General features: G+C 42.8%; 1 long non-coding RNA gene across 2 annotated transcripts; it reads left to right on the plus strand.

Annotated features, from left to right (window-relative positions):
- Window positions 1–42016: 42016 nt before the first annotated feature.
- On the plus strand, window positions 42017–50366 carry LOC124974543 (uncharacterized). 2 transcript variants are annotated; one of them, XR_007106791.1, is made up of 6 exons: window positions 42017–42091; window positions 42993–43095; window positions 43192–43257; window positions 43983–44052; window positions 49549–49738; window positions 50200–50366. It is a non-coding gene; the product is annotated as an uncharacterized LOC124974543 (long non-coding RNA). The 2 variants fall into 2 exon arrangements; XR_007106792.1 differs by lacking the exon at window positions 42017–42091 and adding an exon at window positions 42251–42402.
- Window positions 50367–67588: the final 17222 nt, after the last annotated feature.

Consider the following 67588-nt stretch of genomic DNA (forward strand, 5'->3'; position numbering starts at 1 on the left):
TTCCTTCAGCAGTTTAATCAGGACCTTATTATTAGATAACCATGGTTTCTCTTTTCTCTCTCTCTACTAAGAAGTCACGGTCATATTTATATGAATTATAAGCCAATCAGGTTACAGAATATGCAGGGAGAGCAAGATTACAATATAATACAATCAGAGCAACTAAAGGGCGTGTGCAAGCACGAGTCACTTTTGTCCAATCAAAGCAGTTCCTTCTGGCCCTGGCTCAATGCCGGGGCCACTTTATCAGCTGCTGGCTTAGTGCCGGGGCCAGTTCTTTCGGCAGCGTCAGCCATATGTTGCAAACCAGGTTGCCCCGGCTTTGTGCCAGTCCTTGATGTTGCAGTCTATGTTGCCCCGGCTTAGTGCCAGGGTACAGTCTTTTCAGCCTTCAAGCCGGAGTGGGGTCCGCGGCCCCCGACAAATGCCTGATTCTCTATTGTTTTGACACTATGGAGATAAATGCTATTGACATGTGGAAGAGATAGTAAGAACAGAGCCATCCAAATATCCTACCTCAGGATATTTCACCAATAAAAATGACCAACCACATCATATAGCATAAAAGAGAGCAATTTGGAATCAGAAATAAGTCCTGGTTATAACATGGGCTAGTTTAGTAATGTTGTTAAGTCATTTACTTAAACTATCTTTTTCCTTTCCTCACTCCAAAATAAAATGGTACAGTGAAACTAAACACCATTAGTTTCTTCTTGTTCACCTGTTCAGTTCTTAGTGAAGAATCAGGTGATTTTTGCTAACAATACACAACACCAAAAAGTCTTACAAAGGCAATGACTGAGTTGAACATTAACATCAGACTAAAAATGGCACCATCTTATATGAGTTCAAATATGTAATTTCTTTTTCAACATGAAACTGTTATAAGAAGTGAATAAAATTCAAATTTTATGTGCCTAATCCATAGCAAGAAGTTTTATTATCTTTTTAAAAATCAGTTCCATGCCAGGCATGTTGATGCATGCCTGTAATTCCAGTGGTTGAGAAGGCTGAAGCAGAAGGACCTCAAGTTAAAAGACAGCACCAGCAAAACCAAGTCACTAAGTAATTCAGTGAGACCGTATATCTAAATAAAATACAAAATAGACCTGGGAATGTAGCTCAGCGGTTGAGTGCCCCTGCATTCAATCCCCAATTACCCCCACCAAAAAATCAGTTCCACATAAATATAAGTGAAACAATTGTTAATATATACTTATTAATAAAGAGAAAACTAACTTGGTGGAACTCTGAGTATGCCCAGTATGAAAATAGTGGAGGCTTCTCAAAATGCAAAGCATGGAATCTCCATGTGATTTAGTTATGTCAGTTACTAGCATCTGTCCTGAAGGTGTAAAGTCCATCTTACCACAGTTATAAATGAATACCCATGTTTATAGTCGCACAATTCACAAGGATCAAACTATGGAACCAGCCTCTGTGTCCATCAACATGTGAATGGAAAAAGAAAAGGTGGCAAATGTAGACAATGGAGTTTTATTCAGTCACAAAGGAAAATGAAATGATGGCATTTGCAGGAAAATGAATGGAATGAGAGACCATCATATTAAGTGAATTTAGTCAAATTCAAAGGTCAAGGGATGCACATTTTCTCCTATATTTAGAAGCTACAGAGGAAAAAGGGAAAAAAAGTGGAAACCAATCTCCTAAAAATTAAGAGGAGATCAGTAAAGGAGAGGGACCAGGGGATGAGATACAGAGAGAGGGGGAAAAGTTCGGGGAAGTGATATTAGTCAAATTATATTGATGTATTTTTTGCATGGGTGAATATATAACAACAAATTCCATCAATATGAAGAACTATAATGTGCCAATAAAAATGAAATAAAAAGAAAATTAATGGAAAAACTGACCATTTAGATATTTTTTTCAAAATTGTGTAAGTACTGAGGAATACTGCAGGATACCAACTAGTCCCATGTGAATGCTACAACAGTACTAGCAATGGTAGAGTTTTCAGTTTATTGCCAGTGTTTGCCAAGACATGATGGATTTTACCCCCATTTGGTCAGTTATCCATTACTATACACGTATAGTATGCATGTCTTTTCCCCATGCTTAAATTTTGTGACCTGGATTTTCCCCATGGAGATCAAAGGGATTTGGGTTTTACCTACCAAAATGACTAAAACATATGACAAAGTTTAGGATTAAATATTTAGCCAATAAAGTTGATGTTATTTTATTCAGCATAATAAATCATATTTTGTTTCTTGCTTATAATGGGCATTTAAAGAAGATTTGTTGCATAATTAGAGGAATAAGCAATATTAGAAAGCAACTACAGAGCCTCATTGATATACTTCATTATCCTGTGCCTATGTTAATACCAGAATTCAACTTTAGAATTTTCCACATAAGACTCCAACTGCCTAAGAGTGCTAAAAGACCAGAGCACTTAGTTCATGTGGGCTATGTAGGATATTGAATAATAATAAATCTTGTTCAAAAATAAAGGAACCCAGATCCAGTTTACTATAACCAGAAGATTCCTTTCTTTTTTCTACAATAAAATGTATACATAACTGTTTCAACATCATTCTCTGCTGTCTTTGGAAAGATGCATTCTGCATGTAAGCCTGACTCACTACTCCTATTTTGGACAATTCTGCATAATACTTCTGGCCTTTATTCTTCCTAAGCAATTTTCTCCTTAATAGTATACCTATTTTTTTCTGTTAGGTAAGAAGCTGCATTATGTAATTAATATCATTTCATTGGACAAAAAGCACATCTAGATGGATTCACATGAATATCCTTTCATTGAAATAAAATATTTCAATATAAAAATCTTTAGAAGTTTTCACAGTCTTATATTAAGGCAGAGTGTAATTTTTTTTTTTACATTTTACCAGGTTTATAATAATCCTGACCTTGTAGTTCAATTAAGAGATTATATGTTAAATAAATGAGTATCACAAAAAACACTCTGTTGGTTCATGATTTGGGTCAAGGTAGAGTTATCCAAAATGTATTTACTAGTATTGCAGCCTTAAGTAGTCAAATAAAATTTGAGGTTATAAAAAAAATACACTCTGAAAATTAAACACATCTAATTTTTTCCCTTTTCACAAATACTATACTCAAATTGTTTATTAAATAATAATTAATCAATAATCAATGTCTTGCCCTTTGTGATATGCACTGAGGTTATAAAGATCAAAGAATTTCCCTCATTCAAGGAACCACATTTTATTGGGGCCAACAATGTATTAAAGAGAATTCATAAATACATAAACTAAATAAAGTGTACATAGTATATTACAAGCATTTTAATTGGGATTTTGGACCTCATGACCAGCGTGGACATTACTTGTATGTTATTTCATCACAAAGATGTATAAAAGGATTTCATAAACTGGGTATACAGCTCCGCTGGTTGAGAGTTCACTTAACACACAAAAGGCCCAAGGTTCAATACCCAATATGATTTTAAAAAGATTCCATTTAGTTTTACAAGGGACAGTTACCTTTCTAATTGTCTTAAATGGAGGAACTGGATTAAATTGAAAAAAAAAAAACACACACAAGTGAATTACTTTAAAAAAAAAAAAAAAACTCCAAATAGCTAATAAAGAACTATGGAACTAGACTTTTTTTCTTTTTGCAGAGCCAGATTAGATGTTCATGTAGGTACTAATATATCAATAGACCAAATAATTATTTGTTTTGTAGCAATAAAACAAATATGATTTAAGCTAGTGGATGGTCAATTTTGTAAAGGAAAAAGAGATTTGAGTAAAGCAAACCAATTCACAAATCATCATTATGTAAAGTGTATTTTACACATATATAAAATTTACTTTCCATAAGCTGTGAGAACTTTTGCTATAATACCCCTGATTGGCCAGTCAGTTAGCCACCTACTCATATCTCAAAATTCTGGGTGTTTGACAAATTTTACCAGAGTGGAGTAATAAATTTGGAACATTTCTCTCTTTGCATGTGACTTATGCAAGTTTAGGAAAATATTAACTAGCTGGAATGTTCCAAGAAATGAACGTTCAGTTGAATTTCATTATCTGGAGAATATTGTTCACTTGTTATGATATACCCCCAAAAAATCTTTAAAACAATGTTTTTTTTAAAAAAATTCCAGAAAAAACATTTTTAAACATAATAGTACCCTTTAAATTAAACATATTTTCATTTTTCCTGAGTAACTCTGTATGTTGATGTACTTCATAAGCATCATTCACACCATTCATCTCATTGTAAAGATAGCTCCCAAAAGTTTAATAGACAAAAGTGAATGAACAACTATTTGAATTACCCTCTAGAATATAACTAATACACATCAAACTACCTATAGGAGTTCTCATTCACATGACATCCTTTATTTGAAAAGTGAAGAAAAATGTGCAAGATATAAATTGTATAACCAACTTTCCCATTAGTTCTCTATTTATATTTTAAATATTATTTATCTGAGTAAAATCTGTAACGGTAAACTTTCAAAAATTTTCAAATCAAAATTAACCTTTTTACTTCTTTTACTTGATAATTATACACATGTTAATTTTATTTAAATATTAGATCTGGAGATGATCCTAAATATTATTTTCTAGAGAATTCTTGATTTCCTACAGGATCTAGAAATGAGAAAACCAGTCTCCTGAGAATAAGATAAAAATATTTTAATAAAACTTTATTATCTACAACAATTAATTATTCAGAAATAAAATAATAAGTCTACAAAGAAAAGGAGAGGAATAAATAATATTTTAGGTAAATATAGCTATGACATATAAAAGACAGAATTAGAAAAACTAATGTAAAACCTGGAATATATCACTCAGGTAGCAGACTTGGGATTTCACTGCTAGAAATCACTCCAGAGTCAATCCTTAAAGATAAAGGGAGACCTTTACATTTAACTGTTGAAATTTATCAGCAAGATCTCAGTTGAGTACATTGTGGACTGTCACAGGAATTTAAAATGTATTTACATTAGATAGTAGTAAATTTTGCCCAATTTAAAGCACACAGTAGTGAATTCAGGGAAGTAGTTTTAGGTGATATGTTGTTAAGACCTATTTGTTTCTGTTGTATTTACATTGGATTATATTGTGGTATACAAAAAAAAAAAAAAAAACCCACTGTCACCTTCATCTGTGTCCATCCCTTCCTCAGTGAAACCACTTGCCCTACTAGGTGTCTGATCTTTGCTCAGTCTCTTACAGCAGCTTCAGAAGCCAGCACAACTCTCCTGGGGGCTCCTTAGCACTGCACAGTATTAAGCTGCAATCTCCCTCCAAACACAGAAGATCAGTCAGAAAGCTGAGGAGGCAGAATATTTTCCCCTTTGAGTTGAGAGGTAAAACCTCACACTGAGGGTACTTTGACCAATTTTTTTCTCTCTTTTATTAAACCAGTCTTTTCAACTGTGATGTTATAGTTTGTTTCTATTTGGAGAACATTTTTTCATTTCCCTAGTTGGTATCAGACCAGGAATAAATGTAGAAGAATTTTTTTCAACTGTGATTAGTTCATCTCCTGCTATTCCTTGTGAAGATGAAGCTCTTCTCTGAATAAAACCTGGAGCCTCCAGCAGTCAGCAGTTTCTGCCCCTCCTGCTATAATCTCTGGATTTAACTGCTACCTTGCCCAGCATGGTCATAACTACTCTCCTCCTTCATGATTGGCCATGAAAATATGTTAGTCTCTGGATTATACATGCTTATGGTGTGACTTGTTTCCCTGGAAGACCATGAAACCATTATATGGCATCCTTGTAATTATACTGGTCTGTTTGTGCTAAACTGTCCATTAGTTTTTAAACTCTTTGGTGAAACTAATTTACTTTTTGGTACACCTTGGTATTTTTCCTTAGGCTTGTACATAAATATCAAACTTTGGGAATATGTTTCTTCCTTTTCACAGAACAGGCAAAACTGTAGAAGGGTATTAAATTTATAGTTTCTTCTGATGACCATGATTCTTCATTGGAGAGATTTTGCTTGAATCCATACTTGGCAGCAGAAGAAAATGAGGCATTTTGCTTAAATATCTGTGAGTCAAACTTGCCCCGAGGTTTTAGTATGTAGGCTAGTGGTGAACCAGGCTTAAGTGTTGAGACTGAAGTTTCCAACTGAAAAAAAAAAAATACAGAAAACCATACTACACACACACCAGAGGAACAGTCCAGTTTGCTAGGGACAACTTCCTAATGAGATTCTGATGGTCAGCAAACCCATCATCTCCCCCATGTCCTGCTGAATTTATTGTTGCATTACTAGTGAGAACGTGAGAGTTTTTGTCACATGACAAAGGCCCAGGGAATCCAGACTCAGTGGTCCTTACTTGTTTTCCCTGGCCACTGTCAAATTTTCAAACGTGGTACTCAGTGATAAGAAAGACAGCCTACAATAATCCTGTGCTTTTGGCATCTTCTATGTAGTTAGTGAGTCTAGCTAGGAAGAAATGTCCTTATATTAAGCAAGATCTGAGGGGTTTTTGCAAGATCAGAGTCATTAAGGTTGAATGCTAGAATAAAGAGCTTATACTTGAATTGCAATGGGCCAAAAGAATTTCCAGATGGCAAGGACAACATCTAGTGATTCTTGAATGTTTAACTTCATTTTCATGGAAGAATATAAGAAAAAATTCAGTTGAAAGGCTCAGACCTTTTCTTATGAAACCTTTCCATTTTTCACTTCATGGAAAATGTTCCTCTCTCAACTGCTAGAATCTGATTGGGGAGGGAGTGAAAGAAGGTGCTCAGGAGAAGCAAGCAGAGGGACAAAAGTTGGTAGGCTTGTTCAGAGTCCTCTGTGCTATTGTGGCATTCATTCATTACTGACTGATTGCCTGGTCACCATGGAATGCATAGGGGACTGAAAGGAGAAGAGGTCACAGGACATGCCTTTGAGGTTCACCAGGGAGTGACCACAGTCAGAATCTCACAATTGCATCCCTTATTTCTCAACTCCTCACATACAAATGCATACCAGAATCAGGGACCACTGTCTACTAGTGCCAGACAGACTCCAAGACAGGATAGAAAATTAGAAAATAACCTTTGTGTAGCCTAACATGCCCAAACTACAGGGCAGCTGATTAGGAGCCACAAAAAAAAATGAAGCATTTCACCTGAGACTTTAAGATAGGATGCCACACTGACCTCATTTAAATGACTGACAGGTGCAGAATATTGTCTTTCAGAAAGAAAGGGAAAGAAATAAAAAAGACACATCTCAGAATGACATCATGTGAGGAGGAGCTCACTTTGGTAATGGTCCTGGAAGAGGCCCCAGATAATACTGGCCTTGGAGATTGGGAAAGGGTTCTTTTTCCCCAGTGTTAAAGATTTAACATCTGAGAGACTCTGAGACAAGTATAGAGGGCTAGTTTTATTTTATTTTTTCAGTGCTGGAGAATAAACCCAGGGTCTTGTGCTTGCAAAGCAAGCACTTTACTAACTGAGGTATATCCCTAGCTTGAGAGCAAGTTTAATTTAAGGAAGTGATAGTAACAAATGTCTCCAAAGAGAATGGGCTCCAGAGTTGTGTGTCTGCAGGAAGGGTTGTTTTCTGCTTTTTAATAGACCCCAAAATCCCCTTTAATTATTGTCTTGTCTTTCTTCTCTATATACATTGTAAAGACCAGTGATGTGAGGGTTAATCGTAAACTCAGAGTGCTGAGAAGCATGATTGTGCAGGTGAACAACCTAAAGTTACATCATTGATAACCAGTATCATCATCTCTTGACCCCCATCCTTCATTACCTACACTGATGCCAGATATCTGCCTGTATTTGTGTGAGGAACAAAACATATTCCATCCACTTAGGACAGGTGGGGCTACAGGCATATTGGTATGTGGACAAAGAAAATTTTGGGGGGTAAGCACAGTGTGCCCATTTTATAGAATTATTCTCTAAACCTTGTGTTCCCACTATTCTCATCAATCTGTCTTCTTTCACATCTTCCTACAAGGGTATGCTGGCAAAGATGGCTAACATTGCATTTACCATTTGAAGGTCAAAATGCTCACTGACATATTGTAGTGTTAGTGTGAACCTACATAAAAAAACAAACAAACATGGTCTCCTACATCTTACCTTGGAGAGCCATTTTGTGCAGCTCTTTTAATGATTCTGGAAATACTACAAAAAAGTTACTCTAAATCTTCTTAAACCCACCTTTAAACTCAACACTCACCTGCTGACCAATGGAGCTTTGTAGAGCTATTTTTCTCCCTCCCAAGCATCTCCACACAACAATTTTTTCCTGAAACTGAGATTATCCTCACTGTGTTCCTGTGTGGAAGTTTGCATCCTCAAAAAAAAAAAAATGCTCATTTTTCTAACTACAATACTCCCAGCTGAATGACAGGTCTCTTTTCTAAAGTTTCAGATACCAAGTCCACTGTAATTTGAAAATACTAAATAAAAAATTCCAGGAGTAAACAGCATATAAAGTTTTAATTACATGCAATTCTGAGCAGTGTATTAAAATCTTAAACTGCCGTGCTGCTCCCCTGCCAGGGTGTGAATCAATCCCTTGAAGAGTGTGTTCCTGCTATATACACTGACACCCTGCAGTCATATAGTAGACATCTAGGTACAACTTTCCCTGTAGTGCATAGGACAAAACTCAGGAGGACCAACACTCTGACTTCCCTACAGTCAATGCATCTTTGAGCTATGAAACTACATACAAACCAGGTTAAACAGCAGTTGACCCTAAAGAAAAATGGCAGCATGACAAAAGTTATCACAAAAAAAAAGGTCACAGAGCTTCCTACATCATGCATACACTGTGCTGCAAGTCTTTACACACTACACTTGGATATGTTTCTTGGGAAAAAAAAAAATTACATTCATCCCAACTTGATGTGATTATATTTTTAACACAAAAAGACCATGGTAGCCAGACCCAGGAGCTTGTTGTTTTCAAGAAATGTATTCCCAACTTCTTCACCCACTGGAACAGGAGCCAAGGTGTACTGGGGGTGTGGTCCATCTGGCCTATGAGGGGCCCAGCTCATTCCATGGTAAGGGACCCGCTGAAGCCTAACAACCCGCACTACCCTCCAGGCCCACTAGGTGGTCCATTCCTCTTTCTGGCCACCCCAGGCATGCTGACATTTGTTCTGCTGCATGCTGCTGCCCCCCACCAGGTCTAGAGACCCAGGAAGGAAGGTTGGGTGTGTTAAGGAGTGAGGGTCACCCATCATAGCACCAGAACCAGGCATTGTCCCTGGCCCTGTTTCCCCCAGTATGGGCTCACCAGTGACATTTATGAGCCAGGGAAGTGGCCTAGAAACTTCCCAGTAACAGGATTGATGGCTGTTGACAGTTCACAGCAGGGGTGCATCCAGTGCAACTCTGTGGATTAGGCAGTGATCCAGTATGAAATCATCATACAAACTTTGGCAGGGTGCTTCTCCTTTCCTAAAATGCCCAAACAGGTAACAGCTGTAACCTGTGATATTGGACTTCTAGGTGGAGGTGGGTAGCTGCCTGGCTCCCTATTGAGGAGAGAAGGGACTGAGTCACTGAGTATGTGTGATGGACACCAGGAGCCAGTTAGCAAGTGAGGAGAGATATTCTGTTCACACTGCACTTGCCAGGCCCCACCACCTTTGTGCTGGCTCACAACTAGGCTGTCTGCAAAAATTCTCTTAGCCTGAGTTTCCAAGAGACCCTTCATCTTACCTTTTGATGCACAACTATCTGGAAAATCTGCTAGTACATAAGGGTTCATCCTGTTGACCTGATTGTTGCCTCTTAGACAAAAGGGCCTCTTTGACAATTCCCAGGGTTCTTTCAGTGGCCTCTGGAGTATGTAGACTACAGGCAAGTGCCACAGCCCCTGCACAAATATACTCCCAGAAAGTGAAGGTAATGAGTGATACATTTGCCTGAGAGTGATATGAGAGCAAAATTTTCCACTGCATAACATCATCTTGACAAATTTATCATACTGTAAGACAGGAATTGAACAAAATTTCACAGCTGAATATTTAAAAGCAGAAGAGTTATGGACTTTACTGTGGGGCACTACATGCAAAAGGTGTTGAAAATGAAAAATTAATTTCATTGAACAGACATGAAAATAATTTTTCATTGCTAAGGGTCTCCAAAAAAATACAAGTAGATTCATCATTTTCAAAATAATAGACTAAAACAGCAAGAATAAATTGAGACATCATTTGATAAGCAATGCTAATTCACAACAATAACTCAAATTGCAAAGGACATTGATGCCTTTGCAAATTCATGGCTCTATCCTGTTGCTTACAATAGACAACAGTTCATGTGTATATTGATTTGGCTTGTCTCACACATGATCTATGAGGAAAGGCTTTCCTTACACCAAAGCAACAGCACCCAAGCAACTAAAATTAAACAAGTAAAAATTTTGAAAGGCTGCACAAAATGATGGCTCTCAAAAGAAATAGAGCCCCAATGTCATCAGAGATGGAAACTAAACAAATCCCTGCTCTAATACAAAAATATAGACCTGATATGTGAAAAACTTGAATTTAAGAAACAGAAAAATTTAAACAGAAACTAAAGTTCTAATTGGAGTGTAGGACCACCAAAAACAGATCTTAAGCATTTCTAAAATAGAAAACGCTCTTTCTCTTTTAATTGTTTTTATGTACCACAAAGATGTTGTGTCACTAATTTCCCTGATTTCCTTGTTTAAATGTGCACTTTTCAAACAGAGGTCCTCATGTGATGCCTTAAACTTGAAAGCCCAAATAAAACACAGAACCATGGAAAAGACAACACCATTTCCTAAAACAAATTCTACACAGTGTGGTTTCAGAACATCTACAAAATGCACTCTACTGTCATGAAAAACTAATAAGCAAAAATGTAAAAAATACAAAAAGATGAAAAAATTAAACAAAAAATAAGCAAAAGACTATCAAAATGCTTATTTAGAGCTTGACTGGATCTACAATGAAATGGGAAAGCAAGGTTAAATACCCACAGTGGCCCGCTTGTTGGTGCTGTCCTCATTCGACCACACCTGGCAAGTTGACTGCCTGGTGAAGTCTGTTCTGCCACCGGCAATTGGCCCTCACCAGGTCTACTGGCCAGGGAAGCTACAGGAGAGTGTCCCATTGCTTGAGGATCACTGGGCACTGGACAGTGCAGGACACTGGACAAAGCAGTATTGACCCCCAAGCCTGGGTCCCCATAAAAAGTGCAGGGTGACAATAACCCACCGGTGTGTGTAGGAACACCAGGAGACTGGTCCCTGCCTGCCCCAAAGATGCTCCTCTTGTGATGCCCTGGGATCTGTGACCTGGTGCTGCCTCCCTTACACTCATGCATGAGCATGCACAGTCTTGTTCTTGATGTGGTTGTGTTTTCTCTGATTCTGCTGTCTGAGAGCTGAAGAGCCCCCTAGTTCAGTAATCAAGCCACAAAGGAAAGTCTATGATATGGATTAACTGCTAGACTCAGAAGAGACATGAATGGGACACTTTCTTGCAGAAACAAAACTTTCCATTCTCCAAAGAACTATGAAAATCCAGAGTCCACACACCAGGCAAGCCACAGAAGTCAGGAGACAATTCAGATGTTCTCAACATGCAGAGAAACAGAATCTTAAGGAAGAAACAGAAGCCAACCTGAACACAACCCACACTCTGGAATTATCAGACACTAACTCTACAGTATTGTGTAACAACACTCCACATGAGAAAGGAAAACATTCACAAAATTAATGAAAAGTTGGAAAAACCCTCTGAATTCTGTCTGTGTGAAGACCCTTCATAAATTTGAAAACAAAGACATTCTCAAGAGAAAAAAGAAGAGAGTTTTCAGGATATATTCCTTGAAGTCATGGCCAGTGCATTCTTCAGGCAGAAACAGGGGTTCAGAAGGAAAGGTGAACCCCAGAAGTGTGCCTGTCACTAGAGTGAGAGTGCCTGGCTCCCCCAGGTCATGCAACCCATGTCACCCATTGTTCTGCATACAGGACCACTGTAAAAATGAGCAACATACACATGGTTTATGGTCACTTTGAAATAAACACTTCATTCTTCATGTTCTCTTCTTTGGTAAAAGTAATAAGTTAATGGTTGGAACATTTGGAAATACACATGTATATTTGCATATATTTTAATATATGTAAAGTCTGTATACCTCTGGAGTCTGACTGTAATGTACTGTGTCAATTTCTTTGAAATAGTCACAAGTTTCAAAATCTGGGACTTAAAGGATTAAAATGTGTATGAAAAGGAAAATTTTAAAATTCTGTAGTGATGCTTTCCTTGACTTCCTTTCTTCTTGGCTCCCTTACCTTTTTCTCTATGTGCATCCCCTGAGACGATTGCCCATTTTTCTCAGTTATGGTCATATTCTCTTCATTTTTTCAGTGGTAGGACTTGAACCTAATGTTGCTCTACCACTGAACTGCTTGTCAGTCCTTCTTTTTCATTTTTAGTGTCTTGTTATTAGTTATAAATAATAATAGAATATATTTTCACACACACACATATATATATGTATATGTATATACATATATATATATATATATATATATATATATATATATATATATATATAAAACCTACCACAGCTGTTGATCTGATGCCTGAGAGAGATAGAATGCACAGGCCTAGGAAGGGTAGTGAAGTCTGGGAACTGGCATGGTTCTCCCTAACATCAGGGCTCATATTGAGAGAAAGCAGAGCTGACCTGCACACTTGCCTGTCTTCCTTCTAGTACAATGGTGACTACTTTATCTGAAGATCATCCACTAGGCACATGTCCCATGGGTAGGCCTAAAAGACCATGGCCATATGGAAACATCTGTCACCTTGGTATGTATCATTTGATCTCAAATGTATCAAGACTCCTTAGACCTCCAAAAGCTAAGAGTTGCTCTCTCTCTCTCTCAAATAAAATCCTTTAAGGAGTCCTAACATAAGAGGTGAAAAAAATATACCTGGAACCTCAGAAACTTACCCTTCATTTTCTCAGAGCACAAACATAGAACAGAAACCTAGTAAAGCATAAGATATCATGCTTGGGAGCCAGGTGAACTTTATTAATAGAGACCCAGTGGGTGTTGCTTAGGAGAGGGTGTGGGAGACTCTGGAGTTTGACAGTGTCCTGCCTCTTGGTTCTTTATTACCACTTGACTTACTTTTAAAAATAATGATCAACAACTTTTCCAACATGAATACAGTTCCCAAATGGGAAACTTACTACATATTTTTCTGGGATGCAGGAAAGACGAACTCAGAGTGATCTAGCAGGCAGTGTGAGGACCATGCAGAAACCTGCTGGGGTGCAGGGAAGACTGACCCAGCTAAGTAAGGGTACATGTAGTGGTGGGGACGGAGGCAAACACTGGATGAATGTACACCTGGGAGATGCACTGGAGTGCAGTTCAAGAGAAATGTCCAGTATGTTTTTTAAAATATTTTTTAGTCACAGATGGACACAGTACCTATATTTCACCTGTTTGTTTATTTATTTGTTTATTTATTTATTTATTTATTCATTCATTCATTCATTCATTTATTTTTATGTGGTGCTAAGGATTGCACGCCTACCTCCCATGTGCTTGGTGAGCACTCTACCACTGACCCACAACCTCAGCCTATATCCAGCATTCTTTTAATCATGGGTTTTTAATTGCATACCTGTTTGAGTGAAGATCACAGTTGAAAAAAGCAGGTCCCAGGTAGACTTCAGAGAAGCCAAGCCTCAGCTAGCTTCTTATACCCCAGTGGGCTACATAGGACTTCCATAACCACAGCTTCCTTCTTGTGCTCAGTTCTGCCCTTCACTTCTTTCTCTTTCAGAAATAACAACTTCTCTAAAAATGCACAAAACTTATTCCTCATTAGGAGAGACATGGTCACCCAGCAGGTTTCCCAAGGTGATACACTCTGTGTGTGTTGGATCCATGGTCAGGTTCAAGGCCTCTGTATCCCATCCAATCCACACTGGTACAGGCCAGGTTTCAGACATCTTAGCTGTACCTTCCTACATCATATGGCCACCAAGAACCAAACCATAAGCTCTGAAACACTGTGAGAATTCATCAATCTTCAAGTCACCCAAGAAAACAACACTCTACCTTCCAGATCCCTGAGACATCTATGATGGATAAAAGCCACAACACTGTGGCAGTAGCCACTCCAAGTAACAGGGCCATGGCCACCCAGGGTCATCCCCATAAACCAAGCCAGTAGAAAGAGCTCAACAAGGACCCTGTGGTTAGGAAGAAGAATAGATCTGTCTCTTTTGCCATCACCATGCCCAGATGCAGAGACTTCCTTTCAGTTAACAGCAGCCACCTTGACCAAGATCAGTTTTAACCCCATCTAAGTTCAGGGGAAAGGAAGGTAGCATAGAGTCCTCACAGTTGGCAGGCCCACATCACCCAGGTCAAGACAGATTTGAGCCACTGATATTCACTAACATTTGGGATGCAGACCTCCTCTGCCACCCCAGGTGGTTCTTGGAGAAGTCCCTGCTCACAGAAGGAGGTGGATTCTCATGAGTAACAATAGTACAATCTGTCTCAGGCTTCACTGAGTGGCTCAAACCATAGCATTTAATTCACTTAAACAAATCAAACCAAAGCCCAAAAAGGAAATATAACTTATTCCAAATTGCAGCCAAACAGACTACTAAAAAAAAAATACTAAACAGACTACTGAAATCAAATGAGAAATTAATGATATTTTCTAAGTCACACTTGCATCTCTGTGGTTGAAGTCTGAAATTTCATTTGAGGTCCTTCCTTCCATTTTATCTGGTTTTCCCTGAGTTCATTCCAGCTCTGTGGGCACCTCATCTGCTTGATGCAGGAACATCTCAGTCCCATTGGCACTCCATCCCAAAAATCTGCACAGCCTTCTTTCCTTCTTTCATCCATCCTGCTGCTTAGGTGAGGTGGGCAGAACAGAGCTGCACCACCCTTTTATATGAAGCCTGAAGTTAGGAGACATATTCATCATCTTCAGAGGCAGAGATGATTCTGCCCCAGGACCCTGACATATGGATTGAAGCTCTAAGTTTATCCGCTCATCTGGAAATGAAAAGTTGTTTGAAAACATGCTCCTGCCCTCCAGAGCTCACCTCCAGGTGGAAAGATAAAACCCACATATATAAACCAGAGCCCATCTTTTCAGTGTGACTTGTGTGGGTTGCATAGGCCTAGAGCTGACATTGTCCACTGTGCTGGTCAGACTGGGTGAGCAGAGTTGTAGTGTAAAAAGGGAGTTTTTGAGGGTAGGCAAAAGTCATGGAAGTCCATGCAGAACCAGCTTGGGACCACAAGGGTTTGAGTTCCTCTGTCACAGATTCTTTCCCTGAAACCTGCAAGCATTCCCTTCAGGGCACAGGGAGTGCAGGACCATCCACTGTGTCCAGAATCCTTGGAGTCAGCTTTCACCAGGTGAGTGGGTTTTAGTTGAACATACTGATTTTTTGGACATGTTTAAAGTCACACCCATGAGCCATCAGCACATCCCCAGTGATGGTAAATCACTGGATTTGACCAGGGCTCTTACCTCAGTTCAGGGCCCTGGGTCAGTGCAGAGACTTCTAGAAGAAATGAATGTGGTGAGGTGGAATGGTGCACAGACTCTTTGAATCAGCTAGTGAGCAGAGAGGGAAAGGCTGGGTAGTGGCCTTCCCTCCAGCAGCCTCACCCACAGTCTCATCTCAAACAGGAATGGTGCAGCATGGGTTGAGTCAGGTGTGAGAGGATGGGGATCAAAGCAAGTATCCAGGCTGTGTGGAAGACTCTGATGGCTATCAAGGTGTCAGAAATCAGATTGGTGCTCTGAGGACTTTGAAATGCAACTGAGAAATATCTCAGAAGTGTTCCTGGCTGTGGGCCCAGGGGTGAGCAGGCAGCAGAGCTGTTCACCTCCACTACAGCTTGTGACCCTAGATGAAAGCTTCTGAGCATGCACCATGGACCCAGGACCATTTTATATGCCAAGGACTGCGTACATGATACTTCCCCTGATCAGCTCTGATAGGGTAAACTTGCATGGTGAAGCTGGAGGCATATCCAGCCCATGCAGTCAGGGCCGTCCCTGCCCGTCAGGCCTCTGGGGTGAGTCCACCCAGAAACCAGGAAGCATTTTACACCAGACTTACCCCAGATGATATTGGATCCCAGGAAATTTTGAAGAGGCCCACACACACCGGTTCTCTTCCCATTCCCACTTTGCCTTCTTTCCTGGTCTCTGTAGGCTCCAGTCACAGTGTGCCCAACACAGTGGTGCCTAATGTGACTGAAATACAGATTTTCACCCCTTTCATGTTTCTTCAGCCCAGTGATGGGTGTTTCCCTCATTCTTCTCTCTTTTGGAAGAAGAAAGAGATACTAGCCATGTGGATGAAGTTGGTTCTGGAGATGAATATGTGCCGATGAGCACACTTCTCTCCATCCTTCTGGCAATGGAGAGAGCAGGTGGGAATACCCAGAATAGTCATAACCCCAGGAGCCCAGGGAGCCCTCAATTTGTTCCTCCTAGTTGCTCACCTGCAGCCCTTACTTCACACAAAGACCTTGTCAGAGGAAGTGAGATCCAGGCTCCTGCTGTTGACTGTAGCCTCAAGCCAGGCTGTAAATATAGGTACACTCTTTCTCTGTCCCATGTCTGGACAATATCTAGATTCTGTTTGCTTTCTCAGGTATCAGATGAATCCTCAACTTGGGGATAAGTCATTGGGTAAAGCATTGAAGCGCTATCATTTTTCTTATCTGCAAAATGGGGGGAGTGCCTCGCCCTAGGTTGTGGAAGGAGAGCCCCCAGGACAAGAACTGGGCACTGCAGGTGTTCCCTGCAGTCAGTTCTGGCCCCTGCATGGACCAAGAGGAAGAGATCTGAGGCCCAGGTCTACACTGCTTGTCTCTGTAGGCCAAGGTCCAGTGACAGGGCTGCAGAGGAGGAACTGAAGCAAGAGAACCAGCAGACCAACAGGGACTGGCTAACAGGGATTCAGTCCCAGTTCTTGGAGCTCAAGTTGCAGGGCCTATGTGGCCACATCCCCCCACAGGGTCCTACAAGCCTGCACAGGGATCAGTGGGAAGTGTTACCAGTGACCAAACTCCACCTCAGATATAGCCTCTTGATGTATATTATAAAATTATAAGCCTGGGTAGAAAAACCTATTGCTAGATCATTTGTACCATTTTGGATGCTGGACATGGCATTACTGTAGATAAAGTAGGAAAAACATAGATTTGGGAACATGAAGAACAATGTGAGACTGTGGCTCATTTTCCCCATGTGAAGGTGAAGTACCATGAATTTACTCCATGAACATGCTGTGTGTCTGCACTTTGTGTTTTGTTGCTGTATCTGCTCACTGAGTTCTTACTCCTGCTCCCTCAAACCAGCAGCCCTGGATTCATGTGGCAGCATCCTTGACCAGCCTTTCTCCCAGTTGCCCAGGCCCATGTGAGTATCTGTGTTTGGAGGATCATTCTTGCCATGAGCTCCCTAGGACCCACACCCTGCTCCCTGTGACTCTGCTCCCTTGCTTTTGCCCATGATTCCAACCTACCTAAGGGTAGAGTCTGTCTGAATGTCCTTCATGAGCACAGGGCCCATCATTAACTGTGGGTCAACCCACAATCAGGGCCACAGAGTTCTGACCCCAGGGCCAGTGTTTGACCCACACCTTAGTGATTGACCACCATCTCCCACCCAGCAGAAACAGGCCCTCAGGTGTGAGGCATGTTTGAGCTGAGTGGAATAAAGGGATCCCTGTCTGTGTTCATTAACACATCACTCACCCCCAAAATACAACTAAAAACACACTCCCAAAACTGGAAAAAAACTGAAAATGCTTTTGTGTTCATTTTTTAATCTAGATGTCTCATAAACCACTTTGTATAACATTGACTCTTTAGAGCATGAAGCAGAGGATCTTATTATATGCAATTAATACTAAAACTGATTTAAGGATAAATTTTGCTGTAAGACTTCCTTTGTTATCTCCATTTCTTCTGTTTTTGCTTCATTATTTTATAAGTAGTTTCACTTTCACTGTTGGTATATATGCTTATTAAAATGGTATATTTTCAAGTGGTATAACTGAAAGTCTTAAAACATAAGAAACTGGAAACTAGCAGTGTTGTATAAAAATATTAGATAATGTGCACACAATCTTTTAAAATTTAATATTAGAAGCATCTCATTTGTTCTTGTAATACAAAGCTGCTCCTCCACCTTTTCCGTTGCATCACAACCTAGCTTGTCAGTCTGAAAGCTGCTCTCCCCGCCCTTTCTGTTGCAGCCATTTCCCCACCTCCCAACTTTTTGTCAGTCTGTGAACATCCTAGCTAGCTATTCATTCATTAGTCAGCTTGCAAGCATTCTTCTCCATTATTGGTTCCCTGTTAGCCCGACGGAATTCAACTGCTTAAGCATAGCTTCCCCACCATCTCTTCTCTTACTTTCTCTCTCCTACTCACTTGCTTTCTCTCTCCTCCTTGCTTTTCCACTCTCTCTAGCATGCACCCTTTCTTTTTTTCTCTCATTTTCTCTCTTGCCTTGCAGGGATACACTCTGTTTCCTTAATAAACTCCCTTATGTGATTTCCCGTGTCTGGCTTGGTTTTTGTGGGTTTTCTTACATTGGTGCTGTGACTTGGATGGGCTCTTCCACTGTCTCTTAAGCAAGTGAAAACCCATCTGACACCCCAGTGCCCTCCAGACACAGCCTCACCTTCCATTTTGCCCATACACTCTGCTCTGCATCCATCCCTGGACTTCAGATTGGAGAGTCCCCTAGGCAGTTTCCCATAGGCCAATGTAAACACTCCTCTGCCGACCTGAGAAGCAACCATTGATCCGGAACCCTCAAGGTGGCTGTAATGGTAATTTTAAACTCAACATTTAATGTTCTATTTTAGGACTTGTCATCAGCAGGGTATATGTAAAATCTGTTACTTTTTATACTGAGATAAAAAAAATAAATGTAAATGTATTTCTAAAAGTTATTGAGAGCCTGATTTGTTTAAAGGTTGACATCATGAAATATGAAATCATTCTGCCATTTTGCCACAGAAAAGGAAAGTTAAAAGCTCTCTCAGACTTTCTTTAATTCATGTTTAAGATATAATGTTAAATTTTGTTAACTAATGTTCATATAGATTCAGGAGTCAATATATGTAAACTTCTTAAAATGACATTTAACAAAGACTGTAATGCGCAGTAGCAAAACTGGGACAATGGTGACTGAGATTGTTGTCTCCAACCTCATGACTGTGGCATGCCTGGTGCCTGGGAGTGTTCTTGTGCAGGGGCACAAGATCCCTAACTGCTGTGGCAGTACCCTCCCTGGGGTGGCTCTATACAGGAGTCCTATCAGCTCTGACATTGATCTCAAACACACAGCTCTTGGGCAGGAAGGAATTCTTTTGCTAGATAACCAGTGTCTCATCAGCTCCCTTCTCTGCTTCCTGCCCACCTTACAGTAACTTTGGGAAGTGGATTTCCTCGAGAGCTACACAGAGCTCCTAACATTGCACTTTGCAGCTGTGAAAAAGTTTCATACATGTCCTAGACTCTCTAACTTTCCTGGAAACAAAGAATAATGTTTACAAAGTATAAAGATTGCTGACATGACTCTTTAGATCTGAATTTCCATCAGAGAACAGAGCTCCAACTGATCTCAGCTTAATCTTCAAATACTGTGTTTATAAACCTTTATTTTCAAGTACTCCTTTGCCCATCACTCATCTTGAGAATTTGGTCATGCTGGCCATGGCAAAAGAGGAAAAAAATAGCTTCAGGATTAGAACATTTTACCTAAGATTTGTGAAGAGCCCTGCCTTACCTGAAGGCTCTGTCTCACCCTGCTGCATGTTAGAACATCTCCAAAGTAAGCCAGACTTTAACTCATTTAAAATTGTATTCAAAAGTTTGATGTTTGTTGTAAAGACTACTGTGATCTCAAACAGGGGATATAATGAATTACTCAACCAAAATTGAAGATAGCTATTGCACAAACTGAATGTTTTACTGTTGCTATTCCATTTTGTAAACTCTATCTGTTCCCTGATTAATATTTTGCAGAAGTACACCACAGATTAACTTGAAATAAATACTAAGCCATCAGCTTTAGGACAGATAGTGTAGACCCCAATTAGATAAAAGGGGGTAAATAATGGTAAAGTTATAGACAATGAAGTTAAAGCCCAGTACTCTTACTTTATGATTGGTAGACTGGCTTGCTGGATGGCTAAGATAAAACTTAGAGATTAAGATTAAATACAGAGGCCAAGAAAAACCAGTACCTGTGTCTTGCCCTCAGTCAGACTGAGTCCAGCGAACAAGAGGACTTCTCTAAGGAATTTTGAAACTCTGGGTAACACGACCTCCTGAATAGGGAGTCTGATGAGGCCACTAGATGATGAAAAGCCAATCAGTACACCTGCTGCAGAGGAGGGTCAATGAAAAAGGGACACATTCTGGTGCTTTCAAGGGAAGCCACCTCAACAAGGAGACCCTGCCTAACCAATGGCACTAATGGAACTAAGAAGTTGCTCTTAATTTCTCTATGATTGACCCCTGTGGGAACTCAGGTGACTCTTTTTTTTTTTATTGTAAGCAAATGGGATACATGTTGATTCTCTGTTTGTACATGGTGTAAAAGAATACCATTTGTGTAATCATAAATTTACATAGGGTAATGTTGTTTGATTCATTCTGTTATTTTTTTCTTCCCCCCACCCCTCCCACCCCTCTTTTTCCTCTATACAGTCCTTCCTTCCTCCATTCTTGCCCCCCATCCCTAACTCTAACCCTAACACTAACCCCTCCCACCCCCCATTATGTGTCATCATCCACTTATTAGTGATATCATTCGTCCTTTGGTTTTTTGAGATTGGCTTATTTCACTTACCATGATATTCTCCAATTTCATCCATTTGCCTGCAAATGCCATAATTTTATCATTCTTTATGGCTGAGTAATAGTCTATTGTATACATATACCACAGTTTCTTTATTCATTCATCAATTGAAGGGATTCTAGGTTGGTTCCACAATCTGGCTATTGTGAACTGAGCTGCTATGAACATTGATGTGGCTGTATCTCTGTAATATGCTGATTTTAAGTCCTTAGGGTATAGGCCAAGGAGTGGGATAGCTGGGTCAAACATTCCTTAACATTGTAAAGGCCATCTATGCTAAACCCATGGCTAATATCATTCTAATTGGTGAAAAACTGAAAGCATTCCCCCTAAAAACTGGAACAAGGCAGGGATGCCCTCTTTCACCACTTCTTTTCAATATTGTCCTTGAAACTCTAGCCAGAGCAATTAGAGAGACCAAAGAAATTAAAGGGATACGAATAGGAAAAGAAGAACTCAAACTATCCCTATTATCTGATGATATGATTATATACTTAGAGGAAACAGGAAATTCCACCAGAAAACTTTTAGATCTCATAAGTGAATTCAGTAAAGTAGTGGGAAATAATATCAATGCACATAAATCTAAGGCATTTTTATACATAAGTGATGAATCTTCAGAAAGAGAAATTAGGAAATCTACCCCATTCACAATAGCATCGAAAAAAATAAAATACTTGGGAATCAATCTCACAAAAGAGGTGAAAAACCTCTACAATGAGAACTACAGAACACTAAAAAAAGAAATTAAAGAAAACGTTAGAAGATGGAAAAATCTCCCATGTTCTTGAATAGGAAGAATTAATATTGTCAAAATGGCCATACTACCTAAAGTGCTATACAGATTCAATGCAATTCCAATTAAAATCCCAATGATGTACCTTACAGAAATAGAGCAAGAAATTATGAAATTATCTGGAAGAATAAAAAACCCAGAATAGCTAAAGCAATCCCTGGCAGAAAGAGTGAAGCAGGGGGTATCACAATACCAGATCTTCAATTCTACTACAAAGCAATAGTAACAAAAATGGCATGGTATTGGTACCCTGACCCAACACCCGGCAACCCCCAAGTCCTTGTCCAAGATGCCACCAACCAGGACATTGGGCAATGGATTGCCCTGGTGCTCAGAGAAGTGCCAGGTCATCCTTGGCCCCTCCCTCCAGTGACTTGCTGGGATTGGCAATGGATGAATGAAGGGGCCTGGGACTTCTGCACCCGATGACCATTACTACTCAGGAGCCCTGGGTGACCCTTATGGTGGCAGGCAGGCAGATCCCTTTCCTTATAGACACTGGGGCCACCTTCTCAGTGCTGGGGGAATTTGAGGGACCCACTTCCGCTGCCAAATCCTCTATAGTCGGGATAGAGGGAAAACCATATAACCCCTTACAAACCCCTCCAATAAGCTGCTATATAGGACAAATTGGCTTTACTCATTCCTTTTGAATAATTCCTTCATTCCCATTCCCCTTCTGGGAAGGCACATCCTAACCAAATTGGGTGCCTCTATCTCCTTCTCACCCACCATGCACCTTAGCCAAGACTCCTCTGCTATTCCTCTCCTTATGACTCTACAGGAATATACAGCTCAAACAGAGCCCTCATATCCCCTTGCTCCCTCCCTGGTTAATACCAAGGTCTGGGACACTCATACACCCTCTGTAGCTAAATGCTCACCTGTACTCATTCATCTGAAGGACCCAACATCCTACCCAGCCCAGGCCCAATATCCCCTTCCCCAAAGAAGCCTTATAGGACTTCAACCAATCATCCAGGATTTAAGGCAGAAAGGCTTCCTGTGCCCTGCCAACTCATCTTATAACACTCCCATCCTGGCTGTTAGGAAGCCTAATGGATCTTACCATCTAGTGCAAGACCTCTGCATCATTAACTCAGCAGTGGTCCCCATCTTTCCCATTGTGTCCAATCCTTACACCCTGCTTTCTTCTATCCCTTATTCCACCACATACTTTTCAGTGCTAAATCTCTTTGCTTTTACTTGGACTGACACTTTCACTTGAGTTTCTTCTTAGATAACCTGGACAGTTCTCCCACAGGGATTCTGAGACAGCCCTCATCTCTGGTCAAATGCTAACCCTTTTCCAGCTCCTAATCCACAGGCTTCTTCCAACTGATACTCGGCCATTCCTGTGGGACCCCTTCATCTCAGACTGAAGATCATGGAGCCCTCCACCCTCTCTCCCATTCCAGAAATTGGGAGCCAGAAGACTGAAACACTAGACAACCATGCCTAGCCATGAGGACTGGATTACTATTTGTAATTTTCCTAACCACTGATTTTCCAATAGAATGCCAGCCAAAAAGGGGAGGCCCCTGTCTTTTACTTCCATGTCAACTAATCAGCTTGTATTGCAGAAAATATTAGGATCCCACAAAAAATCGGAGCCTGGCTGCAGAAGTGCCTCCAGAGAAACTATCAAGTCCCCAACTCTTCCTGCCACACTGATACCAGCTCTACATCCACACTCAGCAGGAAGTAATTACAGAAGACTGACCTTCATCCATGTACCCCCCCAAAAAAAATTTTTTATAAAAAAGGAAATGGGGGAATGTAAGGTATAAAGCCACCCTTCTCTCCCATTACAGGAATTTTCCTCCTCCCAACCACCTGTCAATCTGTGCTCTGCCCGCCTCTTCCGTTACAGGAATTTCCGTCCTCCCCATCACCTGTCTCTCTGCATTCTGGCCGCCTCTAATGTTACAGGAATTTCCGGCTTACGCTGCTGTCATCTTCCTGCCTCCCATATTACGTCCTAACATGTTATTGGTCCATCAGTCAGTCTGCAAGAATTCTCCTTCACGATTGGTTCCTCCCAGCCCATGAAATTCCAATATCTGGGAGAAGCCATATGCCATCTTTTCTTCTTTATTCTTTTTTCCACCCCGAGTGGACCTTATCCATCCCCATAAATAAAGCTTTTGGTGTGAGATCTCGTATCTGCGGTGTGTTTTTTTCTGGGAGCTACTGGCGATCCACAACTGAGCCAGTGACCCCTAACACTCTATATATGCAGATTCCACATCCTCATATTCAACCAACCTTAGCTGCAAAATATTTAGAAACAATTCCATCTGCACTATATAAATAGGCATATCTCCCTTGTTATTACTGCCTAACTTGTTGCATAGTGCTTATGTTCTACTGGGTATTCTATCAAATGTTCTGAATGTTTAGAACATGCAGGAGAGTGTGCATGCAAATGCTATGGCATTTGCTATGAATGAATTAAGCATCCAAGGATTTTGATATCTATGGGGCTTGTGGAAACCATTCAAGCCAGCAGTTAAAATTTTCTGTTGATTTTGCCTGTGCAAAATTTAGTTGATCTCTGGCATTGTATTGTCTCCAGCCACACACTGGATATGTAAGGAGGACAGCCAAGGGAGAACCTGGACTTCTCTCCATGTGCCTGGGAGAGGTAGGCATGGGATGAGGATCTGATTTCACCACTTGTTATAAAGTGTGAACTTCTCTTTATTGCAGTTGGACACTGACCTGATGGAACTCAAATTTCTGGATATGGACATGTAACCACATAGTCCTCTGAACCCTACCTGTTTACTTTCAATGAAAACTCCATGGGCCATAAAGGGGCGTGACCCCTCTCCTTCTCTCTGCCCCACCCCTTGTGACTCAGCAGGGCTTCAGGACCCTCCCACTTCCTTCTCAGAGACACAGGGTCATTTCCACAGTGGCCTGGGTATCTACAGATGTGTGCAAGGGAGTGATGGCTTGGGGGTCACAGTAGGGGCCATGCCCACAGGCTCACTGGCACTCAGGTGTGCACATGCCTCCACCCCCAGGCTCAGTCCTCAACTCTGCATGTAAGGCAATCTAGGCTGGCTGCATGGACAGTGGCAAGGTGGTGCATGCCGGCTGGCTGAGGAAGTCGCCCCCAGAGAAGAAGTTGCCACCCGGTGAGAGTGCGGGCGGGTGTGTGTGCTGGGGATCCAGGGGGCTGTGGGTGGTATGTGGTGAAGGGGCACCTTCTCTACAGACACTCCCAGTCTCCCAGGAAACTCATCTAGTTTTAAGATTTATGGTGAGGGTTTGGAAGAAAAAGTGTGGATTTCCAGGACTGGGGGCCATAGTTACTATGGAAGTTCCTGCTGAGAACCAAGCAGCACTGGACCTCCTTCCTCTGCCTTTGGAGTCATTTTCAGTGGTCCACAGCTGCTGTTGGCCAGCAGTGGTGACTGTGCCCATGGGTTCTACTAATTTAAAGCTGTAGTGAAAGGAAGATGAACAACACCTTTCCAGGTATCTAATCTGAAGCAGTTGATTGTTGGTCATAATAAGCAACTGCATTAAGGGAGTAGTTACTGCTTAATTAAAATAAATAAACTTATTTGCTGTGGCCCAGGTATTGGGTTAAATGCCAGGCTTAAATTAGTCCTAGTGGATATGGCCCTACTTCCTTAGCAGGTCATCTTGCCTTCTTCTCAAGGAACACTGAACAGAGCAAAAGCAGCCACCTGCATCACCGTACCAGAGATCCAAATCCAGGGACACATGTATGGCTCCTTCCCTTTTCCCTCAATCTGACCAACTTGCAGCTGGCTCTCCAGTTGCTGCTGCTCCTTGTACATAGATATTAGAAGGTGGAACTCTACTTCCTCCACCACCCTGTTTGCTCTCTGGCTAGCAATCTTCTGCCTCCTCTTCTTTCTGCTCCTCCTAAGTTCCTTTTCAATGACTCCTCAGCCTCAGACCCTCTGTACTTGTGCTGTCCTCTCTGATTCCATCATACTCATCATTCATGTTCACTCTGTCTTCTTTGACCTCTTGGGCTAAAACTCACCTTGACCATTCACCAGACCAGCCCTTACCATGTCACCAGCAACACCCCAGTCATGAAATCCAGAGCCTGGAATTACATCCTTGTTTCTTTTTGCTGTGAGGTGACTGGCATACACTGGATCTTTCTTGCAATGACTTCTTTTTTTGAGAAATGCACCTTGCATGCTAATTTTTTTTCCCCTCTGAGCCTTCTGGATGAGACTGAGTGCTTTGCCCCAACCATGAGACTGAAGCTCTATTAAATCTCTATCTCACAGTTGATTTCTGAACTTCAGCCCTGCTTATACAGCTGAGATGTGATGATTCTAGTGTATCCCAGTGAGTACAAACTCACCATATCCAGAAATAAGCCCTTCTTCATCCCTCTGCCCTGTACCCCACACCTGTTAAACAAATGGTGCCAACAGCAATCTACTTGTCTGTTGAGAAATGTGGGAACCATCTTTGAACTCCTGTCATCCAGTAACCCATGTCTGACCCACAAGGGACATAAATACCATGGCTGTGTGCCCCAACCACCTTGAGGCTGAGCATTGCTCATCTCTCACAGCCACCTGGGAGTTCACCTCTGTGCCAGACTCTGTGCTTGGACCATTCACATTTTATTCATTGAATATTTTCACCCTGTGAGCAGGGTCATCTAATTTTGCCCCAAAGCCTGAGATCTTTAAATGAAGTAAATATTTTATACAGAGGTAATTGCAGGTGCTCACGGAGACAGAAATGGTAAAGAGAGACCCTGTGCCCTTTACCCTGCCTTCCCATGTAACCTCATCTTCCAACCCTGTGTTGTGGCCTCATTAGATGCTGACATCAGCACAGTCAGGATGCAGAAGGCCTCCAATGCTAAGATGAGTGGGCAGGTGGTCAGGCCTCCTGTATCCTTACTCTCTACCTGTGACCCTCTCCAGCTCTGCATATATTTCATCCCTGAAAACCTTGAGTTGTCCTCTGTGTCTGTGAGCTGGTCATCTCACCAGTGTTGCTTCACTGGAATCAGATGGTGTGTTATCTTTTGGATGGTTTCAGCATGAGTCTCTGGGAATTCATCCCAGCTGCTGTGTGTCAACAGTTCATGTTCTCTTTGTTAAGTGGCATCCTGGTCCATGGCTGTACCAGCTTGCTGGCTTGACCATTGTCCCACTCACCTTAGTTTAGGAATCCTTAAGGGTAAGGAAATTGTATTATATTCCCTTTGAGCAAAGTCCCCTCAAATTTTTTACTTGCTTCTTTAAGGTTTGTTTTACTTTATGTTGAGTTTTGATAAAACCTTGTACATTCAAGATAATAGACATTTGTTCAATGTGTGGATTGCAGTATTTTTTCCTTATTTTAGTTGTGAGTATTTGAGTTCAAATACTGGGACACTTTACAAATGACCAACATCCCCAGTCCTTTTTATTTTATTTTTTTGTCTGGGATGGGGTGTTACTGAGTTTCTGAGACTGACCTCAAATTGAGAGTAAGGTGGTTCACTTGTCTAAGCCTCCCTTGTTTTTGGAATAATAGGTATGGCCACAATACTCAGCTAGCATTTTCAGTCTTTTTTTATTGTGTTTATTTTATGTTGAGTTTTCAGTTTTCAAAATACCTTACAATCAAGATAGTAGTCCCTTTCTCAAGGTGTGACTTGCATTTTCTTTTCTGTCTTTTTAAATTTTTGCTGGGTGGAATTATGTATTGAACTCTTTGGTACTTTACAAATGATCTCTATCACCAGTCCTCAGTTCTCCTTTTTTTTTTTTTTTTTTTTTTTTTTTTACTTTTAAGTTGGTGTCACACTAAGTGCTCACTGGCCTTGAATTGAGGCTAAGGTGACCCTCCTGTGTCACCCTCCCAACTTTTGAGGATGACAGGGATGACAGGCATGACCACCCAGCTTGCATTTTTGTTCACTCTATTACTTTTATTTTTATCCACTGAACCAGGGATTTAACTGAGCAGAAGTTTATCAATTTTGTAATCTTTCTTTTCCTAGATTGCACTTCAGTGACAAATCTGGGAATGCTTTGCTTAACACTAGGTTCCCAGGATTTCCCCATTTTGTTAGTTATATTTTCATAAATGGTATGGTTTGGATCTATAGTATCCCCCAAACCTCAGGTGTCTGCACTGCAGTATTCAGAGGTGAAAAAAACTGAATTTCAGGGATTCTAATCTCTTCAGTTGATTAATCCACATAATGGGTTAATAGTTTGAATGGAGCAGGCTGGGTTATAGCTCAGTGTTAGAGCATCTGCATAGCATGAGCGAGGTCTTGGAGTCCAGCCCCACTGTGGATAAAATCTATAACTTATGACTTGAATGGATTTACTTGGAGGTGTTGGAAATGAGAAGTAAGTTGGGTTTGGCTAGGGGAATTGGGTCCCAGGGTGTGGCCTGGGGAATCTGTAAGACCTTGACTGCCTGTCTGTCTCTCTATCCATGCTTTCTGGTTGCAAGCCTGAGCACCATTTATATTTCCTGCTCAATCTCTATGAAGTTTCTTCAGCAGAGTTGGCCAACCACACTGTGAGACCATGAGTCCAGTAAACTCTGACTTCTCAGAGGTGCCCTTGGCAGGTGTGGTGGTCACAGTGAGGAAGGGCTGACCTGTGCATCTCACAGGGCTGTGCTTTCCCCCAGGTCCATGGCCCACTTTAATTTTTGTATAAGTTTGAGACATAGAGCATTTCCTTTTTCCAGTGGATGTTACCTGCTATCCTGTGTTAGTGTGGACCAAGCTGCCCTTCTTTCACTGAATTGCTCCCTTGGCTTTGTGCAGACTCAGCTGATCCATTTCTCTGGTGCTCTATTCCAGTCTGTTGAACCCATGTCCCTCCCTCTGTCCACTCTCACCGTTGTTCTTTCTGACTGTGGTCATGCAATGACTCTGGAAGTCTGGTGGATGGACCAGCTCCTCCAGCTCATTCTTGTTTTCAAACTCTTTCAGCTGTTGGTGTTCTTCTGTCTTCCAATACAAGTTGACAGTGAGCTTGTCTGTGTCTAAGAAAGTCTTGATGTGATATTGACAGGAATTTCCTTGCTTGGGGTTTCCTGGTTCTAAATTTTTTCCTGAATCAGATGGTGCTATGGGTTTTGCTTCATTCATCAAGTGAATAGATTGGAGGAAAGGAGAGCCTGTTGTATGAACAAACACTTGTATTTACTGGGTTTTTTCTTCCTGCTGATATCCCCTAGTCCCTCCTCAAATAATTCTCCAAGTGGCAACACCCTTCAGAATGAAGTGGTAAGGAGACTTTCCAGTGAAGGCAAACAAAGGATAGACCAACAGCAACCTGCCCTGTGGAGGGGCCAGAGGAAGTCTCTGTTTAGAAAGCAGTGTTGAGAGGAGGGGCTGGGGGCCTTCATCATTTTAACAATAATCTCATTGTCATTTAGAGAACTGGTAGAGAAGGAAACTCTAAGGTTTGGCCATGAAGATGGATAGGAAACTGGGCCATAGCTGGAGAGGACCCACTACATCATGTCAAGCCTCTATTGTTCTTTTTTCCAAAATAGGAGAGTTTTGGTGCCATGAGAAGCCTGAAGGTTCCACACTCTCCAGCATTAATTTCTTGACCCATGAGAAACTTTTAAATGCCTGGCATAGTGGCCACAACTATCATCCCAACAATCCAGAAGGCTGAGGCAGGAGGATTACAAACTCCAGGCCAGCCTGTGCAACCTTGTCCCCAAAAAAATTATGTAGAAAAAGCTTTAAAATACTAAGTGAATTTCTTACCTCTTCTTACATCTTCTAGTGGGATTCGGGCCTGGAGGAAACACTGGTTCATCCTGCAAAGTGGCCAAGAAGGCAGTGAGCCAGGTGACCTGGAATACTACAAGCATGGCCAGTCTAAGAAGCCCTTGTGGATCATCAGTCTGGATCTCTGTGAGCAGGTGCAGGAAAATATGACCTTTCACAAGAAAGGGCTGCCATGTGGCTTCATGTTCAAAATCAAGACCAACAAGCATACTTTCTACCTGGTGGCAGAGACAAAGGAAGACATGTATAATTGGGTTCAGAGCATCTGCCAGGTCTGTGGCTTCCCACAGGAGATGGACAGCACAGGTACACAGACACCTGCCTTCTCTGGTGACATGACCTCAGGTTCCTTTTGTAGGTAGAGCAGGTGCCAGCCATGGCCAGATGTCAGGAGGACCCCGGCCCTCCTTGTACTCAAATGGGAATCCAAGAAATTAGGGTCATGATGAAGCAAAATGTGCTGTGTAACCTGTCCTCAGGCCCCCTGAACCCATCCCTATCTGCCAATGTGCTACCTTTTCCATTCCTCAGCTCACACATGGTGACTGTCTGCCATCCTGAGGGGAGACCACCTGGGGTCCTCCATCCAGCCTTTGCAGTTAGACTTGGCCTCAGTCCTCTGTGATCAGGTTGATGAACAATCCAGGGCTCCTCCACATTCACCCAGGAGAAGACATGTTGGGGGGTGCTAATTGACTTTGGTTTTTGACTCAGCTTTCATTTGGAGTGGTCAGTCAATCTGGACTTTATTATGACATTTAGACAACTGTGCGAATGTACCAAAATGAAAAGAATTTTACATTTCAAAATGGTGACACTTAGGGCACATGAATTTTTAAAAATTTTTTTTTTAAAGATGTTCTTTGGGTAATGGGTAACCAACCAGGTTTAGGTACCCAGGACTTGGGACTAGTTGGTAAGCTGTGCCCTTTGGTGCCACACAGGCCTGGATGGGCTGTGCTCACACCAGCCCCTCCTGCTTGCACTCCCCAGGTCCTGTAAGTTCTGAATAGAGGGCATCGTGTTTTCATGTTACACCAGGCCCTAGAATGTTTGTAGCCAGGTGGGCCTTGGGTGATATACTGCTTTGCAGCTCTGATTTTTGTCTTCTTGGGGGAAGATTATGAGCCCATTTCTCTCACTCTTTTGGAAGAGTTGCTTAGCTTTTCAAAGTGAGTTTTAACTTGCCTTGTGTGCTCTCTTTGGTGTGAAGTTCCTTGGTTCTCCATGCATGTCTTCCAGCATGCTGTATATGATGATGCTGAGCAGCTGACTCCAGAGTCTTTTTTGGGCCCAGCATGGTGTGGGGACAGGCAGCAAGTCATACTGTCTTGTGGAATTCATCAACAGTCCAGGGACACTGACTTGAGCAACAAGTGCTGAGTGAGGGGAGGTTTAACACAATCAGGAAAATTATTAGTGGAATAATCGAATAGTTACTCAATATCTTTGTCTTGTAAAGAAAGTGTTTCCTTGGGCCCTTGGTGTCCTGTACATGAGAGATGTTCTCTTAGCTGGCTGGAGGTTCAGTTACTAGTTGGAGGACATTAGTTGCATGTGAAAGCTTCAGTACTGTGAGGTCATTCTGAAGAAAGAGGCTTGCCTTCCTTCTCAGAGAGGAACCTAGTGTATTTCAAGTTAGCAGCTTTCAAAAAAATGAAGAGTTGCTACAAAAATCCTCCAGAAGGGTCAAAGTTTAGGGACTGATGTTGTGGCTCAGTGGTGGAGAACTTTTCTATTCTGTGTGAGGCCCAGGGTTTGACCCTCAGCACCACATATAAATTAATATAAAAATAAATAAATACATAAGTAAAATAAAGGTTCATTTACATCTTATACAATATTTTTGTAAAGAGTCAGAAATTATTCATTAGTCAGTGTTCCCAGGTGAGCTGGGAGATATGAGAAAGCAAAGGGTCAGCATCTGTCAAGTTTTCATGAAAGAGCCTGTTGCAGTAATGGATCTGTGAATTGTTTGTTTTTCTCACAAGGAAACAGCACTTCTTTTCTGCCTAACACTGACACTTTACAAAAGTGATGATCTTTCTTTTGATCTGGGCTGTGTTGGCACAGGCTATCATCTTTCATTGTGTAAAACTCCCTCAAGGCAATGCCTTTCTGTTGCCAGGCCTCTTGAGAGCCTTCCCACACCTTAGCTCAGGATCCAGCCCTGTCATAAGGTAGGAGATGCCTGTGCTCACACCAGCACTCCACAGCCACAGAAGGATGTGGCAGCAACTCTGCTTTGAGCTTCTGCCCTGAAAGCAGAGACATATTATAAATCCAACTAGCAAGTGACAACACCTCTCAGAGCCAGCCAGCACTGACCCCAGGTCACAAAGCTGGGTGATGGCAGGATTTTGTCTCATTCAGTCCTGATTTTTTGTTGTGATGCCTAACCTCTTGGACAAAGATACTGGTTACTTCTCTAAATTGAAACAAATGCATTCTGCTCTCACTCATGGATTCATGGGTGAATCATGGAGTCTTTAAAGTTGGTATTCCTGAATGATGGTTCTGTGGAGGGGAGATCCTGAGTCTCTCAATCCCATGAGACACATCCTGCCAGGCTGCGAGTAGGCAAGACCTCTTACCTTTCTTTTATTAAGGGATGCATGGGAACCCATCATAACACTTGTATCTGTTATTCACTAAAAGGAATTTTGTGGCAGACAGAGATGTTTTTCTTCACAAAAATTCTGTGTTTTCTATTTTTGAGATGGACTCTCCAGGTTTTACCCAGGATGGCCTGAGCTTCTGGGCTCCAGCCCTTCTCCCACTTCAACCCCTCAAGTGCTGAGAAAGGAAGATGTGCTGCCACATCCAGCTGACTCTCTTTTTAGCCCTTCTGTCTACTCTGGGTTTTTATTTCCTTTGCTACCTTTCAATTTCTCACATAACCCACACAAACATACCCAGGTTAAAGCCTGCAGGATAAATACAAGACTGGGAGGGACACAGTTAGAAAATTGACTTCAGGTTGCTCAAAACACCTTCCTTACTGACAGCTCTTCCCTAAAGGGACCCAGGGGTGATGGTGGCAAAGGGTAAGCAGTTTCCAGAAGAAATATGATGATTCTGTATCACTTATGAAATTTGTTTCTGGGATTGCTTTTTGAGGGTGTTTTGCTGTCCCTGGGTGGGTGGCAGGAGAAAACTTGATCACATACATAACAGGGCGCATTCCATGACCTGGCTGATGAGGCCTATTCAGCAAAGTTGGCAGCAGAATGGGGGTCATTTATGCAAAAGGTTTGACTATGAGCCACAGGAAGCCACATGTCCTGGGGCTACTTGAAAGCAGCAAGAGATAGATAACCAGAGAGTCACACTGCTTGCCTAGAGGGCAAAGAAAAAGCAGGGGCATGTAAGGAGGTAAGTTGCCATTGGGTGTGACCTCAGTGCTTAATATATGTCCATCCTCTGTTGACCCACTTCAGCACAGGGCCATTTCCCACCTCTCTTTACTTTTCACCCACAAACTACCTGAGAAATATTTTCACAGCCAGTCAGGAACCCTGCTCCTCCAGAGCTGAACTGAACCTTTCACATCAGCAGCACTTCTAACAACAACAAACTTCCACCTTGCCACACCACAGTCAGCTTGCACTAATAGGCAATGCCCCTGGGTGGGAGGAGGCACAGCCCACCTGGTCCTCCAGAGCACCATAGCAGCACCTCCACCTGTGCCCCCATTTGGACCAGCACATGAGCCATGGAGCATGACCATTGTGCTGTGACCACATCAAGCAAGGGGATCCTTGGCCCCTTTGTTGAGCTGTAAGATTGGATAAGCATGGTCTCATGACCACACCATGCCAGGTACCACTGTGCCCCTACTATAGAGCTTTAAGATGAAACAAGCATAGTCTTGTGACCAGTCAAGCCAAGGGGCTCTTGTGCCCCTTCTTTACAGTTGTAAAGATGGCAGTAAGAAGGACCTTTATTCTGGTAAGTAAACAACAGAAGGTGATCTAATGTAACCCTCGCAGTTCTTGGCAGTAGCAAGTGATGATCAGATTCCAGAGAAACTTCCCTTGTGAAAAATCACAAACAGGCATCAGACCTGGTGTTTCAGAACTGAACACAGACCTGATGACTGGCCCTGTGTGCTGTGGAACCAGGCTTGCCTTGCTTCTGTTCCAGAGCTGTGCCATTCCATGTGCTGACTGCTGTCCATGTGCTGTTCAGATGGGACTTGGTTAAAATTAAATTATATTTAAAATCCAGTGTCTCTCCAGGCACAATAGCATGTGTCTGACTTCCCAAAGGCTTACAAGGTTGAAGTAGGGGGATGGTAAGTTTGAAGTCAGCCTCAGCAACTTAGCAAGGCCTTAAGCAACTTAGTGAGACAATGTCTCAAAATAAAACACAAAAACAGGGCTGGGAATTGTAGCTCTATTGTTATACATCACTGGGCACAATCCATGTATTAATAAATAAATTACCATAACATAAAATGACATAATATACCAAAAAATAAAATCAAATCCAGAGTCTCAGTTGACCAGCCATACTTGAAGCACTCAGTGCCACATGAGGCTCATCTCATCTTCATAGACACTCTGGAGCAGAGACTCAGCCTGGAGCAGGCATCTGTTTTCCAGTCCCACCTGTCCCTCACAGGACTGAGCCTGTAGCCTGCACATGTTTACATTGCCTTTTATTCCCATTGTTTGGGCAATCAAAAGCATGCAGCTGCTTGGCACTGACCATGCTGGTTCTGTTTTGTTCCCAGAGCCAGCAGATCACAAGTTATACTCCTTATTATTTATGATAGAAATACATAATCATGTTACAAAGATTATGGCAAATAGAGGTGACTCTCTTCCTGATGTGTATGGGAATGTTTTCAAACACAATCTCACTTTTGCCAGCCAAACCCTGGAACTTGGTCTCACATTACAGATAGCAGTGGCCAGGGTGGGACAGGCCCTGCTGCAGCTTGGGCTCTATTTGGGATTGCTGGCTTTCACAGCATTGACTATAGCTCATATTAGGTTTCATTTTACTAATTTCTTATAAGACAGGGGCTCACTGTTGCCAAGGTTTGCCTGGGCTTTGCAGTTCTCTGTCTCAGAGAGTGCAAAGGTAGGCATGAACATTGCCCTGTGATCACACCAAGCAAGGGAATCTTAGGCCCCATTTTTAGAGCTATAATATTGTATAAGCAAGGTCCCAAGACCACACCATGCCAGGTGCCACTATGCCCCTACTATAGGCTTTAATATAAAACAAGTATGGTCTTGTGACCAGATGAGCCGAGGGGCTCTTGTGCCCCTGCTTTATAGTTGTAAAGAAGGCAGTGAGGAGGACCTCTCTTCAGGTAAGCAAACAACAGAAGGTGATTTAATGTAACCCTCACAGTCTTTGGCAGTAGCAAGTGATGCTCAGGTTCCAGAGAAACTTCCATTGTGAAAAAGTAAGTGGATTGCAAGCACACATCACTGAGCCTGGCTGCCTGATTCAGTGGAACAGCCCAACACCTTCCTTCTGAGGTGCACACATCATCTTCTAGCACTTAAAGGGAGCAGAACTGAGTCCAGGAAGAGAGGGCCTGCAAGTCAATACCCCTGGGCTAGGTAGCTGCAGGACTAAAGTCAGCTCCCTGGTTCTCTGCAGTGGGTCAATGGAGCTTCTGGTCAGTCACAGTGGGGTCCATTCAGGTTCTTCCATTGTCTGCCATCTTGTTCACTTTTTTAACTCCTTGACCTCCTGTCTACTCATTTCCAGAATGAGAAAAGCTAATGCAAGGCTTGCCAAGGAGCATCAATAGGCCCAGGACAGATCAGTCCTGTTTCCTGCTGTTCTCCTCAGACTGTATCCGCTACCCCTAGAAAATGTCAGGTCTTAAAATCACATTTCTCTACAAGGTACTTAACATTTATGTCTGGAAACTAATGTGCACAAGGGGCTCCTGAGATTTTTGTGGCATGCTCCTTCTCACAGAGTCAGCTGTGGATTCTGAAATCCCACCTTCCCTGGGAGCTGTAAGACACCACTCTTCATCATGCTGCAGATCACACCTGGCACAGAAGGCTCAATACAGTGTTGGCACTGCACCACCTCACTCCTGAGACAATGCTCATGAGTAATAGAAGGGATGTGTCAGTGAATCTGCTGGATCCACTGTGTCTACCTCCTCTGTAAATTTCTGTTCATCTTCCCAGCTGTAATTCATCTCCCCTCTGGATTACCCTAGCCAGATTTCTTGAGACAATAGGGATCAATCCCAAGGTCTTGTGCATAGTATTCTAGCAGTCTACTGTTGAGCCACACCACAGGCCCTTTTTTATTTCAGTAGAAAAGAGGGTCTTTCTATGTTGCTGAAGCTGGTCTTGAACTAGAGATTCTCCTAACCAACCCCTTCAGGAGCTGAGAAAATAGTGTGGGTATCACTCTAGTCAATTTCTATAATCTTTCTCCCTGGTATTATTGGTCTTGTTACAGTTGGTCCTGTGGGAAGATAGGACCAAGGACACATGATAAATGAATGATAGACAGGTGGACAGGCCATGCCCTACAGAGAGTGTGGCAGAAGACCTGGAGCTACCCACAGCTGGGACAGAATTGTGGGTCCATGTTCTCAGTCTTACAGGGTTAACAGATACACCAGCAAGCTAGGAGATAAACAGGTAGTATGTAAGGGTGCAAATTAAGAAAACACACCAGGAGATGAGTGGTTGGGAAGTTACCTTGGCTTTGAAAACTATTTGTTGAGTGAAAACACAAGGAAGCCAGAGCCAGAAAAAGCAAGACCATGGAAAACAAACTCTCTGAGTCAGTGCAGCAGTTCATTCTGCTCCAGAAACCAGTGAGGAAACTTCCCTGATGCCAGGGGCAGATTCCAGGTGTTGAGGAACAGGCACATGTGCAGGAGAGACACTAAATGTAGGCACCTCTACTTCATAAGTAAAATGACACATCCTGAGGGGCAGATTTTGGGTGGTGAGCCATGTGTCACAGGGGGAGACCCATGAAGAGTGCAGGGTGACCACAACCTACCTGTTTGTATAGGAACAGCAGGAGGCTGTTCCCTGCCTGCCCTACAGATGCTCCTGTTGTGTTTTCCTGGAGTCTGTCTCCTGGTGCTGCCTCCCTTACTCTCACACATGAGTCTGCAGAGTCTTGTTCTTGACATACTTGAGTTTTCTCTGATTCTGCTGTTTGAGAGCTGAGGAGACCCCAGTTTCAGTAACCAAGCCATAAAGGAAAGTCTGTGACACAGATTAACTGCCACACACAGGGGAGAAGGATCAGGACTTTTTTTTTTTTTTTTTTTTTTTTGCAGAAACAAAACTGTCCATTCTCCAAAGAATTGTGAAAATACAGAGTCCATACAACATGCCAGCCACAGCATCCAGGAGACAATCCAGATTTTCTCATCATACAGAGAACAAGAGTCTTATGGAAGGAACAGAGACCATCCTGAACACAACACACACTCTGAAGTTATCAGATACTGACTCTAAAGCCTTGTATAACAACACTTCACATCAGAAAGGAAAACACTCATGAAATTAATGCAAAGTTGGAGAAACCCTCTGAAATCTGCCTGTGTGAGGACCCTTCATAAATGTGAAAACAAAGACATTCTCAGGAGAAAGTGGAGGAGAATTTCCAGGATATATTCTTGAAGGTATGGCCAGGGCATTCTTCAAGCAGAAGCAGGAGACCAGAAGGAAAGGTAAACCCCAGAAGTGTGCCTGTCACTAGAGTGAGAACACCTGGCTTCCCCAGGTCATGCAACCTGTGTGACCCATTATTCTGCATACAGGACGCCTGTAAAACTGAAAAGCATACACGCCATTTCTGGTCCCCTTGAAGTAAATGCAACATTCTTAGTGTCCTTTTCTTTTCATAAAAGTAATAGGTGAGTTGGTGGAACATATGAAAAATCCATGTATATTTTCATATATCTGGAAGGTACATATAAATGAGGTTTACCTCTAGAGCCTGAAGGTAATGCACCTGTGTCAATTTTGTTGAAATATTCACAAGTCTGAAAATCTGGAACTTAATGTATTAAAAGGTGCAGAAAAGCAAAATTTAAAAATTGTGTAGTGAGGCTTTCTCTAATTCCCTTTCTCCTTAACTCCCTTACTTTCTCTTGCCAGGTGAAGTTCCTGTGACAAATTGCCCATGTATCCCAGGTATATTTGTTTCAGTTCAATTTTTTCAGTGCTGGGGATTGAACCTAAGGGTACTCTCCCACCAAGGCACACCCTAACCCTTCTTTTATCATTTTTAATTTGATCTTATTAGTTGTACATGATAAAATGAATTTCAGCATATTATATATATGTGGAATAGAATTTCTCATTCTTGTGGTTGTACATGATGTAGAATTACATTGGTCATGTAATCATGTATGCAAATAGAAGAGCCCTTCTTTTTAAATTTTGACATAGAATCTCTAAGTTGCAGAAGCTGAACATGAGCTTGCAATCCCCCTGTCTCATCCTTCTGAAAACCCGGGGTTACAGGTATGGCCACCATGCCAGCCTTCGGATCTTCATTTTGAGAGAGATTTCAGTGGCTTTCAATTTTTAAACCACAGTTTTCTTTCAGCATGTAAAGGTAGCACTCTATAGCCTTCTGACACCAGTCGATTCTGAGAGGCCATCAGTTTAAGTTTATTCTTATTCTTCCTTCTGCTGAATGTCTTTTACTTCTTTATAAAAAATAATCTGTGAAGGATACAACATAAATTTACCATCAAAACCACCCACATCTGTTGATCTGGTGCCTGGGACAGTTGGAATGCAGAGGCCTAGGGAGGCCAGTGAATCCTTGGGATGGACATGGAGCTCCCAACCATCAGGATTCATGTTGACAGAAGATGGAGCTGGCCTGCATACCTGCCTGTCTTCCTTCTAACAAGCTGCTGGCTTCTTCTCCATATGAGCTCCTGAGGTCTGAGGAGCCTCCACAGAGAAGATGTCCCATGGGTGGGCCTGAGCCTCTTGGCACTCTAGTAACAGCTGTCCACTTGTTATGCATCTGAGATCTCCTCAATTGCATCAAGACCCTGAGGCCTCCAGAAGCTGAGAGTTGCTGCTGTGAATATTGACTCTCTTTCTCCCAGATACAATCCTATAAGGAATCCTAACATAAAGGATGAAAAATAAGACCTTGGTCTTCAAACCTCACCCTACAGTTCCCCAGAACACCAACACAGAACAAAATCCCTTGTGAAGCATAAGATGTCATGATGGGGAGCCAGGTGGACCTTAGCAATAGAGACTTAGTGGTACTGTCCAGGAGAGGGCACTTGAGAGGAACCTGATGCAGACCTGCCTCTTGGTTCCTCTTTACCACTTGATTGACTTTAAAAAATAATGATTAACACCTTTTCTATCCTGAATACTGTTCCAAAATGGGAATCTTGCTATAGATGTTTCCATTTTACATAAAGTTATTTTCTTCTCTGAATGCCTCTTGATAGGCTGTAACACATGGTAAAAAATGGATCTGTGGCTTGGTTCACATGTCTCCTTCTAGCTTACAGAACCCTAGTATATGAACTGGCTCCTGTGAACAGCTTAGAGTGGTGGCAGGTCTTGCTGGCTGCTGTCTGACCCCACAGGATGCTGTCAACTTCTCCAGATTCACTTTCCAATGAGTTTCTTCCTGGGGCCTTGGAATGAGAGCAAGCAGACAGTGTGAGGGTCTAGTATGCACCTACTGGGGTGCATGAAAGACTGACCCCACTGAGCAAGCAGTCATGTTGGGGTATAGGGCAACCTGTTTTAGGGTATAGGGCAACCTGCAGGTGTGCAGGGAAGTCTGACTCACATAGAGCATGCAGGCAGTGTGAGGAGCAGGGAGGATCCTGCTAAGGTGCAGGGAAGAATGACCAACAGTGAAAGCAGGCAGTGAGCAGGTTTGGGCAAGAAAGCCAGGGAGCAAAGAAGATGGACACCGCTGAGCAAGCAGGTAGTGTAAGAGGCATGCAGATACATGCTGGTGTGCAGGAAAGACTGACCCAGCTGAGAAAACCACATGAGGTGGTGGGGACTGAGGCAAATTTTGCGTGAGTGTACACCTTACAGATGCACTTGAGTCCAGTTCAGGAGAAATGTCTCGCTTGTTTTTTATTTTTTAGTATTTGTGAGTCATAGATGAATACAATACCTTTATTTTATTCATTTATTTTATGTGGTGCTGATGATTAAACCCACTGCCTGTCACATGCTAGGTAAGCCCCAACCCTAGGTTACGTTCATCAGGTATTTAATCAGGTTTTGAGTTGTATCCTAGGTTTAGTGAAAGTCACATCTAGAAAATTCAGGTCCCAGGTAGACTTCAAAGATGCCAAGACCCAGCTAGCTTCTTCCACCCCAGCAGTGCATGGAGCTTCCACAACCTCAGCTTCCTTCCTGGGCTCAGCCCTGCCCTTCTCTTCTTCCTATTTCAGGAGTGACAACTTCTTTCAGGACTCAAGTGTCTTGCTCCTTTTGAGGAGCAAGATGGACACACTGAAGGTTGCAAAGAGTGGTGGCCCCATGTCCACAAGATCCTGGGTTGAGCACAAGACCTCAGTATCCTGTCCTGGCCACACTGGCACAGCCCAGTGTTCAGAGGTCACAGCTACAGCTTCCCCCAGCACATGACCTCTAGGAGCCACACCACAGGCAGCCCCACATGCTCGAAGACAGAAAGTGAGGATCCATACATCTTCATGCTCCACATAACAACACCACTCTCAGCCTTCCAGATCCCTGAGACATACATGATTGGTGAAAGCTATCATTGTCCACCACCCGTGGGGACAATGACAAACCACATATGCTTCTTTTTCTACAGGAACAAAAAGACCAAAGACAAAAGACAAAAGACAAAAGACAAAAAAGACCAAAGACCAAAGACCAAAGATCAAAGACCAAAGACCAAAGAACAACTAACAATGAACAACAAACTTTATTCGAGGAAGTGTTTGGGTTATATAGCAAGCATAAACCAATCAGAGTCAGTCTGAGATATTAACCTATCAAGGGTCAGTCACTAGGCAGTTAGAAGAATCATCTCATATACAGCAGCCAATCAGAGTTACTTCCTGAAGCTTGTTTATGAGTATGGCTTATTCTGGCAAGCTACCAGGTGCCATCTTAGAAATCAGGCCAGGGTGCAGCTCTGAGGCCCTCAGAGCCCGCCCCTGACAGAAAGCCACAGCACTGGGGCAGCAGCAGCTCCAGGGAACAAAGCCATGACCACCCTGTGCCATCCCCACAAGCCAAGCCAGGCAGAAACACCTCAACAGAGCTGCACTTCCCAGGACCCTGTGGTCAGGAAGAAGGATAGATCAGTCTCTTTTCCTGCCATGATGCCCTGCCACAGAGACTACCAAGCAGTGGAGAGCAGCCACCATCACCAAGATCAGGGTCAAGCCCAACTCAGGCCATGGGAGAGGGAGATAGACAGAGTCCTTACAGTTTGCTTGCCCTCATCACCCAGGCCCACCCAAGCCAGATGTTAAGCCACATTTGTCACTGACCTTTGGGATGCAGGACCCTTCTGCCACCCAGCTGTTTCTTGGAGAAGTCCTTGCTCACTGAGAGAGATGGACCCTCCTGGTTAACCACAGTACAATGTGTCAGAGGTTTCATTTTTGCCTAAACCATAGCATTTTGTTCACTTACAAATCAAACCAAATACTTAAAAGGAAATCTTCCTCAGTCCAAATTGCAGCCAAACCTAGAGGTATGAACAGAGTACTGGAAAAGAAAAAACATAAAATTTAGGCTATTTTCTAAGGCACATTGGCATCTCTACTGTTGAAGCCTGAATGCATTTAAGGTCCTTCATTCCACTGTCACTGTTTTTCCCTGAGTGTATTCCAGTTCTGTGGGTCCCTCATCTGGTTGATGCAGGAAAAGTTTCAGTCCTTCCCATTGGCACTACACCCCAGAATCCTTCACAACCTTCTTTCATCCATTCTGCTGCTTAGGAAGTTGGGCAGGACAGAGCTGCATCTCCCTTTCATGTTATGTCCAAGATTAGGAGACATAAACAGCATCCTCTGAGGCAGAGATGACTCAGCTGCAGGGTCCTGGCATCTGGTTTGGAGCACTATGTTCATCTTCCCTGGCCTTGAACTGAAGCAGTTTCTTGAGAACATGCTCCTGTCTTCCAGAACTCACTTCCAATTGGAAATATAAAACCCACATATATAAACCAGTGTCCACATTTTCATTGTGGCTTGTGGGGGCTGCTCAGGCATCAAGTTGGCATTGCCCACTGTGCTGGTCAAGCTGGGTGACCAGGAAGGTAGGGTGAAAGGGAAGTAAATGAGAAAAGACTGAAGTCAAGGGGACTCTGTAGACACCATATGGGAAAATCCCTGTGCCTAGGAGGGAATTCAAAGCTCTCTTTGAGCTGGGAAGTATTTGTCAGAATTAAACCCTGTGCTGGAGAACAAGAGCATGTTATCTGGAGGACTCATATGACCCAGAGTGATTGTGGAGGTCATGGGAAATGTCCATGCAGTACCAGCTTATGTCATGTGGGACTGACATCCTTAGTCACAGCTTTCTTCCCCGAAGCCTGCAAGTACCCCCCCAAGGGACACACTGAATGCAGGAACATCTGCTGAGTCCAGGAGCCTGGGAGCCAGATTTCACTAGGTGAGTGAATTTTGACTGCCTCTGTAGACCCTTTGGACTGGTTTAGGGCACCACCCCATGAGCTATCAGTGAATCTTCAGTGATGGCAACTCCCTAGAAGGATCTTTCCTTGTATCTTACCTCAATTCAGGACCCCAGGTCAATGCAGGATCCCTAGTCTGGAAGAAATGAATGTGCTGAGGTGGAATGGTGCCCAAGCTCCATGACTCACCTGATTGGCAGATCTGGGAAGCCTGGGTGGTGGTGTTTGCTGCAGCAGCCTCACCCACAGAGTCTCACCAAGAAGAATGTTGCAGCATGGGCTGAGTCAGGTGCTAGCAGATGGGGGGTCAGCACAAGTGCCCAGGCTATGTGTCAGCAGTCTGACCGGTAAACTGAGGACTGTGAAATGCAGCTTAGAAAACTCTCAGCTGTGTGCCTGGTTGTGGAGCCAGGGATGAGCAGGCAGCTGAGGTATTTGCCTCCACTGTAAATTCTGACCTGAACTGAAAGCTTCTGGACATGCATCATGGATCCAGGCCCACATTCCAGGTTTAGAACTGCCCACATGGTACTTCTCCCAATCAGGTCTGAAATACTGACCTGGCAGTGAGACTGGAGGCACATCCAACCCATGCAGTCTGCAGTCAGGACTGTCCCTACCCATTACAACAATGGGTGAGGGTGACCCAGTCACCATGAGCATTTTACACTAGACTTAGCCCTGAGATAGTGGATTCCTGGAAATCTGGAAGAGGCCCACACACCTCTCTTCCATTGCCTTCCTGCCTGGTCTCTTCAGGCTCCATAGTCACAGTCTGGCCCACACAGTGGTGCCTAACTTGACTTGAATACAGATATATACACACTTCTTATTTCATCTTATCATTGATGGCTCTTTCCTTCATTGTCCTCTCTTTAGCCAGAAGAAACAGATGCTGGCCATCTGAATGAGGCTGGTCCTGATGATAAATACAGGCCCATGAGTACACTTCCCTCCATCCTCCTGGCTATGGAGAGAGCAGGTGGGAATGCCCAGAATATCCATAATCCCAGGAACCCAGGGAGCCCTCACTTTGTCCCTCCTACCTGCTCACCTGCAGCCCTTTCTTTACACAAAGACCTTGTCAGAGGAAGTGAGATCCAGCCTCCTGCTGTGGACTACAGCCTCAAGCCTGGTCACTAAGGTAAGTTCTCTCTTTACCTGTCCTTTCTGTGGACAATATCCAGGCTCCGTTTGCTTTATTAGGTATCAGATAGATCCTGGGCTCTGAGTAAAGATATTGGGTATGTCTTCTTTCTTATTTGGAAAATGGGGAACTGCCTGCCCCTAGATGTTGGAAGGAGAGCCCCAGGGCAGAAACTGGGACACTGCAGTTGTTTACTGCTGTCATATCTGGCCCCTGTGTGGGCCAAGAGGAAGGGTTCCTGAGGCCCAGGTCTGCACGGCTTGGTTCTGTTCACCAAGACCCATGTCAGGGCTCCAGGTGAGGAACAGTGATAGAAAGAGCATTGGGTCTGACTAACATAGACTAAATCCCAGTGTGTGAAACTCAAGCTGCAGGGCCTGTGTAGCCACATCCCTCCACAGTGTGCTACCAGTCTGCCCAGGAGTAGTGGGGAGTGTTACCAGTGATAAGCTCCACTTCAGAGACATCCTCCTGATTTACTTCATAATATCTTAAGCATGGGAAGAAAAACCTGTGGACAGAACATGTGTCCCATTTTGGATCCAGGACATATGGTTACAATTAAAATAGGAAAAACATATTTGGGAACATGAAGAACAGTGTGAGACTGCCTCAGTTTCCCCATGTGAAGCTGAGGAGGCCATGAATTTCCTCCATGATCATGCTGTGTGTCTGCACTTGTGTGTTTGCTCTTTGTTGTCACTGAGTTCCTTCTGTTCCAGCAAAGTCAGTCCCCCTGGATCCATGTGGCAGCGTCATTGGCCAGCTATCCTCCCAGTTTCCCAGAGCCATGTGAGCATCCATGTTTGGAGGGTTGGGGTAAGAGAGAGACAACTGGACTCTTTCTGATCTGGGGGTCAGCAGGGTTGGACAGGAACCACTGCTGCTGTTGGCTCATAGGCCTCCTGAGGCTGGGTACCATGGTCGGTGAAGGGGAACAGTTCCATCCTGGATTAGATCTTACTCTGGGGATGGCATAAAGCTGAGGCCAGCTGGAGGTCAGAGCATGCACCTAAGATTCTTCATCCTTTCACAGCAGCTGCACTGAGGTCTCCAGCTCCTCTCTGAACCTGTGCCCCACCACACAGAGCACCACCAGCCTGCACCCAGGACACAGTGAGGGAATACTCATCCTTGCTGTGAGCTCCCTAGGGCCCACTCCCTGCTCCCAGTGGTTCTCTTGCCTTGCCTTTACCCAGGCTTCCTTCCTCCCTTGGGAGAGACTCTGGCTGAAATTTTATCCTGAGCACAGGGTCCCATCATTAGCTGTGGGGAAGGCATTCTTCCCAGGGAAGTCTCAAAGACTCCTGACTGTGGTGCAGGTGGCAGACCACTGCCTTCACAGGGGGATGTTGGAAGCAGGGAGGCACAGGGTGCAGTCCACAGTATGTGTTGAACACAGGCAGGTCATGTCCTGTAATCCTGGCTTACAGGGCACAGCTACCCAGCACCTGGTCACAGAATATGGGCTCCACCTGTATCATTCCATGGGACTGGAGGAGAATATTAGGGGGTCATTAGAGGAGTCCAGGCTGCTCCAGTGTGACCACACACTCCAGCCACAGGTAGGAGTGTCTAGAGACCTGATTTAGAACTGCCACAAAATCCCTAGAGACAATGCCCACAGACAACCTGCTGCCTTTCTGTCTTTAAGGTGGCAGGCAAGAAGCAGATGTGAGACCTCAGTTACATACATGTGTCACCATGGGTAGGTCACTACACCTCTCTGAACCAAGCTATCCATGTTTTAAACTGTAGACAATGCTCCTGCAGAGTCACACTGGGAGCCTTGTGGATGGGCAGTGCTTGTACCACTGTGTTCGCTGACTGCATTTTTTCTTGTGATAGCAGAGCCCAGGGACAGCAGCCTAACATTAACCCTAACCCTAACCCTCCTCTCTGTGGCACCAGCAGCCCAGTCCCTGAGAAGAGCCATGTTAGTGTTGATTGTGTAGCTCTGGATTTTCAGCTAAGCTCCCAGAGAGCCCTCCACAAAGTGCCTGGGGGGAAATGGTTTCAGGAAATCAGCTTTCCACCTCACTCCCTTCAACTCAGCCATGGAAACTTGAACCTACTTTAGCTGGTGAATCCCTCAGGGCACAGGGTGCCTCTCTCTGCACAGCCTGACATGACTGCAGAAGCCCAACTAGCTCTGGGTTATGGAATCAGGAACAGTTGGAGCCCAAGGCTTCTGCATCTTGGTCTGAGAAGCACTCACTGTGGGGCAGGTTTTCAGATACAAGGGCCTAGAGAAGAGTCCAGCCAGTCTCAACTGGAGGATGGAGCTGTGTCTTGCAGAGTTGAGGACTCTCTAGGGGACCCACATAAAACCTGTGGCCCACACTCCTTGTCTCCTCCCTGAGGATGAGTGGTGGAGAGACAGGCTTGGGCTCATTTCCACATCTGGGGAGTACAAACAGTTCCTACACCCTGAACTTCCTCCTGGTGGATGATAGGGGTATACATGGGGGTAAGGTTCATACAAACACCCAGGAAATAGCCTGGGTTGCCATAGCAGGGACCTCAGGTGATGCAAAGGGCCTGTCACCTCCAAGATGGGGACAGTGTGCTGGAGGTCAGGCAGAATCCCATGCTCAGAAGAAGAGGGCTCCTGAGGAAGTTAGGCCACCTCCTGTCCCTTTCAGCTTGGACTGCCTTGTTTCTCTCCTCCATAACTGGCTAGTGACTCAGCCACTTTCTCCTCAGACATCCAGGTAATCTGTTGCCTCTGAAGAGGACAACTATGTTGAGGTGGACTGAGAGAAGACCCAGGACTTTAAGTGTACCATGCAGGAGTGGGCAGCCATGGGACAGTACCCAGACTCTACCAAGGGCAGCAAGCCATGACCCAGTCCAGAGTTAATACTCTGACCTGCTCCTTTGCCTTCCACCCACCTTCTGCCCACTCAGCATCAACTCCAGGGTCTTGAGCCCTTGAATGTGAGGTGAGGGCTGACTCAGGTGCTTCCTTTGTCACCCAGGACCCCTATGACACAGTTCTTCCTTGACCTCTCAAGACAGCTGTGATTTCTATTAGCAAAACCAAACCTCTACCATAATAAGGACAGGTGTTTACCAAACTGCACCCTCAACCACCATCCTCCTAGCCTGAATATTGAGAAAGAACAAGTCTCAGTCTTTTCTGTCAAGCCAGAAAAATCTTCATGTTAACCCCTCACTTCCTGACTTCCCTTTTCCTACAATAGATGCCTTTCTACATCTGTACTTCTCAACCTTCCCTTCTTCAGTATGTTTTCATGACCAAAAATGTGTGGTCACTCTGACCAGTGGGCAGCAGACAAGTACTACTTGCATCAGGGATAAAGAGACCAGCAGATGACCTTCTCAGTATGCTTGCTTTCAGTTTTGATTGCCATGTACCCTTCTGTATGCAAAAGTAAAGTTCTTACCCTGCTGACTTAGCTGATTAGTCTGAGTGTTTTTGTTTGTTTGTTTGTTTGTTTTTTGTTTGTTTTTTTACCTTCTTTGGTGAACAGGACCCACACATCAGATATTTCCAACATGGTTCTAGACTCTGGGCCAGGCTATACACCCAATTTCTCTCTGCATCGGCCCTCTTTTCTCAGCCTTCAGTACAAATAGGATAAAATTTTCCTCTGGCTTTCAAACAAGGACCTGCAGACCACATCAGCATGAAATTTTTAACCCAGATGTTAGTTAGGACATGCAGGGCTGCCCATGGATGGAACAGTTTACAATGGAGCTGGAGGTAAAAGGACAGTATCCCAGAAGGGCAGGAGCAGCTGACACCCACAAAGTTTCTTTCAATCCAAAGGCATGGCAACTGCAGTAGCATCACAAGGCAGCAAGAGGATAGTCAGGAGATAAGAACAGCCATGGCACATAGCTCAGAGCAAAGCTCCATAGGTTGGTACAGACCTTTGGAATTGCCTATCTTCTGCCCCTGGGGGGCTGTTCTTTTCCCAGACCTTTGGGCCCCCAACCCATCTGTAGCATCAAATTGCCAGCATCGTGGGATGTGGGAGGGAGCATGTGGATGGAGCTGATGCAGTGCTGGGGACCAGGGACAGCAGAGCATGTTGGGCAGGCAGTGCAGCAAAGGCCTCCTGCTGGGCTGTGAGACAGGTGAGGCCACACAGCAGATTCAGGAACACTGCCACAGGGCTGGTGGAAGCTGAGCATGGTGCAGGGTGGAGCAGAGGGAAGGAGTGACAAGTACAGGGAGCCATGTGTGTGTGGCAGTGGGGCCAGAGATCAGGCACAGCTGTGGTCAGGAATTGGGTTCACCCCAGGGTGTGGACCAGTGCTTCTCATCTCATCTCACCTCCATTGAGCCCATCATTCCAGGTGCCACAATGGACTTGGTCCACCTCTCCTTCTTGCAAGGTCATTCAACTTCAGGCCTCATATGAGGCTCTTCCTCTCAACTTATGAGGGAATCTTCTTTTTTCTCGCTGATTTTCTGACCAACATGTTGCAGATGTGTCCAGATACTGATGCTCTCTATCCCCCACTGATGCTCCTGGCCCCAAGGTGCCACGAATATCCACCTGTTCTCAGCATGTCAGGAAGGGAAGGAAACTAGTCTCAGCTCCTGAATAGAATCAAGTGGGTTGTGTTTTTCTGGTGACTTATCACATTGGCCAGGAGCATGCAGGGAATGGTAGACCATTACAAATACTACCCAGAAAGTTCTGCCGACCTTATCAGAGGGACTGAAAATGGCATCCACACTCACTGGTTACCATTGTGGGTGAGATTTAGTGGTGATGGTGCCATATGTGGCTCACAAATGCTCAAAAGGGTATTACATCAGGGAAGGGACTCAATTGAACCAATCTGACTCCATCTTAGGGAAGAGCCTCCATCTCATTCAGGCCCCCAACCCCCAAAAGAACAAAACAGCCTACTCCCAGACCAATCATAGTGCAGGAGTAAAATCCCTACAAGCTCAAAATTCCTTTTCTGAGATCATTCCCACACCCTGATGTATCCCCAACAAGGACAGGTACACCCCACATACCCCTTACCTAATCCGGAAATGCTAAAAATAACCCCCCCCCGCCTATGGTCCCCAACTCCCTGCTTGTGGATTTTTCCAATAAAAAAGAAACCCTTGTAATGGTCAGGGCCATTCCTCCTCTGCCCGCTGAGTCAGTGCATTGGATGATGGTCCAAACTCGAGTCTGCTAATAAATGAACATTTTGCACTTGCATTGGACTCTGGCTCCCTAGTGGACTTTGGGGAACTCATCAACTTGGGCATTTCATCTGGGGACTCATCTGGAATCCCCCTCTGTTGGGACTAATGACACGTTAACTAACTCAGGCTGACTCCTTACTCCCTGGCGAGTGAGCAAGATCAAGGCCTCAAAGGCAGTTTCAATAGTTAATGACGATAAATCGGACCACCGTCAGGGATTGGTTAGCAACAGTTCTGCGAACGTGATCAGCTCGTACTTGCCATATAGTCCTATGGGACTCTTGCCTGCGTGAACACCCCATGCCTTGCTGACCTTTAAACTGATTGGTTCCCGCCTAGTCCCTTCCCTACATAAAGGCTGTGTGATTTCCTCAATAAATGAGTTCCTTCTGTGACTGGTCTCCCTGATGCGTCTGATTGTCCTCCGTCAGGAGGGCTGGGAGCAGGCAGTCAGTCGGCCCTACCTATCCTGGTCTGAACTTGTTGGGGAGTGTCCCCTTCCCTTGTCGCTGGTGGAGAAGAGCAAGGGGGCTTAAGACCCTGACACCCCTTGACCCCACGGACCCTAGCCCAGAGGATTCTCAAGCAGTTGGTAAATGTTTTAAGTGTATTTCTTTATTTTCATTTCCTGGGCACCCATTTGTGATCTGTAATCTGTGTGACAGTAAATGGTGAGAGTGTACGTGCTGGGCAACCAGCTTCACAGGAGACTGGAAGACGTTCCAGTCCCCAAAGGTGAGGATGGAGAGCCTCACATTTGTTTGAGTAAGGACGGAGGGCCTCACATCTGTTTAACTGAGGATGATGAGCCTCAACTTTGGTCTTTTCTGTCATACTGCTGGTTGCTCCTGTGTGGCCGCCCCAAGCTGTCATTTTGGATTTTGTTCATTTTTACATCTAAGAGAGGCAAATTTGCTGCCTGTTTTCTAAGTGTCATCTGTTGTCTTGTTATTAGTATCTGTGTGTGTGACCGTGATGGACACTATGGGACAGTCAGCCTCTTCTCCATTGAACTTAATAATATCTCATTATAAGGATGTGGAAACCAGAGCACATAACCTTTCTCTTGTGGTTAAAAAGTCTAAACTCATTATCTTTTGCAGGACAGAATGGCCAACTCTTAATTTTGGGTGGCCTCCAGAAGGCACCTTCGACCTGATCATCATCAAGGACACTGAAGACATCATTGTCAAGCCTCGCACAGGTCACCCAAACCAAGTGCCTTACATTGTGGTTTGGCGGAACCTCATTGAAAACGCTCCTCCCTGGCTTAAACCTTTCTTACCTCAACAGGTTAGGGTCCTGGCAGTCACCAAGACAGACTCCTCTGCCAGAACCCCTTCTGTTCCTAAGCCTGAAGTTTTCCAAGGAGGCACTCCAGAGGAAAACATCTTTGTCCTTCCCCTTATGCTTCTAGACACTTATTGCCACCAGCAGCCTCCTTTGCCCCCCTAAAACCCTCTCCCACAGTTCCATCAAAAAATACCAGATGGGGGCCAGCCCTCAGGACCCACAGTCATAGGGGCGAAACTCCCAAGAGAGGGTCAACAATCCTCCCTCTCTGGGCAGTAGGACCACCCAACCAAAATGGTAACCAACCATACCACTATTGGCCATTTGCCACTAGTGATCTTTATAATTTGAAGGCTCAAAATGTGCCATTTTCTGAAGACCCCAAACAGTTGATTAACCTTTTTGAAACTGCCCTTTTCACTCACCAGTTCACCTGGGATGATTGTCAGCAACTCTTACAGGTTCTCTTCACCACAGAAGAAAGGGACCGCATCCAAATGGAGGCCCGGAAGCTAGTCCCAGGACTTACTGGAGAGCCAAGTACCAATCAGACTCTCATCAATGCAGATTCCCCCTTGACCCACCCCAACTGGGATTATAATATGGTGGAAGGTAAGGAGAGCTTCCTGGTGTATTGCTGGACTCCGTTGGTGGGTCTCAAGGTGGCTGCATGTCGGCCCACAAATTTGAGTAAGGTGTATCATATAGAGTGTAGACCTGAAGAAAGTCCAGCTGCCTTTCTAAAAAGATTGCAGGAAGCTTTTAGGAGATAAACTCATTTTGATCCAGATTCACCAGACAGTGTAGTGGCAGTAACCTTAGCTTTCATTAATCAGTCAGCTCCACACATTAAAAAGAAGCTGCAGAAATTGGAACGTTGGGAGAAAAGAATATAAGGAATCTAGTTGTAGTGGCAGAAAAAGTGTTTAATGGAAGGGACAGTGTAGAGGAAAAAGAAATCAAAAAGGAGTGGCAGAGGAATCAACACCTCGCCAGCATCCTGCTAGCTGCAACCTCAGAGCCAGGTGAACGCCAGCAGCAGCTGCGACACCTGGTGGCCAAAGAAGAAGATGAGAAGCAAGTTAAAGGTAATAAAGCCCCCAATGTGCTTACTGTAAAGAGGAAGGTCATTGGGGCTAAAGAGTGTCCCCAGAAGGCAGGACGTAGTGGAACCAAAGTGTTCAGTACCTGAGATGTGGACAGTGACTGGGGGATGGGGCTTCTTAGTCCTTCTCCCCAAGCCCAGGGTAACCTTAAAAGTGGAGGGGAAACCAATTGACTTTATGATTGACACTGAGCTCAAAACTCGGTTCTGCTCCGGGCTAATGGACGTATAATGAGCAAAACAACCTGGGTTCAAGGAGCCACAGGAGTCAAGCCTTATTTATGGACTACCCAAAGGACTGTGGACCTAGGAACAGGATGAGTAGCCCATTCATTTCTTGTGATCCCAGACTGCCCACCCCTTGTTGGGATGAGATTTGCTAACAAAAATAAAAGCCCAAATTCTCTTCTCAGAGGGGGGGGCCCAACTGCTTGATGGCAAAGGGGAACCTCTCCACGTACTTGTAACTAGCAGTCTTACTGAAGAGTATAGGATGCACCAAGCAGGTCTGGAACTAGACACCCAATGGGAAAATTGGCTCCAAAATTTCCCTCAGCATGGGCCAAAACAGGGGGCATGTGTCTGGCTAAAAGCTGTCCCCCAGTATTTGTGGAACTCAAATCAGGGTCAAACCCAGTTAAGGTTCATCAGTATCCCATGCCCCTTCAAGCAAAAGAGAGGATCACACCCCTTATCCAGAGGTTGCTGAGTTTGGTAGTCCTCAGGCCCACACATTCAGCCTGGAACACTCCCCTACTCCCAATCAAAAAGCCGCATGCCCAGGACTATCTCCCAGTATAAGATTTATGGGAAGTTAACAAAAGAGTAATGGACATACACCCTATGGTGCCAAATTCATATACCCTGCTTAGCACACTTCCCCCCAATCACAAGTGGTACACAGTACTAGATCTAAAGGATGTTTTCTTCAATCTGCCACTAGCCCCAAAAATCCAGGACTACTTTGCCTTTGAATGGCATGACCCAGAGATAGCAGTCAGTGGACAATTGACCTGAACAAGGCTCCTGCAAGGCTTCAAAAATTCATCCACCATCTTTGATGGAGCCCTCTATGAAGACCTGGGTGAGTACCATACCAGTAACCCAGAAATAAGCCTGTTGCAGTATGTTGATGACCTTTTAATCACAGCAGCAAGTCAAGATGCCTGTCAGGAAGGGACAGAACAACTCCTAAAACTCCTGAAAGATTTGGGATACTGCACCTCCGCTAAGAAGGCCCAGCTGTGCAAGCCACAGGTAACATATCTTGGATACATCTTAAAGGAGGGGCAGTGCTGGCTCTCTGATGCACAAAAAGAGACTGTCTTAAAGATTTCTACTCCTACTAACACCAGACAGGTGAGAGAATTTCTAGGATCAGCAAGCATTTGTAGACTATGGATCCCAGGGTTTGTGGAAATAGCTAAACCCCTATATGAAGCCACCAAGGAAGGTCAGTTCCAGTGAACACTAGACCATCAAAAGGCCTTTGAGGGGCTCCAACAGAGTTTGCTATCAGTCCTTGCCCTAGGGCTCCCAGACATAATTAAACCCTCTGTCTGTATGTGGATAAAAGCCAGGGCATTGCAAAGGGGGTCCTAACTCAAACAATACATCCCTGGTGATGGCCGGTGGCCTATTTATCAAAAAAATTGGATCCCATTGCAGCAGACTGACTGCCCTGTCTCTGGATCATAGTGGCAGCAGCACTGTTGGTCAAAGATGCCAACAAACTGATACTAGGACAGAATCTAACCATAATAACCCCACATGCCCTTGAAGGTGTGCTCAACCACCCGACTGATGGCTGAGCAATGCCAGAATGACTCATTACCAGGCTTTGCTATTAAACCCTCCTAAAGTTACATTTTAAGTACCAACAGCTCTGAATCCTGCCAATCTGCTGCCTGACCTGGTTTTAGAGGCACCACTACACAACTGTGCTGAGATCCTGACACATGTCCACAGTGTACAGTCGGACCTACAGGACACCCTTTTGCCCAGCGCTGATGCAACCCAGTATACTGATGGAAGCTTCATCCAGGATGGAAACAGGTATGCTGGAGCCACCAAAACAACAGAGACAGAGGTAATATGGGCAGAATCCCTATGATCTGGGACTTCTGCACAAAAGGCAAAATTAATTGCCCTGACTAAAGCCCTAGAACTGGGCCAAGGACAAAATGTCAATGTATATATGGACAATAGCTACACCTTCGCTACCGCTCATATGCATGGAGCCATCTACAGGGAGTGAGGCTTATTGACTGCCAAGGGGAAAACAATAAAAATAAAGATAAAGTCTTAGGTTTACTGAAAGCTCTATGGATGCCCACCAAACTGGCTATTATCCACTGCTCTAGACATCAAAAAGGAACTGGGCCCATCCCCAGGGGCAACAACCTGGCAGACAAAACTGCCTGGTGAGTAGCTCTTCAAACTGACTCAGTGTTGCTGACCCAAGCACTAGTAGATCCAGAAGCACCCAGTGTGCCTGAACATCAGATTACTCTCAAGAGGACAGCCTGGATCAAAGCCTTTCCTATGGCTCAGAACCTCAATGGATGGTGGAGATCAGGCAATCACAAATTAATTTTACCTGAAAAGATAGGAAATAGACTTAAAAAAATACACCGCTCTTTTCACATGGGAGTGAGGAGGATGCAAGACTTAATTAGACATTCCAAAGTAAAAATTAAGGACAGCCAACAGAAAATCAATAACATCATCTCCAACCATAAGGCATGCCAGCTTACTAATGCAGGGACAAATCTGAAAAATGCACAGTATGGTTCAGAGGCAAAAATCCTGGGGTCTATTGGGAAGTGGATTTCACTGAGGTAACACCTGGCAGATATGGTTATAAGTATTTACTAGTGTTTATAGATACCTTTTCAGGATGGACTGAAGCATTCCCCACCAAGCACAGGTGGTTGCCAAGAAGCTTCTAGAAGACATCTTACCCAGATACGGTTTTCCCACTTGATGGGGTCAGACAACAAGCATTCATATCACAGGTGAATCAGAACCTAGCCAAGTTCCTGAGGTGTGATTGCAACTGCATTGTGCCTATAGACCCGAGTTCAGGACAAGTAGAAAGGATGAACAGAACCCTTAAAGAGACCTTAAATAAATTAACCATAGAGACCAGCACAAACTGGGTGACTCTCCTCCCCTTTGCTTTATATAGAGTAAGAAACTCCCCATACAAGATGGGATTGACCCCTTATGAAATCATGTTTGGGACACCACCTCCCATTATTCCCAACTTTCAGTCAAATCTAATTGCAGAAATGGATGACTGAGATCTTCTGGACACCATGCAAAATGGGTACACAAAGAAATTTGGCCTACCTAAACTCAGGGCACTCTATGAGTCTAGAAATACTCCTGAACACCATAGGTTTTTCCCACGTGATTAGGTCTACATCAAGAGACACCGACAAGGATCCCTGGAACCAAGGTGGAAGGAACCCTATGTTATCCTACTTGTCACACCCACCACCATCAAGGTGGATGGAACAGCCACCTGGATCCACTATACCCACGCCAGGTTTATGGACCCCTTTGCACTTGAGGAAAGCCACAAAGGTGAAAAATGGATGGTATCCAGAAACCCTGAGAATCCTCTCAAGTTGCACTTAAAATGTTTCAGGCAGTAACCCTTTGCTTCCTAACTGTAAGTACTGTGCTGGCTCAAGGGAACCCCCACCTCCCTTGGAACCAAACCTGGATGATCATCAACATGGAAACTGGTGAAGAAGCCAATGTCACCTCCTCGACTTAGTTCCCCAAGGAACTTGGTTCCCTGACTTCCATGTGGACTTATGTGACCTTCAGGGGGAAGCATGGGATCCCCTCAGACCAGAAACCCTTCCTGGGATATGGAGGTAAGACCCTCCAGGGGTCATAGCAATACCAGAAGCCTAAGGTTCTATGTCTGCTTTGTTCACTCATAAGACAGAAAGCAAATTGCCAAGTGTGGAGGTCCTGAAAGTACCTACTGTAAAGTATGGGGGTGTGAATCTACTGGGTGGATCACATGGGCTAACCCAATCACTGGAGTCCTGATCTCAGTGGAAAGGGGTGGAAACATGCAAGAAGTGGGATGAGGTTATTGCCAGCAGGACAGTAAAAGGGCAAATTGTGGGCCATGCTATATCAAAGACCAATCAGGTTATTCTGCATTTCCATTAGCTACCCCAGGGGGATGCTGCAACTGTTAACCATAAAGTTTATCCCCACAGGAAAGAAGGCAAACTGGGAGGCTGGAAAAACCTGGGTACGATGCTGGACTAATTTTCACTATCAAGCTAGTCCAGAGACCCCTGAGCAAAACAGCACTGGGTCTCAACCAGGTACTTAACCCAAGCAGATAATCTGTTCAGCAAACTAGCACCTCAAAACCATGCCTAATGCATTTTTCAACCACATTTTTTGGCACCAAGACCTCGCCACCAGAATCTGTCACTTTTCAAGCACAGACCCTCAAAGATCCCCTCTTAACTCTTCGGAAACAATCCTACTTAGTCCTAAACATCTCTAAACCCAATATGACTAAATTCTGTTGACTGTGCTATGATACAGCCCCACCTTACTATGAAGGCATAGCAACTCTAGGAAACTACACCCCTTCCCCCAGCTCTGCTGAATGTCGCTGGCAATCAAAAGGTACCCTAACCTTAAAACAAGTCACTGGAAAAGGACTCTCTAAAGGTCATATCCCTGAATCTCACCATTCCTTATGCAAACAAACTGTGCCACTGGGCAACTCAAGTCAATACCTAATTCCCCAGCAGGATGCTTGGTGGGACTGTTCTACAGGCCTCACACCATGTGCCCACACAAAGGTGATCAATAACTCCCAGGGTTTTTGCATTCTCATTCGGCTAGTTCCCAGGCTGTTGTATCATTCAGATGAGGATTTCTATCGATGACTAAGAGGGGACCCCCAGCAGTCCAACAGGGAATCTCTTACAGCCCTAACCCTAAGTATGGTTCTGGATGTGGGACTCATAGGAGCCAGAACAGGAACAGCTTCCTTAATAAATCAAAACCAACATTACTCTAGTTTAAGAGCAGCTATTGATCTAGATATTGAGAGACTAGAAAACTACATTTCCCACTTTCAAGAGTCCCTCATTTCCCTAGATGAAGTAGTGATGCAAAACAGGAGGGGGTTAGATTTGATTTTCCAAAGCAAGGAGGATTATGCGCAGCCCTAGGTGAAGAATGTTGCTTTTATTTTGACCATTTGGTAGTGGTTAAAGAATCTATGGCTAAAGTTAGAGAAGGACTAGCAAAATGAAGGAAGGAATGGGAGGCACGACAGGGCTGGTTTGAATCATGGTTTAATTCCTCCCCTTGGTTGACCACCTTGATTTCTACCTTACTGGGGCTGCTTATATTTTTACTCTTGCTCCTAACCTTGGGACCATGCATTCTGAACAGAATAGTGCAGTTCATGAAAGAATGGCTGGGGGCCATTCAAATGATGGTTTTGCATTCTCACTATCAACCCCTAGACTCAGAGACTATAGACCTTACTGGATTCCCATGATTGGTCCTCTTAGGTTACAGTCTGAGGGGGAAATGAGGGGACTCAATTGAACCAACCTGACTCCATCTTAGGGAAGAGCCTCCATCTCATTTGGGCCCCCAAAACTCCAAAGAACAAAACAACCCACTCCCAGACCAATCATAGTACAAGAGGAAAGTCCCTATGAACTCAGAAGTTCCTGTTCTGAGATCATGCCCACCCCCTGACCTATCCCCAACAAGGTCAGGTACACCCCACAGACCCTTACCCAATCCTGAAATGCTAAGGCATGAAACCTCCCGCTTGTGGTCCCCAACTCACTGCTTGTGGTTTTCTCCTATAAAAAAGGAACGCTTGTAATGGTCGGGGCCGCTCCTTCTCTGCCCGATGCATCAGTGTGTTGGATGATGGTCCAGACTCAAGTATGCTAATAAATGGTTCTTTTGCCCTCCTATTGGACTCTGGCTCCCTGGTGGTCTTTGGGGGACTCTTCAACTTGGGCATTTTATTACCCTTTTGTAATACAATGACAGTTAAATTTATCATGACTTGGAAAGGAAACAATTTTTAGCTTCCTGCTGAGCAATCAAGCTTTGTATTAATTGATCCAAATGTAAAACAGAAAATGCTCATTGGATACAGACAGGGTTTTTTTTCCCTTGAAGCACCACAACATTTTTAAGCTCTTTCAGCCAGCACATTCAAATATCAGTTCAGTCATATTACACAAAAGAGTCAAACAATAGAGCACTGGTAGTTAGGAAAACTTATATGTGGGCTCCACGTGGGACAGGAAGTTGATCAAATTCACAAAGTCACAATAAAATCCTTTGTGAAACATTTTAGAAAAACTCTTCCAATGCACTGTTCTACTGGGAATGTTCTTCCTATAACAGTGATAATCTTTCAATTTAAACTGTTTATTCTGTTGTGGGAAAGTACTTACGTTTCCTCCTTATTCATCCAAATTCAAACCAACTTCTTCTTATTGAGAACACAATGAGCAAGTGCAACTTGCAACTGTTTGCTGATCTTGCTCCTCTTCAGATTTTCTAATCTCTCTCCAGGCAACATATCCACCAATCTTTATGAAGAGTACACAAACTACATCAGGAAGACAGCTCGTGAAGCTACAAGCACTAACACCTGGGATAAAATTTTTATCATGCAGAGGATGTGTTCCACAAAGAGTCATTGGAATCCATTAGTGTATCATTTTCAGAACAGACCCTTCAATGGCAGTGGCCATTTGGAATGTACTGCTTCTTACTACTGGTTCAAAGGCAGTGATTGGATACCTTTCAATACCTTTGTGTTAAGCACATTTTCTTTGTTTTCCTTCATCCAAATACAAACTATCATATACTCCTAGAAAACACAGTGAGTACATTGTTTTGAAGGAAAATGTTGGAACTCCTCCTCCTCAGCCCTTCTAATCTGTTTAGAGACAGTACATTAGAGATTTATTTAAACAGATCTCTAATCTGCTTAGAGATTAGTACATTCAGACAATATTTCCCTGATACTACACAAACGGGTAAACAGAAAGTTCTGGTAGGGACAGAAACCATTCTCTGAGATGAAACTCTGACTCAAACAATGATCAAATATACAGATATCTTTGAAATCCATTTTTGAACACTTTTGAGAAACTCTAACACAAATTTTCTGCTGAGAATTATTTCCAACTTCAAATGAATCACTTTTAAATGAAGAATTTCTTCTATTGCAAAAAATACCTATGAGGTAAAGTGGGAACATGCATAGGATATGTTCCCCAAAGAGTCATTTGAATCCAGTATTAAAATATTCTCAGCAATCAGTCTTGAACTTCAATTGCCCTTTTGAAATGCAGTCCATTTACCACTGGAACAAAGGGAGTGAGTGGATACCTTTCATTTCCATGCTGTTCCTCACTTTTACTTTGTGATGAGTCATCCAAATACAACAATTATATATTCCTAGAGAACACAGTGAGTATGTGTACATTGAAGGAAATTGCTGGAACTCCCCCACCTCAGCATGTCTATGCTAATTTGACACATCACTTTAAAACAATATTTCCATGATAATCAAAAACTGGACTAATAAAAAGTTAACAGAGATTGGAGCTGCATCTTCTTATATAAATGTGTGACAATTCATCCATATAGAAAATGTAAGCTTGGGGGCAGGACTAGTGGCCAAATAAAATTGCAGAGAAAGCTGCCAAAGCAAGCTTTATTGGAATTTGTCTCTTAAGCATAATTCTCAGACCCCTGCAATAGAGGTCAGGGTAGGGAGCCAGAGAAAATAGCACATGGTTCTGGGTGCCTGGGAATTTTACAAGCTGGAATTGGTGGGGGACTATGCTGAGTGATAGGTTGAGTTAAGGGTCAGTGGAGATTTCCTGCCCCTGTTTGATTTGTCACCATGTGGTGTGCTGCCTTTTGCATCAGTGGCTCCTCTCTTCCTCATATAGTCGCTCAAATTCAACCTAACAGAAACTATCATGTACTCATAAAGAACCCTTTGAGGGTGTAAGTTGAAGCAACATGCTAGAACTGCTCCTCCTCAAGACTTCTAGACTATTTTAGACAGCACATGGCTGCACAGGTGTCACCTTTTTCTCAACAGAATCAACTTGCTAGATATGCTCCTCCTCAGTTCATTTAATCTCTTACCATTCAGCACATTCAAACCTATTTTCAGTTGTATTACCCCAACTACTCTGAGATTACTTATACATGGAAGCAATGGTATCAGGGAGCCACCTGGGACTGTAAGGATGATTAAAATCACAGTCTCATGGTAATCCATTCGTGAAGAATTTTAAGAAAATATTTCCACTGCAGTTTTCTGCTGGAAATGGGCTCCAGAATTCAACATTAAAGTAAAACTTTAAGCATTTTTTTTTGTACCTGGACAGCAGTTATACTTCCTGATTATTCATTCAAATGCAAATGAACACAGTCTCATTGAGATCCGAGTGAGTATGGACCTCTAGGTTAAATTTTTGGTGACCTTCCTCCCCTACACACCTCAAGCACTTTTAGACTACTCATTTAATTCCCTGTTTCTGACAATATACAAAGTGGTGAAAAAATAATACTCTTGAAACTTCAAGTATCAGCCACTGGGATCAACATTGAATGAGGGAGAGGAACTTTATTTGAAAGAATTATTGAAATCCTCTAGAAAATATTTTCAACCATCGCTATTCAACTGCAGTGGCATGTTTGAAATATATCTCCAGTGAATAGTGGTGAGCAAAACTTTGAATAAGAACCTTTTCTCTCCTTGCTGGAAAACACTTATGCTTTGTGACAATTCATCCAAACAGAAACTGTTATATACTTGGAAAGAACACTTTGAGGGTGTAGATTGAAGCAACATGCCACAGGTGCTCCACCTCAGGACTTCTGTGGTCTTTTGAGACAGCACATTCAAACCAAAGTTCCATGCAAATACACAAACTGGACTAAAAGGAAATTTCCCCTTGAAAGGAATCCATTGCCTGGGAGGAAAGATGGACTGTAAGGATTATCAAATGCAAAAGATCTTCCTAAAATCCTTTTGAGAATCCTTTTTCAGGAATTCTATTAACAGCAGTTGTGTGCTGGGAATGAACTCCTGGTTTCAAATGATACCTTTGAAAGCTTTTTTTTTTTTTTTTCCAGCTGGAAATATGTAAATGTTCAACTGGGAAGATGCACAGGATCAGTTCCCAAAGAGTCTTTGAAATCCAGTAGTGATATATTTTCAGCAATCACTCTTCAACTGCAGTTGCCTTTCTGGAATTCAATGATGGTTAAAAATTTATGATGTCTTCAAAAGGAAACAGTTTTTAACTTTCTGGTGAGCAATGAAGCTTTTCTTCATTGATTCAAGTGGAAAATACAAGGTACTCATTAGGTACAGTGAGGTTCTCTACCTTGTGGCACCCCAGCATTTGTAATCTCTTTTCAGGCAGTACATTCAACTATCAGTTCAGTCCTATTACACAAAATAGTCAAATAAGAGAGCACTGGTATTTAGAAGCACTTACATGTGGGCTCCAAGTGGGACTGGAAGGATGTTCAAATTCACAAAGTCACTTTGAAATCCATTTGTGAAACATTTTAGGAAAACTTCTCCATGGCACTTTTCTGCTGGGAATGTGCTTCTGGTTACAGTGAAAATCTTTGAATATAAACTGTGAATTCTGTTGCTGGAAAGCACTTACATTTCCTCCTTATTCATCCAAATTCAAAACAACTTGTTCTTATTCAGAACAGAATGCACAACTGCAACTTGCTGTGTTTGCTGACCTTGCTCCTCCTCAGTCTTTCTAAACTCTCTTCAGCCTACATATCCACCAATCTTCATGAAGAGTACACAAACTACATCAAGAAGACAGCTCATGCATCTACAAGCACTAACACCTGGGATAAAATTGGTATCAGGCAGAGCATATGCTTCACAAAGAGTCTTTGGAATCCATAATTGTATCATTTTCAGAATTCACTATTCAAATGGCAGTGTCCATTTTGGAATGTACTGCTTCCTACTACTTGTTCCAAGGCAGTGATTGGATATCTTTCAATACTTTAGTGTTAAGCAGGTTTTCATTGTTTTTCTTCATGCAAATTCAAACTATCATACACTTCTAGAGAACACAGTGAGTGTGTTGCTTTGAAGGAAAATGTTGGAACTCCACCTCCTCAGTCTTTCTAATTTGCTTAGGGACAAATCACAGTTCCCTTCTACTGGACAAGCTGGGGTAACAGTAAAGCTCTGGTAGAGAGTGGCCCCATTCTCTGGGAAGAAATTCTAACTGAAATGTTGATCAAATATACAGATTTCTTTGAAATCCTTTTTTGAACTCTTTTAAGAAACTTTTGACAGCAGTTGTTTGCTGGGAGTTACCTCCCAATTTCAAATGATTCACTTTGAATTGAAATGTTTCTTCAATTACTGGAAAGGAATTATGAGATAAAGTGAGAACATGCATAGGATCTGTTCCCCAAGGAGTCATTTGAATCCAGTACTAAAATATTTTATGCAAACACACTTAAATTGCAGTTGCCCTTTTGGAATGCATTCTGCTTATCAATGGAACAAAGGCAGTGTTTGGATACCTTTCATTTTCTTGTTGTTAGGCACTTTTGCTTTGTGATGAGTCATCTGAATACAGTTAAATATGTACTCTTAGCGAACACAGTGTGTGTACATTGAAGGATCTTGCTGGACCTCCTCAACCTCAGCATGTCTATGCTAGTTTGACACATCTTATTAACACCACATTTCCATGCTAATAAACAAACTGAACTAATAAGGAAGCTAACATAGATTGAATTTGCACTTCCTAACATCAATGTGTGACCCTAGGGATGATATAATTCTTAAGATCTCCTTGAAAACCCTTTTTGAAATTATTATTTAAGAAACTCTACAGTAGCACTTGCCTGCTTGGGATTAACTTGGGGTTTCAAATAATACCCTTGCAATTGAAAGGTTTCTTCTGTTGGTGAAAAGCGCATATGCAGTAACCTGGGACAACATGGAGGATATGTTCCCCAAAGGGCAAATGATTCAGTACTGAAATAGGGTCAACAATAACTTTTCAACTGCATTTACCTTTGTGGAATCAATTGCTGGTTAACAGTGGTAGGGTGGCAATGAAAGGAAATCATTTTTTAACTTGCAGAGAGGAAAGAGAACTTTGAACTAATAGATTAAATGCAAATAAACACAGGATACCCATTGAGAACAAAGATTGCTTCTACATTGACTCAGTTTGGTGGATCTTCTCCTCCTCTACACTTTTAAGCTCTTATCATTCAGCACATTCAAAACAATTTTTAGTTGTGAAGCCAGAATTAAGGACAAGTAATTAGTGTAGAAATAGGGAATCGGGTCAATTCAAAAAAATGAAGCCATGAAGCCATCTGCCTCTGGAAGTTGGAGACTGCCCCTGGAAGAATGGAATGTCAAGGATCTCTGGAGCCCATTGATGACCAAATTTACCTGCCTTTATCAAGGACTGCAGGCAAGAAGCTGCTAATTAATGTCCCCTGGACCCTTACCTGCCTGAGTCACTCTGGCCCTCCCCCTGCCCATGGTTTTTCAGTTAATGCAAAACCAGGCCTAGTCACTTAGGCAGGAAGGAGAGATAAGGGGGAGAGAACTGGAGAACAAAAGAGACTTTAACCTATAAGAGATGTAGGGTGCACTCACTTCTTGGGACTTTTAGAACATCAGCCATGGCCCCCTTCTTCCTGCCAGGAGAAGTCTATATTATTACCTTTAAGTAAAACCTGCTTAATATGCTTGCCTTGGTGTGCTTCTCTAGTGTTCAATCTTCAACATTAGAAGGAGCAGAACTCCTTACTGGTAAACAGCGGTATCAGATTTGGAGGTCCCACCGAGATTTACGCCAAGGTAAGTAAGCTTCTCTCTCCAGGCACCCCACATCTCTTTGAGGTGCATCTTTCTGTCTCTTTATTTTTGGAGGGCAAAATGGGCACCCATCAGCTACTTAAATGCAGTTAGTGCAGCGGCCATTCTTAAGACTCGGGTGAGAGGTTTCCTGGCCCAGGCAAGTTTCCAATCACCTGCTCTGTAGGCATGTTGGACTGTGCCGACGCCATTTCCTACTTTTCTGTCCAGGCCTGGAGTGCAATTACTGCGAGTACACAGTATTACTAGTCCTGATCTGCCCAGGATGCATGGAGGTGGAGGAAGGGTTGGGACAACTGCGGGGTTCCCTGGCCTGGGCTACTCTCGGGTGGACCCCAAAGGTTCCTTCTCTGGACTCCCCCTCCCGACAGCCCTGAGGGGTATCTAGAGTGATCGGTAGATGAGTGGCACTAAGGGAAAGCGCCAATTACCTTTGCCTCCGTATGGGCCACACAGTGCACAACACTCCCACACATCCACTCCCTCCTGGAGGCTCCCCTTCCCTTGCCGGTCAGACATAAGGAATTCAGACTGTAGGATTAAGGCCTGGGATGATTAGTATGAAAATGCCCAGGTTCCCTTTGTTCACATAGTTAGCCTTCACTAGTCTAGACACTAGAGTCTCCCCATTACTGTTCCTGTGCTTAAATGTGCTCACGGTGTTCTCTTTAAGCTGCAAGATGGAGGCATTTAAGAACCCCTCCCATGAGACCCTCCAAGCAAAGGGCGTTGTACGCCTAACAACCAATAGATGTCCCCCCACCCTCCAGAGATTCCTTTAGTCTACAGTGCAAAAAGATGGACAAAAGGCACACTTTTTACTTTTGTCATCGTTTTTCATAATTAGGAGTTTATAGTGGCAGGAGGAAAGCAGTAATGCCCTTAAGTCTGAATCCTCACAGGGTCTCTAGCCCAGGGCAAACTAGGACCCTAGCACTTTGTGGAAGAAGGCCAGAAATAACTTTGGCAAAGCCAGGTAGTGAGAGAAGGGTTTTTCTGGACCGTAAGGAAGCTCAAAGTTAGGGAGACATCCCTAATAACTCAGAAGGGAGCTTCTTTCTCAACAGTATTGCCAGGTTCACCACTAGCCTGCATACTGCTAAATTACAAATGATCAAGAAAAGTGCCTTTCATATGTTACCATGCTTGATGGCAATAATCTCTACCATGAGAGGAGAAAGCCTTGAGGAATCGCCCACTAAGGGAGGAAAATCGAAGGGACCCTCCCAACTTAAGACAGACAAAAATAAATTTAAGGAGACTTTTGGAAGATCCTAATAAATATTAAGATGTTTCAAAACTTATGCCAGGTATTTGACTTCACCTGGAAAATTATGTTATTATCCATCTAGAGCACAGGCAGTTCACAGAAACCATCCAAACTGGGATTTGAATAATGAGTAAAATACCTAAAAAAACTATTAAGCAGACATCAGGAAAGTCCTGCTATTTTTATGGAGAGACTTAGTAAAGCAATAAGAAAACACACCACTCTGAATCCTGAATCCATAAAGGGCCAACTACTTTTAAAATATAAATTTATCATTTATTCAGCCCCAAATATTTAGAGGAAATTACAAAATTGGCACGTAGCCCTGATCAATCCTCAGATGATCTTCTCCAGCTTGCATCTTCCATTTTTTAATACACATCAAAGAGAAAGAAAAGGGAACATATAGGCAAGAAAAAGGACTTATTAAAGATCATTCAAACTGATAGAAACTTTAATGCCTTGCAATAGTCCATGCAACTTGCCCATTTTAGGAGTTAAAAAGCAAACTGGCTAGTCCAAGACCTTAGAATAATGAAGCAGTAATTTCTCCCACCCTGTAGTTCTTAATCCATACACTTTTATCTTGGATTCCAACTGCTGCTTGGTTTACTAACTTAGATTTAAAAGATAACTTTTCCTGTCTATGCTAGACTCTGAATGGCAATTTCTGTTTGCCTTTGAGGAACCAGATACTGTATCTCAACTAACCTAGACAGTGTTGCCTCAGGATTTAGATGGCCCTCACCTGTTCCAGACAAACCTTAGCTAAGGACTTAACAAAATTCAGAGGTAAAACATCTGTGATTGTTCTCCAGTAAGTAAATGACATCCTTTATGTGCCTCCACCTAGGAGGAATATCAAAAGACCATTGCAGAACTCCTAAACTTCTTAGCTAATAGGATTTATAAGATCTCAAAAATACAGCTTAATTATGTCATCAACAGGTTCAATAAATACTACAGAAAATAGCCACTATAGAACAATACACTGCCCCAGGAATATCAAGAAGGGGCCTTACTTCAAGCTCCTTTCCTCAGCTTACCTATGAAGCAAGAGTTAACCTGTTTGTCACAAAGGGGAAAATAAATCCTGGATAAGCAACCATAGGCAGCTCAATAACCAATGGCACATCTCAGTGAGGAACTTAGCAAAGTAGCTTCATTCTCAAAAGTAATGGAAAATAAGGTCTCATAATTTTCTTTGACTTTCAACCTGTCCTGATGAGATGGCTAAAATGCCCTAGACACAAGGTTTCTGTTAAAACCTGTTAGGTCCTTCCAGATCTCAGTCAAGGCTTACATTGAAATATAAATAAAAGAAGCCTAAAGGCTCAGTAGGAAACCAGTCTCAAATCCAAGGAAAAAAAGGTAAAAAAGAGTCTTACCTAAACTCCAGCAAAAGTAAATTTTATGGTGCCTTACTAAAGTAATTAACGGTCGTATCATTTTTCCAGGACTCTTGTTTTTTTTTTTAATTCTACATATTTTTTTGAGCTCATGATTTTTTTGATCAGTTCTATTTTTTATTCAACTAGAGTTTTTGAACATCTGTTACATTGCAATGGAGATTCACCTATAAAGTTACAAGGCCTTTGATTTTGTGTTATTTGTATGTCCTGCTGTCTGATGTCATGTTTTGTCTGTATCAAAACTGAGTGCTCCTAAAATTTAAAATTTAAAAATGGATCCAGATACTTTTAATTCACGTGATTTAAAGATTCAATTCAAATTGGGTAAACTAATAAAAGTAAAATGTCTTTGAAAATAACTCGCAAGTCTCTAGGTGGTCAAGCTAATAAAATATTGATGTTAATAAAATATCTAATATCAATTGTTTCTAGAACTTTTCTTCAACAGGAAAGAGCAAATACTGTTCAGGACACTTGTCCGATATCTTGGTTTTTACAGATTAAGTGAATTAGAGTTAACATGTATGGGATTACTCAAATGTGTTTATAGACATCTGATTAATTTACAAAGTTAAAATGCTAATTGTAAAATAACATCAAGTACTCTTAACTCCCTAAATTCCATAGGGTAATATACTTAAACATTATTGGTATTTTCATAGGTTGGTAAATAAAAAGGGTTTACAATTACTTTGTGTCCTCCCTAAACTAAAAACAAGGTTACTAAGAGTTATGTCCTAACAAGTGGAATTCTATATACAAAGGGTCCCAAAAGTTTCAACTGTGTTTCAGTTAGAGTACTATAAACAACAAAATATTTAATCTTATTAAAATAATTTATCTAAATTCAGAAATTTCATAAGAGTTGTTTCAGAATGTGAACAGAAAGGGGTCAACAAATAGGAAAGAGAAAATAAAAGGTTCTGGGTATGGAAATATATTTAGTAAGAGGGAAAAGGAAATGTTTCTGGGTAAGAAAGTGCTTGTATGATGAAATACATGAGGGTCTAAGTAAGTGCTAAGAAAGTCTGTGTGTAAGTAAAGGGCAAGTTTCAACAAGTTTGCGTGAAACTCAGTTTTTTGTATGTATGTGAGACAGCTAAAGCTATTTAAGGTTTTTCCTAAGGTGAAATACTAATGTTCTGATATAAACCAAAGTTTAATCTATATGGTAAAATGACATGGTAAAATGACAAGGATTTGATACACTAATTTACTCTTAACTTTGTGTCTATTAAGTTTTATTCTTAAAACAATTAGTCTTAAAAATTGGGGTGTATACAATTATGGTTAAACAACTGTTAGAGTATTGTACTATGTTACAGAGTCTCCATTTTTCTTTAAAAACTAAATTTGGTAAGATAAAAGTATCAAGGTAATTGTGAAATGGTCACTAGTTGTATATTAAATGTGTTCATATTTTCCAGGTATACAAGTTTTTAAAGCAGGGAATTTATCAAGCTCTGCTATTCTCCAGATTAAACTTGTCTGTAATGGTAATCTTAAACTTATAAAGAGTAAATTTTATTGGGGATTTGTTTCTATCATTTAATGTTCTATTATAGAACCTGATATCAATAGGGTATATATGAAATTTGTTACTTTTTACACTAAGATAAAGAATTTCAAATATAAATGTATTTATAAAAGTTAGAGCCTGACTTGTTTAAAGGTTAATTTTGTGAAACATAAAAACATTTTGCCACTTTATCACACAAAAGGAAAGTTAAAAACTCTCTCAGCCTTTCTTTGATTCATGTTTTAGATACAATGTTAAATTGTATTAATTTTAAAGTTTATATAGACTCAGGAAACAGTATATGTAAACTACTTAATGATATTTAAGGAAGAAGCAAAGATCAACATCAGAATTAGAACACTTAAGATTTGTAAAGAGCCACGCCTTACCTGAGATAAGGCTCTGCCTCCCACCTTACTGCATGTTAGAGTGACTCCAAAATAAGTCAGACTTCAGCTTATTTAAAGTTATAGTCAAAAAATTGGTTCTTATTGTAAAAGTACTGTGATTTCAAATAGGGGATATAATGTGGTTCTCAGTCAAAATTCAAGATAGCTATTATACAAGCTGAATATATTTTTACTC

This window comes from Sciurus carolinensis, unplaced genomic scaffold (assembly GCF_902686445.1).
Source record: "Sciurus carolinensis unplaced genomic scaffold, mSciCar1.2, whole genome shotgun sequence".
Classification (NCBI taxonomy): domain Eukaryota; kingdom Metazoa; phylum Chordata; class Mammalia; order Rodentia; family Sciuridae; genus Sciurus; species Sciurus carolinensis.